The 72089-nt window shown below is 46.0% G+C and overlaps 1 protein-coding gene across 17 annotated transcripts; it reads right to left on the bottom strand.

Moving 5' to 3' along the window:
- Positions 1-54346: 54346 nt before the first annotated feature.
- On the bottom strand, positions 54347-64337 carry LOC100381884 (putative RING zinc finger domain superfamily protein). Of its 17 annotated transcripts, none has more exons than XM_035959671.1 (9): positions 62182-64275; positions 61910-62092; positions 59167-61599; positions 58909-59024; positions 58135-58824; positions 55340-55797; positions 55160-55258; positions 54915-55061; positions 54347-54763 (listed from the first exon to the last, which is right to left on the bottom strand). In XM_035959671.1, exons 4-9 carry the CDS (start codon positions 58988-58990, stop codon positions 54617-54619), a joined length of 1623 nt encoding a protein of 540 aa, XP_035815564.1. In that variant the 5' UTR covers positions 58991-59024; positions 59167-61599; positions 61910-62092; positions 62182-64275; the 3' UTR covers positions 54347-54616. The 17 variants fall into 17 exon arrangements, with proteins under 17 accessions (XP_035815564.1, XP_035815566.1, XP_035815559.1 ...); XM_035959673.1 differs by having other exon boundaries at positions 60723-61599; positions 64122-64275; XM_035959666.1 differs by lacking the exon at positions 61910-62092 and having other exon boundaries at positions 60723-61599; positions 64122-64276.
- Between the last annotated feature and the right edge of the window lie 7752 nt (positions 64338-72089).

Genomic DNA, 72089 nt, shown 5'->3' with positions numbered 1-72089 from the left:
CTTCGAAGGACATGGTTGAAAGCATGGCCTCCAACTTTGGGAAGCCAATATTGTCCGAAATGTAGCGGCATCCTTCAGTTTCCATGCTATTCGGGCAGCAATACAAGTAAATCATATGGCCCTCCCCCAAAGATCGTAGCCCTCAAAGGGTACCCAGTTGTTCGGCAAAGCCAATAGCCTCGGTTAGCTGCTTGGCACCCATAGTTTTCCCAGCCGCTTGATGAACCATGTACTTTCGACCGCCAAATTCTTGATCGAAGGGCCCTTCACCAAGGGGTGTGTCATCTTCAATGGCCTTCTTGGCATCTTCGTTCCTTGTAGGCCCTTTACCCATGTCCTCTGCTGTCGTAGGCTTTGAAGAACCAATTTTTATCTTCGGCCACCACAATTGCCGAAGGTGTCACGACTGTAGCCGCCGGATCAACCTTCAGACCTCTCGGTATGGTCGTAACCACAGCAGGCAGTGTAACATCCTCCACTGCAAGGATCGTACCAGCGGTATCTTTTCCTCAAACTCCCCTTCGTCAATATCAAAGAACGGGCTCATTACTAGAGCTATCCACTCTTCCTCCTCCTCACCTTCTGAAAGTGGCTTCCAGGGAACCACCTTTTGAGCTATCAGATCGATAGCATCCTCAATCTTTGCCCCTTCAGTTCCTATAGAAGGCATTTTCTCAGACATAACCAGCACCTCAGCTTTGGGTACAACCTAAAAAACATTAACACAACAAGTTTATAAGTGATGAATAAATTTCAGAAAACCCTTTGTACTAGAACTTCCTCCAAAGCTTGAGGTGTCGATTTAGCCCGTATCTTCGGAACCTTGCTCCGCTTCGTGGTCACTTTTCTTTGAATCCTAAACCATGTCGAGATAATCAGGATAGAAAAATCCAATAGCATCGAAAACGTGATTTAGTCGACATTTTTTCTGTGCCGCGAAAGCCCATTGCAAAGCTTCGACCTCTAGTTTGCTATAGTTACCAAGTATTTCATTGCATTTCACCTCAACATAACCTAACCATGCGTCATTAGGCTCCCCAAACTCATCTTCGAACTTATATTTTTAACAAAGTCTGATCAATCCAAGATTCACGTTCAAAGCATCTTTTTTAGACATCTCCCATTCAGCCCCTAGTGGCCATATTTTAAAAGCTAAAAATTCATGAACAAGTTCTCTTGTTCCAATGTGTGTACAAACAACATTGAAAGCAACTATAGCAGCCTGAGCTTTGAAGTTGATATAGCATGTTGGTTTTTATATTTGAAGCATGTGGCAATAGGAGTATGGATGATTCCTTTTATATTAGTTCGCTCATTCAAATCATTCTTCATATAAGACCACTCCCTCGCCCACTCATTCGACCATTTGCTTCGGTATGTAGAAGCTAGGAACATTGCGCCCCTTTGATAAGCAAAGTTATAACAACCAAAGTTGCTGTGAAGTCCCCCAGTTGCCTTCGTCTGAATGTGTAATTCATGGATTTGGCTAAAGGTCTCGTAGAAAGCTTTGGTATCAAGCCCAACACCCTAATTCCGCATAGCCCAAATAAAAATTCCTAAATGCACTATGGCGTTTGGCATAAGCTGGTGAAGGTATATGTTAAACCTTTTCAAAAATTCCTAAATGCAAAGGTAATCTAAGCCCAACCTTCAGAAAACTTCGGAACACAACAATTTCATCCTCTTTTGGCTTCAGCACTAAATCATCGCTCCTAGTCGCACCCACTCGACATTGTCAATATAGCCAAAGCGGTTAAGTACCTCAATGTGTCCTCCTTTGATTTTTGATTTGCCAAAGTTCACGTGACCTGGCTTCGTAGGACGAATGGTAGTGATGTCTTCTTCAATATCAATGTCAGCGTTATCCTTAGATGGATTCACAACACTAGCTTCGGCTTGAGAGGAGGTAGCCTCTACTGTTGAAACCAAGTTCTCAACTTTTGTCTCCTAAGCGCCTGACGAAGGTGCTAAGGACACATAAGCACCAGACCGTTCTCCGGCCATTTCTAATGAAAATTTATATTTCAATTGGCTAAGGCTAGTTTGAAGGTGGAAAAATGTTCAAAGCAAGCTTCAAAGGCAGAGCAGGCTTTAATAGCATTAGGCGCAAAGCAGCAAATGCCATGCTGAAACTACCGGGTGTCACCTCCTTTTATACCTGTAGATTTTCAAAATATAACTGTTGTACGTGCCTAAATCTGGACCCCACCAGTCAGGGTGATAATAGGACAATGATTCATAACGAGCTTCGGGAAGTTGTCTTTCGGACCTTCGGCACAATGCCTCCTAATTTATTTCATTTTCGATCTAAGCTCGTTATGTAGAAACGAACTCATTTCGCAAGGGGCTACTGTTGGGGGCCTATTATGTCGAAGATCCTCATTTAACATTCACTTTGACACAAACAAGTGTGTTTTAGGTACATTTCAACTAATGCACGAAGCTAAACTTTGACTAAAGCAATGTATAAAGAAGCTTCGCCTGCACGAGCAAGTAGCAAAGGTGCGAGCCAAAGTCGGTAGCTTCGGCAAAGAAGAAAGGCTTCGAACGCAAGCCAGGAGAGAAGCTTTCACACGACAAAGGCTAGGACCCTGCAGCGAAGGAGGGAGAAAATACAATGCTGCCCTGATGTCATTTGTAAACAATGTGTGTAAAACCTTGAGATGCATGATTGTAATTTTGTACAAAGGCGGTTTATCTTCCCTATAAGGGCTGATTTGGTGACCCGGGATCCCGGGAGGATTGGAGGGGATTGAGGAGGAAATTAGTTTATTTCCCCCTCAATCCCCTCCAATCCTCCCGGGATCCCCTTGTCACCAAACCAATCCTAAATAGGTGAACAGTACCGTGCATAAAGTACCTTTTTCGAGGGCCATAACTTTGTAGTGATTAGCCTTCGAAGAACCTTCGTGTCATCCTGTATTAAGGAGCCATAGTTATGCTTGTAAATCTGTTTGATATCAGAAGAGATTGAATAAAATGCTAAGTCATATGAGATGAGTATCATATAGAGCTCCACATTGTATTTTTTTCATATTATCTCATTATGTCTCTCTTTAAAAATGTTCGTCCTTCGTTCTAACACTCCGAAGAAGTGTTATATCAAAGGACAAAGGTCTTTATATCTAACTTGTGTTGCCTTGGTTCTCAATACCTTTAGGGGAATCGAGATCGAGTACCAACATATACCGTAAGATTATATTGAGAAATATGGCCTCAAAACATGTGAAATCAAATTTGTGCGACAGTTCAAAACCACAATCTAAACTGGTACTATGTCTTCGTGTTTGATTCTTTCCCCTAAATAGAGTACCTAGATATGCAAATAATAATGGGGTGTTTGGTTTGAAGAATGAATCCATTCTAGATAAGGTGATGCATCATGAGTCCATTCCACAAATGTGGTGGAATGAACTCATCCTCATATTATTACTAGTTATTAGCTTATGAGAAATGAAATGGTGATGGATCAACTCATTCATTCCACAAACCAAATAAAAAAGTGAGGAGTAAGAAGATGATGGACTATCTCATTCCTCAAACCAAGCACCCCTAAGTGTCACACATTCTACCTTTTTCAACATTATGATTATGCCCTTAAGCTCATTAAATTATGAAGCATCCATGTGCACTTAGATTGAAATGTTAAAGTATATGTTTGAATGACTTGATTGATAGACCACTAGTACAATTTGGCTCTATACAAGCGGTAGGATTTTTACATCACAGGCGGTTCGGTTAGAAAACCGCCTGTGATGTCCCAGGCGGTTTAGTACGCCTGTGATGTAATAGTATCACAAGCGGTTTTTGTTTAGGACCGCCTGTGATGCTCTATCCTTTTCACAAGCGGACCCTAAGACAAAACCGCCTGTGATTGTAAAATTATGAAAATACAATTTAAATATGAAAATAATTTTAATTTTTAACAGAAATATGCAAATACAATTTAAATGAATTAATATTTAATTTTTAACAATAATATGCAAATACAATTTAAATGAATTATAATAGCACACATAGATAACTAGAGAGATTTTAAATTAATTGGCAACCACAATTCATAGTCGATCATACATGATAACAAATACAATTTGATTCATACAATTTTTCATGAACTACCATTTTTCCGCATGTATGGCTTTAAGTTCTTATCAATTTTCTTTTCCACACGCTTGATTCTCTCTGGACCGTTAAAGACGAACATCTCTTCATACTTATTGTATTCCTCATCTTGGTCTCCCACATTCTCAACTCCAACAATTTTTTGCTTTCTAGAAATAACTACATGCATCTTCTCATCTGCTGGATCGAGTACATAGAACACTTGTGCAACACATTCGGCGAGAACCCACGGGTCATCTTTATATCCTACTTTCTTTAAGTCTACCAGTGTGAGTCCGTAGTTATCCACTATCACCCCCACGGGATGTTGTACCCATTTGCACTTAAACAAGGGTATTTTCATGCTTGGGCCATAATCAAGTTCCAATATTTCCTCTATGAATCCAAAATATGTGGTCTTCTGTCCATGTAGGTCAAAAGCATCGATACGAACACCGCTATTTTGTGCAACACTTTTCATGTCTTTTGATTTAGTGTAGAATGTGTACCCATTGATGTCATATGCTTGCCATGATGTCACAAAACACGATGGCCCAGAAGCCAAATTCTTCATTGTTTTCTCATCCGAAGAGTCTCCGAATGGGATGTTTTTGTCCATTAACCATTCGCTGAAACGATGTTTGTGCTCCCTCATGATCCAGTCCTCTGTGCGGTTCTGATTTTCTTTACGAAGCTCATTCAGGTGTTCCTCTATGTAAGGCTCGGCTATCGTGAGATGTTGTAGTACACTACCATGAGCACAATGTACTAGCTTGTAATCCTCAACGCGAAAAGTTTTCTTGCCCATTCTCCCTCTCCCACATAGTTTACCCTCATGTTTAGGTACAGGCACACCTATCATTGTTCCGTCACTGATGTAATCTATACAGCTCTCAATCACTTCTTCTGTAGTGTATCCCTCCATGATTGAACCCTCTGGGTGAGCGCGATTTCGCACATAACCTTTTAATACTCCCAAGTATCGCTCCAACTGAAACATATGATGTAAATATAGTGGCCCTAATATTTTTATCTGATCCACGAGATGTATGATTAGGTGTACTTGCATATCAAAAAATGATGGAGGAAAACACATTTCAAGCTTGCACATAGTCTCGATGATGTATGCCTTTAGATAGTCCAAGTCTTCTAAAGCTATTACTTTTTGTGAAACCGCATTGAAAAAGTAACACAAGCGTGTGATGACAACTTTGACATGCTCTGTTTTGAGGGCTCTTACCGCAATTGGGAGGAACACCGTCATCATCACATGACAGTCATGAGAGTTGTAGCCAAATAGAGACAAGTCCTTCATCCTGACTAGTCTGCTGATATTGGATGAGAAACCTGTGGGCACTTTGACCCCACGCAAACATTTGCAAATCTTTGTTCTCTCCTCAACTGACAAGTTGTAGCTAGCTGGGGGGAGGTAAGGCTTCCCTTTGCCACTATCCACTGGATGAAGTTCCGGTCTGATTTGAAGATCTACTAGATCATTGCGTGATTTAAGTCCGTCTTTTGTCTTACTCGGCATGCCCAACAAGGTTCCAATGATGCTGTCAAAAACATTTTTTGTTACATGCATCAAATCAATGCTGTGGCAAATTTCCATATCCTTCCAGTATGGGAGGTACTTGAAAAATATTGATTGCTTCTTGAAAGTTGTGTAAGTTGAAGGGTCAGTTCTCTTTCTCTTTTCTCCTTTGTTTTTTCCCTTTCCGAATACAACATGAATGTTCTTTACAATTTCAAAAACAAGTTTCCCACTATAAGGCTTTGGTGCACCTTCACTTTCCAGTTGATTGTTAAATTCCTCTTTCATCTTTCGGTACTTATGCTGCTTCATCAAGAACCGTCTGTGTCCCATGAACACCAACTTCTTGGATGATTTAAGGTACATGGAAGCAGTTCCATCGACGCACACTACACAACCATTCTTTCCTTTAGTCTTTTGCCCTGATAGTGTGGCGCCACCGGGAGAATCATGGATGGTAACAAATATAATTGCTCTTAAGTTGAAATACTCACGGCAATACTCATCCCATATTCTAACTCCTTCATTCCAGAGCTTTGTCATATCTTCCATAAGAGGTTCTAGGAACACATCAATATCAACACCAGCTGATTTCGGACCTTGAATAAGAATAGTCAACATAATATACTTTCTTTTGTGACACAGCCATGATGGAAGGTTGTACATCGTTAAAGTCACGGGCCAGGTGCTATGTACACTTCTTTTTTCACCAAATGGATTCATTCCGTCTGTACCCAAAGCAAATCTTACATTTCTGGTTTCTTTGGCAAACTCAGGATACATAAGATCGAAATTTTTCTATTGTGATGCATCAGCAGGGTGTCGAATCTGTTTGTTATTCTGCTTGCGATTTTCAGCATGCCAACGCATAAGCTCAGCCTCCCTAGGGTTTGAGAACAAACGTTTTAAGCGATCAATTACTGGAAGATACCACATCACCAAAGCTGGGTTCTTTGACTTCTTTTTCCCATCCATGTCATCAAAAGTGTCATCGTCACTTTCAGGTCCAATAGTGGATTTCTTGTTTTTATTTTTCTTCGGGAATTTTTTTACACAGTCTTGATTGTAGCTCTTCTTGTATCGACTGACATTGCAAACTGGGCATCTTGATGCGTTCTCAAAATCGCCACGATACAGAATACAATGGTTCGGACATGCATGAATTTTTTGCACACCCAGAGCTATGGGAGATATAAGCTTCTTCGCTTTATAAGTGCTTGTTGGTAGTTTGTTGGGTTTTGGTAGTAATTGAGACAGAAAATTCAAAAGATCTGTGAAGCTAGTATCAGACCATCCGGCGCTAGCCTTCAACTTCAGAAGTTCTAGAACTGTACGCAGTGTAGTAAACTCTTTGTCACAACCCTTTGATTCATCATATAAAGGTTCTTTTGAGGCACTTTCCAGTCCCTCCATTTTAGATAGCCCTTTCTGCGATCCCACAGAACTTAACATTTCTGGTTCCATATGGCGCAACATCTCTTCACAATCAAATTCTTCAAATTCTTGATTAGCATCCACATTATCCACTTCACCATCAACTTTAAGATCTAAAATTCCGACAACTCTCTCGTCATTACCAGGCACTTCACACGGATCCAACTCACCATGTTCTGACCATATCGTGTAATTGTTTTTAAACCCTCTTTTTAGCAGATGTGATTGGATTACTCCTATATCTCTCCAAGCTATCTTATTATCACAATCGATGCACGGACATAATATCTCCTTGCTCTTTCGCAAATTCGCGTGCTTGTTGGCCGCTTCAATAAAGCTTCTCAAATTTCGAATGTACGACGGATGTGGTCTTGGCACATTGTACATCCAACCTCGGTCCGCCATTACCTATCCCTATATTGATTAACGTCAATATCGAGATGTAACATGAAAAAATAAATGTTCATGAAAGTGAAACAAGATCATATCGAGATGTACCTAGTACATGAGACAATTTTTTTTAAAATATCCCTAATTAATTGAATTTAATCCCTAAATCATGAACGAATTAATGTGCATGAAAATGAAACAAGATTGCAGCAATATAGGTACCTTGAGGTGAGACAACTCTTCAAAAAAAATCTTTAAATCAGATCAACTACAAGTCTAAATCTTGGAATTCCTGAGTTTTTCTTCAATTCCGGTCTATATTACAAAATTGAGGCAAAAAATCGTATCAAAATGAGAAATAAAACAAACGGAGATCATATATATGCATAAACTCTTGAAATCAAGCCCGAAAATCAAAAACAAAACCTTCTCCCCGTAGATCAAAAAAATCCGCCGCCGCTACAGTAGTGTGCAGCCTAGCGGCGTCGGGCTCCGGAAGTTAGGGTTCCTGCGCTGGAACCGAGCCTTTTATACTACATACACATCACAGGCGGATTTTAAGAAAAACCGCTTGTGATGTATAACATCACAAGCGGTTTTCTATTCCGACCGCCTGTGATGTTTACATATCACAGGCGGTCGACATAGAAAACCGCTTGTGATGTTATACATCACAAGCGGTTTTTCTTAAAATCCGCCTGTGATGTGTTTACTATATAAAAGCGTCGGTACGGTGGCTTAGGGTTTAGTGTTTTCGCCCGGAGCTGATACTACGCCGCCAGGCTGCTGCGCCGCCGTTACCGTCCCCGTCCCCGTCTCCGAGCCGTGAGCGCCCTCCACGCCGTCGCCGAGCCCGAGCCCAACCGCCACCGTCTCCGAGCTGGGCGCCCGTCCCCGTCCCCGAGCGCCACCGTCTCCGAGGCGCCCTCCACCCCGTCCCCGAGCCCGAGCGCCGCCGAGCCCATCTCCGAGTGCGCCACCGTCCCCTTCCCCGTCCCCGAGCCCGAGCGCCGCCGAGCCCAAGCGCCACCGTCTCCGAGGCCAAGCGCCGCCGTCCCCGTCCTCGAGCCCGAGCGCCGCCGAGCCCGAGCGCCGAGTGCGCCGCCGTGCCCATCTCCGAGCCCTCGGTGCACTCCTTGATCATGCCTTAATTACTTGTTAAAAATTCATGCCTTGATTACTTGTTTTTGCTAGTCCTGCCTTAATTATTGTTAATCTTATATTGTTAATGTTGGTCATTATGCTTATATTGTTGGTGTTTTCACTTACATATTTTGTTAAGGTCATCATTTTTGCTTTAGTAGCTTGTATCCCTTGTGATTAAATGTTGGTAATTATGCTTATGAAGAATTTTGTCATGGATAGTTGATGCAACTACTAGGACCCCTGCCTTAATTATTGTTAATCTTATATTGTTAATGTTGGTCATTATGCTTATATTGTTGGTGTTTTCACTTACATATTTTGTTAAGGTCACCATTTTTGCTTTAGTAGCTTGTATCCCTTGTGATTAAATGTTGGTAATTATGCTTATGAAGAATTTTGTCATGGATAGTTGATGCAACTACTAGGACCCCTTCTTGGTAGAAAATCTCCATAGTGATTGGGGAAACAAGTTTATTTTTAGTGTTTATGGCCACATACATCATGGAAGTACATAGCCATGGCAATGTTATTATCTCCCTATGTTATAAGACTTGTTCTTATCTCCCTTCTTAGTTTTTTGACTACCTATCTTTGCTTCCCAACCCTATGTTATAAGACTTGTTCTTATCTCCCATCTTTGACTTGTTCATAGCCATGACAATGTTATTTTTACCCCTCTTTTTGCCCTATAAGCCACATCCTTGTTTTCCCTCTGATCCCTGCCTTATCTATGGTGCCGAGTAGCACCAAATTTGGACTTAATTTTTTTTCTAGTGATATCGATGGTGCCGAGTAGCACCAAATTTGGACGTGTGTCCATATCTATAGATGCTAGTAGTTGAGCACTAGCTCCTACAATCTTAAGTGTGTAGACCCCAAGAAGAGATTAAGTCCTGTAGTCTACCACCTCCCGTTATTTGTGGGCTTCACCGATGGCTGGAAACATTTGGTGATAGCAAACGACCTTCGGGTTGAAGACGTCTGCGAGCTTGTTAAGGGGCCAGACGATGGTGAGCCGGTGTACTATGTCCGGATGTGTGGTCACAAAATTTAAAGCTGCCCCGGCTGCATGTGTGTGCTTCTCTTCTCTTAGGTGGGGTGCTAAGTGATCTTAGTAGCCGACATAAGAGAAGAGAAGCGCACAGATGAAGCCGGGGCGGCTTTAAATTTTGTGACCACACATCCGGACAGAGTACACCGGCTCACCATCGTCTGGCCCCTTAACAAGCTCGCAGACGTCCCCAGCCCGAAGGTCGTTTGATGTCACCAAATGTTTCCCGCCCTCGGTGAAGCCCACAAATAACGGGAGGTGGTAGTCCACAGGGCTTAATATCTTCTTGGGGTCCTACAGGGCTTAATCTCTTCTTGGGGTCCTTCAGCATGGCTGTGATGTTATAATGCTGAAGTACCCCAAGAAGAGATTAAGCCCTGTAGTCTACCACCTCCCGTTATTTGTGGGCTTCACCGATGGCTGGAAACATTTGGTGATAGCAAACGACCTTCGGGCTGAAGACGTCTGCGAGCTTGTTAAGAGGCCAGACGATGTTGAGCCGGTGTACTATGTCCGGATGTGTGGTCACAAAATTAAAAGCTGCCCCGGCTGCATGTGTGTGCTTCTCTTCTCTTAGGTGGGGTGCGAAGTGATCTTAGTAGCCGACATAAGAGAAGAGAAGCGCACAGATGAAGCCGGGGCGGCTTTAAATTTTGTGACCACACATCCGGACAGAGTACACCGGCTCACCATCGTCTGGCCCCTTAACAAGCTCGCAGACGTCCCCAGCCCGAAGGTCGTTTGATGTCACCAAATGTTTCCCGCCCTCGGTGAAGCCCACAAATAACGAGAGGTGGTAGACTATAGGGCATAATCTCTTCTTGGGGTCCTTCAGCATTATAACATCACAGCCATGCCTTCTCTGTCTAACTGCATTGGAAAGTGCCTTTTCTCCAAGTTCCCTTATTGATGGAACCAGTATATCAGACTAACAGTATATCCCTTTATCGATGGAACCAGCTTGAATGGCAGACAACGAGCAGCCTAGTATGGATGTGGTCTACACCGGTGCGTCTAACAAAGTTGATGAAGACGAACTACTTAACCCTCTTCTGCTTGTAAGTACCTCTAAACTTTCATATTTGTTAGTTTTGTACACGCACACATAAACGAGAGTCTAACGATTAACACTATTACACGTAGGATGCAATACATGGATGATAAGAAGAAACAACTTAAGACAGGGTTTCTTGACCCGTTGATGATATCCCAAGCTCGCTACAAAGTAGTTGCTCGGAGGCAAGGAGAAGAATACAAAGACTTGGACGATGCTGAATTTGAGAAAGCCGTCAAACAGAATCAGAGAAAGAAAATGAAGGTAATGGCGGCATACATTGGACGAGCCATGTACAATCATGTACAACATGGCAAGGACTTAATAATAGCTCCGCACCACTTTAAGTAAGTTATCGACATGGTTTAATTTTGAACTATAAATTATGGCAATCGTGATATTAACATGTGTTTTCGTCTATGTCTATATAGTGACCACTACATTTGTATCATGATCTGGCCAAAGGATGGTAAAGTCGTGGTCTTCGACTCACTGAGAATGGAAAAGGCTACGTATAATGACTTCTTGAAGATTTTAGAGAAGTATGATTATTATTGCACACTTGTACTTATTACATCTTAACAAATGTATTCTTAATCTCACAATGCTATTCTTATATGCAGTGCATACCGTTTTTATTGGAAAGATCTTGGCGGCGAACATCCAGAGGACAAGCCTAATTTGTCAATATCATTATTTCCATATGGTGACAAACAACCTCCGGGTACTGTCCTGTGCGGTTATTATGTATGCGAATGGTGTCGTGTCACCTTCCATTACATGGTCAACCGTGAGGATGTAAGTTCGCTATCATTGTCTATATTGCAATTTTTATGTTATATTGTTGCTCATCACATTACTCTTAGCACCGATTGCTTTTTGCTTTCATTGCAGGTTCCTAAATCTAAGATCAATGCTGAATGGTTAGAAAGAGATATGGTTTCCACCGGCGTGGCTAAGGTTGTAAGAGACTTGCTTTACTTTATGCGCCGTGAAGTTCTTCATCAACAAGGGCTATTCTACAATGTAAATGGAAATTTGCAAAAATTCCCAGAACTAAGTTTGTACACAATATCACACAGTGTTTAGGTCTTTAGTTAGGAACTTTAGATGTTTATGGAACTTTGAGATGTCTATGGAACTTTGAGATGTTGAGTTGTTATGCAACTTGATGTGTATAAATCTGTGTATGATGGAACTTGATATATATGTGGATGAATCTGTGTATGGAACCTGCTATATATGGGGATGTTTGAATCTTTGTATGATGAATATGTGTTTGAATCTGTGTTTGAATCTGTTATTAATTCTGTTTCTGTATATGAATCTGGAAAATATATATGAATCTGCTTTTGTATATGAATCTGGGAAATACAGGCGGCTTATAATTAAAACCGCCTGTGATGTGTGTCTATCACAGGCGGTTCCTTTGAACTGAACCGCCTGTGATGTGTGTCTATCACAGGCGGTTCCGTTGAACTGGACCGCTTGTGATCTGTGTTTTTCACAGGCGGTTTTTGATTGACCGCCTGTGATGTTGTTTTACATCACAGGCGGTGCACCACAAGTGGTTCCTGGAACCGCCTGTGTAGTGGCGAACCAGACCGCCTGTACAGAGGTGTGCTGTAGTAGTGGACTCAATTTTAGTAATGAAATACCTCCATGAAAACCTTGCTTTTGTTGTTAATTTGAAAGAATTCCTTGAGAATAGGTTAATACTTTGTTTTATTTTGGATAAAAGGCTAAATCAAATTTCATTTTTATAAAGAGAAATTCAAACCATAGAGCCGAGTTTGAATTATGCAAAATAATTTTGAGTAGTGCCGGGCATTTAAGTTATAGAGGAGGAATCCTCATATTTTTAGCTTTCTAAAACATATATTATTTATATTTTTGGAGCTATATATTGCAGACTTAGAAAAGTTCATATTTTAAGTAGTTCCCTCGTTGACATATAGGCCCACATATGTCATGCTCAGTAGCATGGCTCCCTGGAAAATTTTCACGTGACCGCGTGCGCGTCCGCCCGCTTGCTTCTCGGTGGGCCCCGCTTGTCAGATCCTTCCCCTCCCCTGTTAGTGCCACACGCGTGTTGGTTAACAGCCACGACAGCTAACAACGCCCTTGCAATGGTTAGCCAATGACACATGTTCGGATCGTCTTTTCAGTCTGCACCTTGCCTATATAAGCCCATGTCCTTGTTCACAAACCCTACCTCGTATCCTTCCTCCCCTAGCCGACATTGCCACCATTGCTGCCGAGCTCGCTGAGCACCGTCGTGGAAATTTATCGCCGGTGTGCTCGCCCCCGCTTGTCTAGTTGCTTAGGGAGCTTCTCCAAAGCTCCTCCGCCTTCTCTAAGCCCACGCCGAGCCTCACCTCCGCTCGCATGGAAGCTCCATCAATGAGCTCCTTTCAATCCTCTTCCCTGCTTCTCCACGTCGTGGTAAGCTCTGGTCCCTAAGCTCATGCCCACGCCCATTTCCTGTTTCCTCCTTTGTCGAGCCGTGTCGCGCACCTCGCTACCGGCGCATCCCACCGTGAGCGTGACGGGCACGCTCTGGCGATGTCGTGCGCGCGTCGTGTTCCAGCGCCCATGCACGGGTACGCTACTTGGCTGTTGGTCACTATGGCCTCGAGACCCACTTGTATTCGCTCTGGCTAGGTAGATGTGGGTGAGAAAAAGATTTGGCCAGTTAAAAATCCAGAAAATGCATTTTTTCCAGAGAATACTTCGAATGTTTAAAATGCCATACCTCATGTATGCATGATTCAAAAATTGTGAAACTTTTGCGATGGCTTTGGTATGTGTCTAGCTTTGAATTAAATATATATTTGGCATGCGTCACTTTGCAGAAAATGTTTCTATTCATTTATCTAGTGTATGTCTTAAATAATGAATAACTTGAAACATAGGTTGGTAGAACTAATGAAACTAAATTTGCTAGCTTCCTCATGTCTGCAAATGGTTAATCTGAGTTTTTTAGTCCAGAAAGCAATATTTGGAATGTTGGTGCATTTATATGTTCAAAATGGCCGAGAAAATGGTTTAATCCCTAGAAAATAGTGGAAGCATGCTAAAAATGTGAATCTATTTTTTGTTTGTCATGTTATTTAGTGTAGTAACCACTAAAAATAAACTTCGTTGTTATTTGCTAGGTATTTCCATCCATGTTAGGAATTACTTGAAATTTGGTGAATAAAAGGAGAAAATAAAAATGTGAATATACCTTAATTAGTAACTAGTGAATAACCTACTTCATGCAAGTAGATTTCTTGCCTTTTGAAAATAGTCTTATTGTTATGAGAGTAGCTATTCAAGTTACTATCGTTTTGTTTGAGTATTGTTGCCCCTTGAAGTTGGCAAATGTAAAATGAGAGTATAAGTTCCCTCACTTATTGGATGCACTCTTGTTATAAAATTGAAAATAAGTTCCCCACTTGTTGAATACACTCTTTTCATGATATAAACTTGGTGTGATGATTGTTTTTACAAATGTGCATCTTTCATACTCATACCATACTCATAAGGCATTCATTTGCACACATGTTTATCTCTAATTCATGCATTCATTCATTAGAGAGTGATATTCTAGAGACTGAGCCAAAAGCTAGTGAGCTAGAAGCCTCAACTGAAACACTAGTCAAGTAGCTAAGCATGTCTAAATTTCCTAAGTTTTGCATGTTAACTTGCTATGGTTATATTATGGGATGCATATGGTTATATGTTATTGAAAGTCGCCTAGAGGGGAGGGGTGAATAGGCAAAACCTGAAATTTATAAACTTTAAACATGCACTAAGGTTGGGGTTAGCGTTATAAATAAATTGGAGTTCGAAGGATAGTTCTCCTTGCTTAGAGTTGCTCAATCAATGTGGATAACGTTTGGGAGCAAACTCAAATCAATATGAGCAAGGGAACTTTAGAGAGAGGAATGAGGGGAAACAAATCAAGTGAAGATCAATGCAAGTAAACACGGTGATTTGTTTATCGAGGTTCGGTTCCTAAGAACCTAGTCCCCGTTGAGGAGGCCACAAAGGTCGGGTCTATTTCAATCCTTTCCCCCTCTCAATCGGTCACACAGACCGGTTGAGGCTTCTCCTTAATCACTTGGGTTACTAAGACCCCACAAGGATCACCACACACTTATGTGTCTCTTGCTAGCTTTACAAAGCACTTAGAGAATTAAGAATGAGAAGTAGAAACCAATCCAAGCAACAAGAGCAACAAAAGAACACAAAACACCCTCTCTCAAGTCACTAAGCAATTGAGTTGATTTTGAGGCTTGGAGGGGATTTGATCTTTGGAATGTGTCTTGGAGTGAATGCTATTGCTCTTGTATTGAATGTGAACTTTAGAAAACTTTAGAAAATTGGTATACCTTTTGTTCTACGGATTTACCTCCCGTGTCGAGGTAGAGATGCCCATTTGTTCCCATGGGTGTCTTGATGGGTTTGGCATTCTTCATTCCAAACTTCTTAAGTATGTCTTGAATGTACTTAGTTTGGTTGATGAAGGTGCCCTCTTGGAGTTGCTTGATTTGAAATCCAAGGAAGTACTTCAACTCCCCCATCATAGACATCTCGAATTTCTGTACCATAATCCTACTAAATTCTTCACAAGTTGACTTGTTAGTAAACCCAAATATAATATCATCAACATAAATTTGGCATATAAACAAGTCGTTTGCAATTGTTTTGGTGAAGAGAGTAGGGTCAACTTTACCAACTTTGAAGCCATTAGTGATAAGAAAGTCTCTCAGGCATTCATACTGTTGGGGGCCTTCATCTTCCGAAGGTACTCAAAAACATGATTTAACAATGCTTTCCAAGTGTAACACATGAATAGGTACCTTCGGACTTGGGTCAAAACCATATACGATGTGAAAGGCGTGACCGAGACGAAGACTGATACTGCTCCGAAGCTACGCGCAAGGGAGCTTCGGCACAACGGCGGAAAAAGGAACCGACTTAAAGAGAAAAAGGCTATCTAGTCCCCATTGGGTTGTCCATAAGTCAATAGAAAATATGAAGGGCATGAATGTAAATTTACACAGGCTGCGCCCTGTGCCTATAAATAGATGAACAGTACCCCCGTACTGTTCACGCTGACTTGTACTCGCTCGTGCATCACACTTGTACTTTCATCTTCTGTCAAGCCGAAGGTATAAATGTAATTCAATATTGTTTCTGTTTATCCATGATAATATAATAAAGATGTATTAATAATGTCATGTGATTATTCATGTTATCTTTTATATTTCGTATGCTTCTTCCTTCATTGACATATACCGCGCTCTTGAAGGTACACCCTTCATAACCTTCGTCTGAAGATCATTATATCCTAAGGGAAATAATGCTTCGAAGGTCGAAGGGCATTAACCTTTAACAATTTGTGTTGCCTTGTTCTTGATTCATAGTATTTGAGAACAAGTCCCCAACATTGGCGCCCACCTCCGGTGAACTCATTCGACCACCTTCGGCAAGCACTGACCTTCGTCATGCCGCCGAAGAAGATAACATCGCTAGGGGCTGCTGCACTGCAGCCACTGGACACGAACCAGGAGACTCTCTCTTCGAGAGGCTCGAAGCCAGAAGAGAAAGGTCGCCAGTCCAACATTCCAAGAGGAGGAGTTGGACCAAGAGACCAGGGACATGGAAATCATCCATCAACAAGTGCAAAGGAAAAAGGAGAAGATGGCTCGACTGGCCAATCTTCAAAGGAAGATCGATGAAGCTACTGAGGAAGTGCGTCAGCTTGCTCAAGATGACCAAGACCGAAGGCCCCAACACAGGGAGCTTCATCAAGAGGGCCTATTCAACGAAGATGGATGGTATGATAATTTTAGTCATGATACCTTTACTTTTGATGATGCTTCTCCCTTGGCAGCAGAACTGCAGGCTACCCCATGGCCTCCATCATACAAGCCACCTCAGCACCCCATGTATGATAGGCACTCAGATCCAAAGCAGTTTCTGATGAGCTACGAAGCAACTATATCTTCGTATGGGGGCAATACCGCAGTCATGGCGAAGTCCTTCGTCATGGCAGTTCAGAACGTAGCCCAGACATGGTATTCTTCTCTTCGGCCAGGGACAATCACGTCGTGGCAGAAGCTCAAGGATATGCTGGTTACCAGTTTCCAGGGCTTTCAAATGAAGCTAGTCACAGCTCAGGCCCTGTTCCAGTGCACGCAAGACCATGAGAAATACCTTCAGGCGTATGTCCGAAGGTTCTTGCGACTGAGGGCACAAGCGCCCACAGTGCCCAATGAAATTGTCATTGAGGCCATGATCAAGGGTCTTCGGCCAGGACCTACGACTCAATACTTCACCAGAAAGCCCCCACAGACTCTGGAGAAGCTGCTTCAGAAGATGGATGAGTACATCCGGCTGACAACGACTTCCGCCAAAGAAGGGAGGAAGCTTACAGATTCTCTAAGATGACCAGGGGATTCGGAGGAAGAATCCACCCTAGGCATGTTAGGTTGATCCACAGCTCCAGTCAGAACGACGACAAAGGAAGCCAGCCTCAGAGGTCACAATACACCTCACAATCTTCGGGGCAACAACAATGCTCTTTCAGGCCACCAGCTCCAAGGGGCAGAGGCGCCAGGGGCTTCAGAGGAAGATATGGGGATCAGCCTAGGAAGATCTATTGCTTATTATGTGGTGAGGACAAGGGTCATATTACAAGAAGGGAAGGTGTTTTTTCGCTGATGGCTCAAAAACGGTATGTATATAAAGTTTCATGCATCGCAAAGAAGTGAATTACAAAATAATTTACATATTAGATTCAAAGATATACACATCAAATATTACAGTCTTGTTACAATAAAGCTACATTGACCATTTAAAAATGTTTTTACAAAAAGTGCTAGTCTTCTTTCAGGATTTTCTTCGCAACTTCATTTAGCAATTTATTGACGACTTCGTCAACAATAGATTCAACCATATTAATGATGTCCAGTGCTTCCTTCATTTCTGGATCGGCCAGGGGATCGAACGGTTCCGGTGGCGGAGATAATTCAGCTACAGTGGAAAAAATTAATCAGTCCGAAGCCACAAAAACAAATTCCGAAGCTAAACATCAAAAGATAGTACCTATACGTTTTTCGCGCTCTGCAGCTTCTTCAGCTCGCCTTGCTTCTGCTCGAGCGTCATGGATGTCCTTTTCACTTTTCTTCATAATTTCATGAGTCATCTCTCGGCCACCATTCACCCAGACATCATTATAGAATTTTCCACCCATAAAGGTTGCTTCAGCTGAAGGATCCTTCGTGACATCTGCGGAGAAGGCAGCTTCGGCTTGGGCCATGGTCTTGATGTGATCGCATTCCGCATTCTCTAAGATAGCTGAAATCCCCTGTGCACCGGAAATGCACATACATCCCCGCGATCACTTAAGATTTCTTCGAAGCTCTCGGCCTCCCCACTTATCCATTCAATAACACCTTCGGGGTCGCCTCGTATGAAGTTTTCATCAGTAGAATAGGCGCCCACGTTGGCGAAGGTAGCTTTTATTTTCTCCACGCAGCCCAAGGATTTTTCAAAGCATCTTTCCTTAGATGCGCGAAGTTCTTCAACAGTTTTCTCTAAATGGTTTTTCCAATATTCGCTAATCTCTCGGTTAGCTTCTGCGAGTGTGCATTTTTCTTTGGCTTCTGCCAACTGTTTCTGAAGGCCTTCAATTTTATTCTTTTGGATTTCGGCCTGAGCCTTGAAACTAGCTTCATCTTCTTTCACTTTGTTTACCAATGAAATCAAGATTTTGTCTTTTTTAAGACCTTTGTTTCTTAATTTGATTACCTCTGAACGAAGGTTGTTCAGATCCATCATATATCCTTCATCTTCAATGTTTTTCTGAGCCCTAAGCGCATTGCTAAGAATTAAGCCCTGCAAGAGGAGGACAGAATTAAGTATAGCAAATAAAATATTTCGTTTTCAAATACAAAATTAGCTTTTATACCTTTATGCTATTGTAAGCTAGGCTGTCAGCAAGTTCGTCCTTCGAAAGAATCGAAAGACCGTCTTCCAGCTTCGGGAATCCAATGCTTCTAGCTATCTCCCAGCAAACGGATATTTCTTTATTATCCGGGAGACAGTACAAAAAATCTTCTTCGCCACTGCCATTGAACACTAACGCCCTCTTCGGATATTTCAATTTCTAGGCATAGTGTTGCGCTTATAACATCTCTTCTTGGGATAGTACCTTTCCCGAAGCATGACGAATAATGTAATCAATACTTTTGTCCGACGCTTCAGTTTTTCCAGTTGGAATTTGCTCTGTTGATTTTTCTTTAGGGTCAGCACGCTCCATCTCGGCGGGCACTGAAGGCCCAGCTTCGGTTTCAGCTTGAATTGTTGCAACTTCGACTTGTGCTTGCTTCGTTTCAACTTCGGGTTGCGCCTTGAAAGCTTCGGCAATTTTTCTTGAAGGAGCAGGACTCAAGGTTTTTGTTGTTTCTAACACAGCATCTAGCACATTTGCCATCCTTCTCCTCTTAGGAATTGCGACAGAACCCTTTTGTGCCTTCGGCACTGTTACCTCTGTTGAAGGGCTCAAAATCTCTAACATTTTTGTTATTTCTTCAATTTTTGACCCTTCAGCCTTATCCTTATCAGCCTTCGTCTCAACTAGCTCAACTGAAGATAACTTCGGCATTATAGCCGTCTCTTCAGTCCTCCGCGTAGGAGGAAAAGTTTCTTTTGTTTTAGCAGCCGAAGAGGTTCCTTCGCCAAATTCAGGTATCACGGCCGGTTCGATGTAACACGACCGGTGAGTCAGAACCTTCATCTTCTTGCCCTTTGGCTTAGCTGTGATGGTCGAAGCGGTAACCTTTCCAGAAGCGGCAACCTTTCTTTTTACCCCTTGTCCTCGCAGCGGGTAACAATAGTCAGGGTATACGAAACCAATAGCATCAAATACCATGTTCAACCTTTTCTTATTCTGACCCCCGAAGGCTGCGGACAAGGCATTGTCCTCGGTTTTGGAATACGCTCCAAGCAGTTCATCACTTGTAGCTTTGATACACTTCAGCCAGTCGTCGTTTGGTTCATCAAACTTATCCCCAAACCTGAATGTATACTTCAGCCGGACCAAACCACCTTCACTAGAGTTAGTGATGGTCTCCTTCGGCATTTCCCAGCTTTCTACAAGCGGTCATACTCTGAATGCTATATGTTCTTGAATTAAATCTCTTGTGCCAATGAAGGAGCAAACAGTACTGAAGGCCTTCTGACACGCTTCGGCGGCGTCATCAATTTCGACCTTCAGCCTTCGGAGGCCGAAGCGGGACCAGATGGGGCGCATAATGATTTATTTTATGTCTTCCCTCGTCTTTAGATCATTCTTCACATAAAACCACTCTTCCATCCAGGCCTCGGGCCATTTTTTCCGAAATATCGGCACCGGGTGGCTTGCGTTGGGGGCGGGCGATAAATCCATAACAACCGAAGTTGTTGTGGTACTGTTCTTTATCCATGGCCTTCGTCTCATATAGAAGTTCATGCATACTGCAGAAGCACTTCGCGCTTGGCTCTAGCCCTTTACTCCTTACTGCCCAGACAAAAATCCCCATCCTTATTATGGCTTCGGGGGTGATCTGATGAAGGTAGATTTGGTAGGTCTTCAGCACTTCAACTACAAACTTACTCAAAGGGAACTGAAGCCCAGCCTTGAAGAAGCTTTGGTAAATCACAACTTCGTTCTCCTCAGGGGCAGGGACGTTGTTGTCTCCGCCAGCCCTCACAATAGACATATCCCGAAAGTACCTTCCTCTCATGTTCTCAAGATGACTCTGTTTGATGGTCGATTTTCCGAAGATTGAATGACTTGGTCGCCAAGGCCGATCCTCAGAATCCTCATCCCCACTTTCTACATCATAGCTATCGCTGTCACCAGTATCTTCAGATAAGCCTTCCAGTATCTCTTTAGTAATTTTCTCTGTTTTTGTTTTTGCCATCGACTCAACAAATCCGGCAATATAAGGATCCACAACCTTCTTAATTCTCCTCAAACAGCTTCGCCTCTTCAGTCAGCTTCGTCTCCGCAGCAACCTTCTTTTCCGGAGACATTTTTTCTCCAGACATGGTGAAAACGTGTCTTTTGAACCGAAGCTTAGAGAGCTTGAAAATCTAGCAAGCACTAGTGAGCAAGAGCTATAAAATTGAGAAAATAATGCAAATGGCACAAACAGCGTATCAAATGCAGCTGGTGTGAGTTTCTATTTATACGCCCAGTGCGCTGCAAAATGGAGGGCCCCAATTGTCATTGTTTATTGCTATTCTAGCAAAGGGAAGGTGTTTTTTCGGACCTTCGACTTAAGGCCTTCGTCCATGTCGCAGTCTAAATTCGTTATCTTAACAAATTAATACTGCAAGGGGCTACTGTTGGGGGCCTTCGTCTTTCGAAGGTCCTCAAAAACATGATTTAACAATGCTTTCCAAGTGTAACACGTGAACATGACCTTTGGACTTGGGTCAAAACCATATATGATGTGAAAGGCGTGACCGAGACGAAGACTGATACTGCTCCGAAGCTACGCGCAAGGGAGCTCAGCACAACGGCGCAAAAAGGAACCGACTTAAAGAGGAAAAGGCTATCTAGTCCCCATTGGGTTGTCCATAAGTCAATAGAAAATATGAAGGGTATGAATGTAAATTTACACAGGCTGTGCCCTATGCCTATAAATAGATAAACAGTACCCCCGTACTGTTCACGCTGACTTGTACTCGCTCGTGCATCACGCTTGTACTTTCATCTTCTGTCAAGCCGAAGGTATAAATGTAATTCAATATTGTTTCTGTTTATCCATGATAATATAATAAAGATGTATTAATAATGTCATGTGATTATTCATGTTATCTTTTATATTTCGTATGCTTCTTCCTTCATTGACATATACCGCGCTCTTGAAGGTACACCCTTCATAACCTTCGTCTGAAGATCATTATATCCTAAGGAAAATAATGCTTCGAAGGACGAAGGGCATTAACCTTTAACATTTGGTGTTGCCTTGTTCTTGATTCATAGCATTTGAGAACAAGTCCCCAACACATACCATGCTCTTGGGGCTTGCTTGAGCCCATAAAGCGCCTTTGAGAGCTTATAAACATGGTTAGGATACTCACTATCTTCAAAGCCGGGAGGTTGCTCAACATATACTTCTTCCTTGATAGGGCCATTGAGGAAGGCATTCTTCACGTCCATTTGATATAGCTTAAAGCCATGGTAATAAGTAGCATAGGCAAGTAATATACGAATTGACTCAAGCCTAGCTACGGGTGCATAGGTTTCATCAAAATCCAAAACTTCGACTTGTGAATAACCTTTGGTAACAAGTCGAGCTTTATTCCTAGTCACCACACCATGCTCATCTTGTTTGTTGCGGAATACCCATTTGGTACCTACAATATTTTGGTAAGGACATGGAACCAAATGCCATACCTCATTCCTTGTGAAGTTGTTGAGCTCCTCTTGCATTGCCACCACCCAATCCGGATCTCTTAGTGCATCTTCTATCATGCATGGCTCAATAGAGGACACAAACGAGTAATGTTCACAAAAATGAGCAACTCGAGACCGAGTGGTTACCCCTTGTGAATGTCACCAAGAATGGAGTTGACGGGGTGATCTCTTTGAATTGCTTGGTGGACTCTTAGGTGTGGCGGTCTTTGATCCCGAATTTCTTGATCATCTTTCTTGTCTTCATTACCATCACCTCCCCCTTGATCAATGTCCTCCTCTTGAGGTGGCTCATCGTCTTGATCTTCATCCTCTTCTTCTTCAGCCTTATCCTAATCTTGAGTTGGTGGAGATGCTTGCATCGGAGATGATGATTGATCTTATGCTTATGGAGGCTCTTCGGATTCTTTTGGACACACATCCCCAATGGACATGTTCCTTAGCGCGACGCACAGAGCCTCTTCATCATCTAGTTCATCAAGATCAACTTTCTCCACTTGGGAGCCATTAGTCTCATCAAACACAATGTCACAAGAAACTTCAACTAGTTCAGTGGATTTTTTGAAGACTCTATATGCCCTTGTGTTTGAGTCATAACCAAGTAAAAAGCCTTCTACAGCTTTAGGAGCAAATTTCGAATTTCTACCTGTTTTAATAAGAATGAAGCATTTGCTCCCAAAAACTCTAAAATAAGAAACATTGGGATTTTTACCAGTGAGGAGTTCATATGATGTTTTCTTGAGAATTCGGGGAAGATATAAACGGTTGATGGAGAAGTAGGTAGTGTTAATCGCCTCAGCCCAAAACTGATCCGGTGTCTTGTACTCATCAAGCATGGTCCTTGCCATGTCCAATAGAGTTCTATTCTTCCTCTCCACCACACCATTTTGTTGAGGTGTGTAGGGAGAAGAGAACTCATGCTTGATGCTCTCCTCCTCAAGAAATCCTTCGATTTGTGAATTCTTGAACTTTGTTCCATTGTTGCTTCTAATCTTATTGATCCTTAATCCAAACTCATTTTGAGCCCATCTCAAGAATCTCTTTAAGGTCTCTTGGGTTTGAGATTTGTCCTATAAAAAGAATACCCAAGTGAAGCGAGAATAATCATCCACAATTACAAGACAATACTTACTCCTGTCGATGCTTATATAAGTGATCGGTCCGAAAAGGTCCATGTGGAGTAGCTCAAGCGGCTTATCGGTCATCATGGTGTTCTTGTGTGGATGATGAACCCCAACTTGCTTCCTTGCTTGACATGCGCTACAAATCATGTCTTTCTCAAAATGAACATTTGTTAGTCCTAAAATATGTTCTCCCTTTAGAAGCCTGTGAAGATTCTTCATCCCAACATGGGCAAGTCGGCGATGCCAGAGCCAGCCCATACTAGTCTTAGCAATTAAACAAGTGTCTAGTTCAGCATTGTTATCATTAAAATAAACTAAATATAGCTGACCATCTAACACTCCCTTAAAAGCTATTGAATCATCACTCCTTCTAAAGATAGTAACACCAATATCAGTAAAAAGACAGTTGTAGCCCATTTTACATAGTTGAGAGACTGAAAGCAAATTGTAGTCTAAGGAATCTACAAGAAAAACATTAGAAATGGAATGGTCAGGAGATATAGCAATTTTACCCAACCCTTTGACCAAACCTTGATTTCCATCCCCGAATGTAATCGCTCTTTGGGGATCTTCATTTTTCTCATATGAGGAGAACATCCTTTTCTCCCCTGTCATGTGGTTTGTGCACCCGCTATCGATTATTCAACTTGATCCACTAGATGCATAAACCTACAAAACAAATTTAGGCCTTGTTCTTAGGTACCCAAACGGTCTTGGGTCCTGTTGGGGGCCTTCGTCCTCCGAAGGTCCTCAAAAACGTGATTTAACAATATCTTCCAAGTGTGACATATGAACAGGTACCTTCAGACTCGGGCTAAAAGCATGTACGATGTAAAAAGCATGATCGTGACGAAGGATGGAGTTGCTCCAAAGCTACGTGCAAGGGAGCTTCGGCTAAATGGCGGAAAAAGGAATCGACTTAAAGGGGAAAAGGTTATCTAGTCCTCATAGAATTGTATATAAGTCAATAATAAACGTAAAGGGCATGTATGTAATTTCTCACAGGCTGTGTCCTGTGCCTATAAATAGATGAATAGTACCCCCGTACTGTTCACGCTGACTTGTACTTGCTCATGCGTCACGCTTGTACTTTTACCTTCTGTCAAGCCGAAGGTACATTTGTAATTCAACATTATTTCTATTTTTCCATGATAATATAATGAGGATGAATTGACAATGCTATATAATTGTTCATGTTATTTCTTACATTTCATATGTTTCTCCTTTTATTAACATATACCGCGATGATGAAGGTATGTCCTTCATGACCTTCGTCTGAAGTTCATTATATTTAAAGGGATATAATGCTTCGAAGGACGAAGGGCATTAACATTTAACATTTTGTGTTGCCTTGTTCTTAATTCATAGCACTTGATAACAAGTCCTTTGACATTATAAATAAACACCTTGGGAACCCAAACACAAGTCTTTGGACTCTTGTGTTTGCCCTCAACATATTTGGCAACTACTTTGCTTGATTTGTTAGTAAGCACATAGGATGCATCAAAAGTCTTAAATGAAATGTCATGCTTATTTGATGCATTTACAATTTTCTTTTTAAGCATTTTGATATGAGTGGAATGCCTAGAGCTAGAAGCCTCATTTTTATACATAAAAAGCATGATGAGAAACATTGTGAGGTTTTCTAGCATGAATTCTCTTAATTTTGTGCTCATGGTAGTTTTCAGAATATAAAATGTAACCCTCTTTATCCTGAACCATGGGAGCCTTACCCTTAACAAAATTAGAGAGTTTGTTCTTGGGGGCATTTAGTTTGCTGTTGTTTTCGCTCCCTTGTTGGAAACCAATACCATCCTTAATGCCAGGGCGTCTCCCATTATAAAGCATGATTCGAGCAAATTTAAAATTTTCATTCTCTAATTCATGCTTGGCAATTTTAGCATTTAATTTTTCTATGTGATCATTTTGTTCTTTAATTATGGTAAGGTGATCAACAATAGCTTCAATATTAACATCTCTACATCTAGTGCAAATAGTGACATGCTCGACAGTAGATGTAGATGGTTTGCAAACATTCAATTCATCAATCTTAGCATTTAAACTAGCATTCTCATCTCGAAGACAGGAAATTGAATCATTGCAAGTGTTAAACTCTTTAGATAAATTTCCACATCTTTCTACCTCTAGAGCATAGGCATTTTTCAATTTAACATTTTTTTATTTTCCTTAACGAGCAAGTCCTCTTGGCATTCCAAGAGATCATCCTTCTCGTTAATGGATTCTATTAATTCATTTATATTTTTCTTTTGGTCCTTAGTGAGGTTAGAAAAAAGTTAAGTCATCTTCAGAATCACTAGAGATACCCTCATCATCGGAAGTAGTATATTTGAGGGTATCTCTAGAATGTACCTTCTTCTTCTTACCGTCCTTAGCTATTAGGCATTTATGGCCGACGTTGGGGAAGAGAAGTCCCTTGTTGATGGCGATGTTGGCAGCGTCCTCGTCGGGGGAGTCGGTGGAGCTCTCGTTAGAGTCCCATTCTCACCCCATGTGCGCCTCGCCACCCTTCTTGTAATACCTTTTCTTCTCCATCTTTTTCTTCCCCTTCTTGTCGTCATCCCTGTCACTGTCACTTGTATATGGACATTTAGCAATAAAATGATCGGACTTACCACACCTGTAGCACACCCTCTTGGAACAGGGCTTGTAGTCCTTCTCCTTCCTTTGTTTAAGGATTTTCGAAAGCTCCTAATGATAAGATCCATCTCCTCATTGTTGAGCTTGGAGGCGTCGATTGGGAGTCTACTTGATGTAGACTCTTCCTTCTTCTCTTCTGTTGCTTTGAATGCAACGGGTTGCACCTCGGGTGTGGAGGTAGCGCCTTGCTCCAAGTTGACAATGTGTTTGGAGTCTTTAATCATAAGTTCAAAGCTCACAAACTTGCCAATAACCTCCTCGGTGGACATTTGTTTGTATCTAGGATCTCCACGGATTAGTTGAACTTGAGTAGGATTACGAAAGGCGAGAGATCTTGGAATAACCTTGACCATTTCATGGTCATCCCATTTTGTGCTCCCAAGGTTACGCACTTGGTTGACCATCGTCTTGAGCCGATTGTACATTGCTTGTGGCACTTCTCCTTTGTTGAGGATGAATCGACCGAGCTCTCCCTCGATCGTCTCGCGTTTGGTGATCTTGGTCACCTCGTCCCCTTCGTGCGTCGTTTTGAGGATGTCCCAAATTTCTTTGGCATTTTTCAACCCTTGCACTTTATTATACTCCTCTCAACATAAGGAAGCGAGGAGTATATAAGTTGCTTGGGAGTTAAAATGCCTAATTTGGGCTGCCTCATCCGAGTTGTAGTCCTCGTCGCCCACCTGTGGTGCCTGCGCTCGAAACTCAACAATATCTCATATGCTTTCGTGGAGTGAGGTTAGATGGTGCCTCATTTTATCACTCCATATGTAATAATCTTCACCATCAAAATATGGTGATTTTCCTAGGGGCACCAAAAGTAGAGAGCACGCTTTGGAATGCAAGGATAGCGAAGAGGCATCTTACTATACTTCTTACGCTCGTGGCGCTTCGAAGTTGTAGACTCGGCGCCGGATGTGGAAGGTGATGAAGAGTCGGTCTCGTAGTAAACCACCTTCTTCATTTTATTTTTCTTCTTGTCACCCTTTCTATGTGACTTGATGGAGGAAGAGGATTCCTCCTTGTATTTGTCGCCAGACTCCCTTGACAGAGTCCTTCCCGAGCCTATGGCCTTATCGCCGGTGACAATCTCCCTCTTGGCGTGATCTCCAGACATCACTTTGAGTTTGTTAGACTCTTAATGAAGCAATGGCTCTGATACCAATTGAAAGTCACCTAGAGGGAGGTGAATAGGCGAAACCTAAAATTTACAAACTTTAAACACACACTAAGGCTAGGGTTAGCGTTAGAATTAAATCGGAGTTTGAAAGATAGTTCTCCTTGCTTAGAGTTGCTCAATCAATGCTGATAACATTTCGGATCAAACTCAAATCAATATGAGCAAGGGAACTTTAGAGAGAGGAATGAGTGGAAATAAATCAAGTGAAGATCAATGCAAGTGAACATGATGATTTGTTTACCGAGGTTCGGTTCCTAAGAACCTAGTCCCTGTTGAGGAGGCCACAAAGGCCGGGTCTATTTCAACTCTTTCCCTCTCTCAATCGGTCACACAAACCGGTTGAGGCTTCTCCTTAATCACTTGGGTCACAAAGACCCTGCAAGGATCACCACACACTTAGGTGTCTCTTGCTAGCTTTACAAAGCACTTAGAGAATTAAGAATGAGAAGGAGAAACCAATCCAAGCAACAAGAGCAACAAAAGAACACAAAACACACTCTCTCAAGTCACTAAGCAGTTGAGTTGATTTTGAGGTTTGGAGGGGATTTGATCTTTGGAATGTGTCTTGGAGTGAATGCTATTGCTCTTGTATTGAATGTGAACTTTAGAAAACTTGGATGGCTTGAATGGAGGTGGTTGGGGGGTATTTATAACCCCAACCACTATTCTAGCTGTTGCTGTCGATGGCGCACCGGACAGTCTGGTGGTGCACCGGACATGACACTATTCAATGTCTGGTGTGTGCCACGTCAGTGGCCCATTGGGGTTTGGAGCGGTTGACCGTTGAAGTCCTTTGTCTTGTAGCTGCACCAGTTAGTCCGGTGGCACACCGGACATGTCCGGTGTGTTCTGACTTTCTGCTCTGACTTCTAACTTGCACCGTTCACCTTTTACAGTCGACCGTTGGGCACAGGTTACCGTTGCTCTGTTGCCTCACCGGACATGTCCAGTGAATTATAGCGGAGCGTCCCTTGGAAAACCCCGAGAGCGGCCTGTTTGGGTGGTGCTTGGCCTGGGGCACCAGACAGTGTCCGGTGCACACCGGACACTGTTCGGTGCGCCACTTGAAAGGGAAATAGGGTTAACCTTTTCCCACAATTAATTTTGGTGGTTGAATGCCCAACACAAATATATGGACTAACTAGTTTGCTCTAAAATATATGTTCTACAGGTGCATAAGGGTTCAACATGAACCAATAAATGTTCAAGAGAGGGTTCAAATACAAAGGAGCAAAGAAACCGAGTGTGCTCTGGTCTGGCGCACCGGACTGTCCGGTGTGCCACCGAACAGTGTCTGGTGCACCAGGTCCGTACAAGGATGAACTATCCACTCTTGGGTTTCTTCTGGCGCGCTCCACTATAATTCACCGGACTGTCCGGTGTGACAGCGGAGCAACGGCTACTTCGCGCAACGGTCGACTGCAAAAGCGTGGTGATTAGATGAACAGTGAGGAACAGTGCGCGTGGAGTCAGAGCCGCAGGTCAGAGGTGCACCGGACACTGAACAGTGCCTGTCCGGTGCCATTAGAGTACAAAGCTTCCAACGGTCAAAAGCTCTAGAACCCTAACGGTTGGGTGACGTGGCTGGCGCACCGGACTGTCTGGTGCGCCCATCGACAGCAGCCTGCCCCAACAGTTGTTTGGTGGTTGAGGGCTATAAATACCCCCCAACCACCACCACTCCAAGCATCCAAGATTTCTGAGCATCACATTCATTACAAGAGCTCTAGCATTCACACCTAGACACAATTGAAAAGATCAAAGCCTCTCCAAGTCCCCAATTCATCTCAAACACTTAGTGACTTGAGAGAGATAGATTTTGTGTTCTTTTGAGCTCTTGCCTCTTCGATTGCCTTCTTCCTTTCTCATTTCTTTTCTCAAGTGATTTGTAATCGATGCAATAGGCACCTAAGTGTGTGGTGGTCCTTGCGGGGTCTAAGTGACCCGAGAGATTAAGAAGAAGGCTCACTCGGTCTAAGTGACCGTTTGAGAGAGGGAAAGGGTTGAAAGAGACTCGGTCTTTGTGACCACCTCAACGGGGACTAGGTTCTTTAGAACCGAACCTCGGTAAAATAAATCACTGTGTTCATCCGCTTTATTTCTTGGTTGATTTGTTTTCCCCCTCTCTCCCGGACTCGATTTAAGTTCTAACGCTAACCTTGGCTTGTAGTTTATGTTTTAAGTTGTAAATTTCAGATTACGCCTATTCACCCCCTCTAGGCGACTTTCAATTGGTGTCAGAGCCTGGTGCTTCATTAGAGTCTAACAACTCGAAGTGATGTCGGGAGGATCCGCCAAAAGGGAGATGGAAACCGACGAGAAGGCCACAAGACACGGGAAGGCTCCATCAAGGGAGTCCGGCACCAAAGCCAAGGAGGGATCCCCTCCCCGCGTCAAGTCGCTTCGGAGTGGCGACAAGAAGAAGAAGATGAAGAAAGTGGTCTACTACGAGATCGACTCTTCGTCGCCGTCCACATCCGGCTCGGACACGGCGTCCGTCACTTCTAAGTGTCATGAGCGCAAGAAGTATAGTAAGATGCCACTTTGTTATCCTCGTATTTCTAAGCGCGCTCCTCTACTCTCTGTTCCATTAGGCAAACCACCATATTTTGATGGTGAGGATTATTGTATGTGGAGTGATAAAATGAGGCATCACCTAACCTCACTTCACGCAAGCATTTGGGACATTGTTGAATTTGGAGCGCAAGTACCTACGGTGGGAGACGAGGGCTATGACTCGGACGAGGTCTCCCAAATACGGCACTTTAACTCCCAAGCAACTACTATACTCCTCACCTCCTTGTGTTAAGAGGAGTATAATAAGGTGCAAGGGTTAAAAAGTGCCAAGGAGATTTGGGACATTCTAAAGACCACGCACGAAGGAGATGAGGTGACCAAGATCACCAAGCGAGAGACGATCGAGGGGGAGCTTGGTCGATTCATCCTCAACTAAGGAGAGGAGCCACAAGCAATGTACAGCCGGCTCAAGACCTTGGTCAACGAAGTGCGCAACCTCGGGAGCACCAAATGGGATGACCATGAATGGTCAAGGTTATTCTAAGATCCCTTGTTTTTCGTAACCCTACTCAAGTTCAATTAATTCGTGGGGATCCTAAATACAAATTATTGTCTCCCGAGGAAGTGATAGGAAAGTTTGTGAGCTTTGAGCTAATGATCAAAGACTCCAAACACATCGTCAACTTGGAGCAAGGCAGCACCTCCACACCCGAGGTGCAACACGTCGCATTTAAAGCGATGGAAGAAAAGAAAGAAGAGTCTACATCAAGTAGGCTCCCCATCGATGCCTGCAAGCTCGACAATGAGGAGATGACGCTCATCATCAAGAGCTTCCGTCAAATCCTCAAGCAAAGGAGGGGGGAGGATTACAAACCCCACTCTAAGAGGGTGTGCTACAAGTGTGGTAAGCCCGGTCATTTTATTGCCAAATGCCCAATGTCTAGTGATAGTGACAGGGGCGACAACAAGAGGGGGGAAGAAGAAGAAGAAGAAGAAGAGATACTACAAGAAGAAGGGCGGCGATGCCCACGTGTGTCGGGAATGGGAGTCCGATGAGAGCTCCACTGACTCCTCCTCCGGCGAGGATGCCGCCAACATCACCGTCAACAAGGGACTCCTCTTCCCCAACATCGGCCACAAGTGCTTCATGGCAAATGACAGCAAAAAGAAGAAGGTACAATTGTCACACCCGGTTTTAGAAGGCAAACCGAATGCGAACCATGTACGTGCCAGGATCAGTTATTCACGTACACAGCAGTTACATAACATGGACATCATCACACAGTGCTCAAAATAGCATTAGAAGGGAATAATAGTTGATTACATCATACGTCTGAGACGTCCATATAGTTCTTACAATAAATCAAAGTGCGGAAAAGAAACGTAGATAACTGCGGCCTTCACAGGCAGCCGACTGGGGGTTGCCGCTAACCCACACCTAGAACTCGTCGTAGTCTTAGAACTCCTGGAAGTCTCCTTCCACAGCTTCATCTTCTCCTGAGCAGTGGTTGCAATGCTGACAACCTGGGGATGGGGGGGTTTGGTGTGTAGAGCAAGGGTGAGTACACATCAACATACTCAGCAAGTATCCTGTTTGGCTGTAGTGGACTAGCTTTATGTGGGGATAAGTCAAGCAGTTGCTTTTAGTTGGTCAGATTATTACTTACTAGTAGAAAGCCAAGTTTTAGCATTACCCAAGTTATTAACCCGATGTACCCTTTCCAAACGGAAAGAATACCACTTACCAGCACCATAGTCATAACCAAAACCATCGATCTTATAGCCACCTGTACCACAATGTCTCTGATCAAGTACCACTAATCACTGGAGCTCCCTTGGCCGCTCATAACCGCGAGCACGGCTGATATATCAGTTTTCAAACATTCTGCAGAGGTTGTGCACTTTACCCACAAGCCGTGATTCCCTCTTGCCTCGGGCCGATCAAACCCTTAAACACTACCAAGGTGAATAGGCAGGGTTTCACTACGTAGCCTTTACAAAGATTCCCCGGGACTGTAGCCACCCGTTAGGTTTCCTAAATGTACCGCACTCCTCCCCAAGGGACAAATCAACCTTGGCAGAGCGAGCCGCATACACCGAGCCCCATTGACGGCACGACGGCTAAGTGAACTACACCCCGGATCCTCTAATTATTCAGCTAAGGGCACCCCATTCCACCCTCATGGTTGCACTGTTTTCCCGGGCGGTCATCCATAGAACAGGTCCTTACGGAGAGGCACTCGAGAAACCGCTCGAGCCCCCTTAAAGCCACAAGTACAACATCATAACAAGAGAGGGGAAAACAGCGTATCATAGATAATCTCATCATGTTCATTGATTAGAGTTGAGCAATAGCATAAGGCTAAACAATAATAATAATAATCCAACCCAGATAGGTAAACAAGGACATGGATAACAAAAGCTAGTCAATCCTTAGGTATAAATGTGTAATGCGGGAGGTGAATTAAATAATGAATAGGACAGAGATAGGTCAAAGGACACTTGCCTCCACCAACCGACTGCGGCTCAGGGGCTTCTCCTGCGAGTTCCTCGGGCTCTTCGACCGAATCGTTCTCTAAGCGGGTGCAAACATACATACATCCATCCATTGAAATTAGGAAACCAACAATACACCATACAAGAGAACAAGTAGATTAAACATGCATAGAATACCACATATAATAATGAGTTACTATGGTTAGAAAAGAATGAGAAAAGGTCTCGCGAGAGTTAAAGCTTATGCCCAAGACGCGCTACGGGTTGGTGAATAACTAGACGTCACATGCTCTAGTTTTTAATTGGTTCTAACAAAAGAATTAGCTACATGCATTAATGGAAACCTAGTCATTTTTAGTTGATCAACATTGAACTGGATAAACAATTGATTATATGAATCAACTAGCGTAACAGAATTCTAAATTAAGTTTCCTATTTCAATAACATGAACAATGATTAACCTGCCTAGAATAAAATAAATAACAGTAATGAAAGAAAAAAATAAAAAAAATAAAAGGGGGGGGGGGTTGAACCGGCCAGGGGGCGGTTGAACCGGCCTGGGGCAGGGGCGGCTGGGCAGGGCGCGGGCGCGGGGCAGCCAAGCTGGGGCGGCCGAACCGGCGGGGGCGCGGGGCAGGGGGCGGCCGAGCCGGCCAGGGGGCGGGGCAGGGCACGCAGGGGCGGCCGAGCCGGCCAGGGGCGGGGCAGGGCGCGCAGGGGCGGCGGCGGCCGAGCCGGCCATGGGGCGGCCGAGCTGGGCGGCGGTTGGGCCGGGGGGGAGAGAGGAGGGAAGAGGGAAGGGAGGAGAGGGGGAGGGGGACCTCACCGGGGACGGGGACGGGGCGGCCGAGCGGCGGGGGCGGCCGAACCGGCGACGGGGCAGGGGGCGGCGGCTAGGGTAGGGGCGGCGGCTAGGGAGAAAATGAGAGAAGGGAGGGAGAGAGAGAGGGGTTTTGGAAAAATAAAGGGAGGAGGGGCGGCATGGGCCAACTGGCCCAAAGGGGCGCGCGGGGGGCGGCTGGGCCGGCCAGGGCGGCCCACGGCGCGGAAGAGAGAAAGAGGAGGAGAGAGAAAGAAAAAGAAAAAGAAAGAAAAGGTTTTCTTCTCCTTTTTGAAATCCGATCCTCCTAGATGAATGCACTTACATTTTTAAGCAATCGAAAGAATGCATGGTTCGGCATGGTGCATCAAACAACATAAAGTAATTTAGGGTTTTTCTTTACACGGGAATTCCAAGCCGAACTCCGCTATAACTTTGGAAAAGATCAAGGTTTAGCGAGGGAATGAGAAAAAGAACAGGGTAACGCCTGAATTTGGTGAAAGAAAAGACAAAAAAATTCTACCCCCAAATTCTGGGCGTTACAAACCTATCCCCCTTAAAAGAATCTCGCCCTCGAGATTCAGGGTGGGCTAGCAAAGAGCTCAGGGTACTTAGCCATCAGATCATCTTCACGCTCCCAGGTTGCTTCTTCCTCAGAGTGGTGATTCCATCTGACCTTGCACATTCTGATGGTCTTCCTTCGGGTGACTCGGTCTGCAACCTCAAGGATTTGCACTGGCTTCTCAACGTAGGTCAAGTCCTCCTGGACTTCAAGACCTTCCACTGGCAACTGCTCTTCTGGCACACGCAAGCACTTCTTCAACTGAGACACATGAAAGACATTATGTACAGCAGACAAATTCTCTGGCAAACTGAGCTGATAGGCCACTTCTCCACGTCTTGCAAGAATCTGATACGGACCAATGTAGCGGGGTGCTAGCTTGCCTTTCACTCCGAATCTTCTGACTCCTCTGATCGGTGACACTTTCAGATAGACAAAGTCTCCGACTTCGAAACTCAGCTCTCTTCTTCTTGTGTCTGCATAGCTTCGCTGCCTCGATTGCGCTATCTTCAGATTCTCTCGGACCATCTTGATGTTCTCTTCGGCTTCAAGCAAAATGTCTGGCCCAAACACTTGCTTTTCTCCAGGCTGATCCCATTGCAACGGAGTTCTACAACTCCTTCCATAGAGCGCCTGAAATGGTGACATCTTCAAACTGGCCTGGTAACTGTTGTTATAGGAAAACTCTGCATAGGGCAATCGCTTGTCCCATCCGGACTGATCTTGCAACGCACAGGCTCTCAACATGTCTTCAAGAATTTGGTTGGTCCTTTCGGTCTGGCCATCTGTCTGCGGGTGATAAGCTGAACTGAAATTCAGATGCGTGCCCAAGGCTTCATGCAACTGCTGCCAGAAATGAGAGGTGAACTACGTTCCTCTGTCTGACACTATCTTCTTTGGCACACCATGAAGACAAACGATCCGAGACATATACAATTCTGCCAATACGGCACTGCTATAGTTGATCTTGACTGGTATGAAGTGGGCTGACTTGGTCAAGCGATCCACTACTACCCAAATGGAATCGTAGCCGGCTCGAGTGCGAGGCAATCCGACTATGAAATCCATACCAATTTCATCCCATTTCCACTGAGGGATCTGCAATGGTTGCAACAATCCAGCAGGTCTCTGGTGCTCTGCCTTAATTCTTCGACAACTATCGCACATAGCCACATGCTCTGCGATTTCCCTTTTCATTCCGTACCACCAGAATTTCTTTTTCAGATCCTGATACATCTTCTCACTGCCAGGGTGAATCGAATAAGCTGTCTCATGAGCTTCCTTGAGAATCAACTCCCGAATGGACTGGACATTGGGAACACACAAGCGGTCTTTGAACCATATCACGCCTTCTGCATCCTCTCGAAAATCTTTGCCTCTACCATCTAGAATCAGTCGCCGGATCTCACTGATCTTCTCATCATTCTTCTGCGCTTCTTTAATTTTGCGCTCCAGGGTAGGTTCCAACTCAACTGTGACTCCTCGCGAATTGTTCAGAAATCCGAGACTCAACCTGTCGAACTCCTTGGCCAACTCATAAGGCATCGGACGAGCGACCATCAGATTGACTTGACTCTTTCTGCTCAAAGCATCTGCCACTACGTTTGCTTTGCCTGGATGATAATGAATCTCCAACTCATAGTCTTTGATCAACTCTAACCATCTTCGTTGCCTCATGTTCAACTCTGACTGAGTGAATATGTACTTCAGACTCTTGTGGTCTGTGTAAACATCGCATTTCTGTCCATACAGATAGTGCCTCCATGTCTTCAGTGCGTGAACCACTGCTGCCAACTCTAGATCATGGATTGGGTAATTCTTCTCATGAACCTTCAGCTGTCGGGACGAGTAAGCCACAACTCTTCCCTCTTGCATCAACACACATCCCAAACCTGTGTAGCAAGCATCACAATACACCGAGAAGGGCTTGTGCACATCAGGCAAGACTAGGACAGGCGCTGTAGTCAACTTCTCTTTCAGCGCTTCAAAGGCCTCTTGGCATTTCTGGGTCCACTTGAACTCAACGTTGTTGCCTAGCAACGCTGTCATAGGTTTCGCAATCTTCGAAAACCCTTCAATGAATCGCCGATAATATCCGGCCATTCCAATGAAACTCTTGATTCCTCGAGCATCTGTTGGCGCTTTCCAGTTCAGAATGTCTGCCACTTTCTTCGGATCCACAGCCAATCCTTCTTTGTTGATTATATGACCCAAGAACAGGACTTCACTGATCCAGAACTCACACTTGCTCAACTTTGCATACAACTGGTGCTCTCGCAATCTCTGCAACACCATCTTCAAATGATTCGCATGCTCTTCTTCGCTTTGAGAGTAAATCAGAATGTCATCAATGAATACCACCACAAACTTATCAAGGTAATCCATGAATACACTGTTCATCAAGTTCATAAAGAACGCTGGCGCATTGGTCAAACCAAAAGACATCACTGTGAACTCATACAAACCATACTTGGTAATAAATGTCGTCTTCGGAATGTCCGAAGGTCGGATCCTGAGCTGATGATAACCTGACCTCAGATCAATCTTGGAGAACACACTGGCTCCTCTCAACTGGTCGAACAGATCTTCTATTCTGGGAAAGGGATACTTGTTCTTGATCGTGACTTCATTCAAAGCTCGGTAATCGATACACATCCTTTTGGTGCCATCTTTCTTTTCTACGAACAAGACAGGGGCGGCCCAAGGCGAGGTGCTTGGCCGGATGTAACCTTTCTCTGACAGCTCATCAATCTGCTCCTTAAGCTCAACCAACTCTGGTCCAGATATTCTGTAAGCTCTCTTAGAGATAGGGCGGTTCCAGGAAGAAGCTCTATGGCAAACTCAACTTTCCGCTCTGGTGGCATACCCGGTAAGTCCTTTGGAAACACATCTGGGAACTCAGACACAACCTTGATACTCTCAATTGGGTCTGCTTCACTGCTATCAACGACCATCTGATAACAACTTCCTTTCTTTGGCTCAGGCGGGACTACCTCGGTCACCACTTCCTCTCCTAGTGGAGACACCAACTTGATTGTCATTTTATCACAACTGATAACTGCCTGATACTTATCTAGCCAATTCATCCCTAGGATGACATCTATTCCCTGAGTACCCATTACTATAAGGTTGGCGGGAAACGCTATCCCCCTTATTTGCACACTTATATTCAAACAAATGCTATCGGCTCGAATTCTACCACCGGCTGAGTCAATTTGAATGGGGGTTGACATGGTAGTAATTGGAAGATTATGTGCTTCTACCCATGATGCAGTAATGAAAGAATGCGTTGCTCCGGTATCAAATAACACTTCTGCAATATGGGAGTCGACTGGGAACATACCTACTATCATGCCGGGGGTCTCCTGAACTGCTTCCGCCTCCAAGTGGTTCAGTCTCCCATGATTGTAACGCGGCTGAGAGCGATTGCCTGCTCCAGGCTGAGACACGTTCTGCTTTGCTGGGGCATTGGGGCCTGACTGCTGCTGGGCTGCCTTCTTCGGACATTGCATCACCCAGTGGCCTTGCTCTCCACAGTGGAAACATGCCCTGTTTCCAACCTGAGCTGGTGCTGCCTGATTGTTCTGCTGGTTTGCTGGGGCAGGAAGACGAGGTGCCTGCTGATTCTGCCTTTGAAACTGACCTCCTGACTGATTGCTCTGACGGTTCTGATACTGATGCTGAGGATACTGCCTTTGGAACTGCTGATGCTGCTGAGGTGGACGCTGGTTCTGCCTGAACTGCTGAGGTTGATTGCCTGAGAAACGAGGACGACTGCTGCTTCCAGGCTGGGGTCCACTGATCTTGCGCTTACGATCCTCCATCTCCTTACGCTTTCTTTCTGTCATGATTGCTCTGTCAATCAGGTGCTGGAATGTCGGGAAGGTGTGATTCATCAGTTGGTACTGCAGAGGGTCAACCAAGCCTCTCAGGAAACGGTACTGTCGCTTGGCGTCGGTGTTGACATCTTCAGGAGCATAGCGAGACAATTGCAGAAACCTGTCTCGATACTCACTGACAGACAACGGCCCTTGCTTGAGAGCCAGGAACTCCTCCTTCTTCACTGTCATCAGACCTGCAGGGACATGGTACTGACGAAAACTACTTCTGAACTCTTCCCAAGTGATGGCGTCAGGGTGGGCATGGGTGGCGAGGTAAGACTCCCACCATGATTGGGCTGCTCCTCTCAACTGACATCGCACTGAGCGGTATGCAACTCCCGCTCCACAGTGCGCAGCCAGTCTTCAGCATCCATGGGGTCAGAAGAATGAGCGAACGTTGGTGGATGACCTCTCATGAATTCAGCACGCTTGTCTCTGGGCATCTGAGGCATCTGAGGCTGAGGTGGGGCCTGCTGCTGTTGCTGCTGCTGCTGCTGAATGGCGGCCAAAGTCTGACCGATGGCTTGAACTGCCTGAGTCTGCATCAGAAACATCTGCTCGATGGACATCGGGGGCGGGGGCGGCAGGTGCTGCTGCTGGGGCACCTCATCCTGTTGAGCGGCTCGCTCCTGCTGAGCACGCCTTCCTCCTCTACGCCTGTTCTCTGACATCTGCAGAATGCAACCGCACATCAGAACTGATCTGGCAAATCTTGCAGCATAAGAAAAGAGTAGAGGATTCTTCAATGGCACTGAACAGATGAGCATCTTCACTGATCTCCAACACAGACCACACAGCTTCTCAGATAAAGAGGAAAGGGGAATAAAAGGTTTCCCAACTATATAACTAACTCCATTAACATAATAGGTAAACCAAAATGCAGGGGATACCCACACTCTGGTGACAATCATTACAAAGATCCAAACCAAACATAGTTCATCATGACAAACATAAATGCACAGGATATAGCAAACTACCCTGTCTAACTAAGACTAACTAAAACTGAGACTAACGCTAAGACTGAAGCTTCTATGTATATATATATTTCGTATTAATTACAAGATCCAACTCTTACGATCTATGGTTCTAGAGTTATCTTGGTCTTGCAGTTGGGATTGCCATAAGACTGGGATCCACGCCGAGGTGAACGGTACAGGTGCTGAGTCCCGACGGGAGCGGGGGAACCATCCTCCAGGTGATGACGTTCCGCGCGCTCAGCCCGCAGCTGGGCGATCTTAGCACGAGCCCTACTCAACTCGTCCAATGCATGGTCCAGCTCCGTGTTTAGCACGGCGGCTAGGTTGACTGTGCTGCTCAACCTAGGATTGCCCTCACCGACAGGTGAGACAATCACGCCTCCTGTGCTGCCAGATGAACGGCGGGGGTAATACTTCAGGTCAAGACCGTCAGCTACCCCACCGAAAACCGAGCAGTAGTGCGAAAGCGCACGCCGTGCAGCATCTTGCATGGCTGCCTCAGCTGAGTCCCGCTCAGAGATAGAATAGTGCTCTGAGCAGGCCTCCGCACCCTGGAGACTGTTCTCCGGACGGCGCACCAAGCAAGTTGCCTCCCAGCGGTCCGGGTAGACCCCGCGACAGTGCTGGTAGACCACACAGCGATACTCGATGGACCAAGTATGCCGGTTAAATGCCCGACGTAGCAGGGTATCGAGCGCATCGTGGAAGTGGCACCCGCGAGCAGCGTCGCGAGTGATGGATCGAGCAAACCATCCTTCCAGCTCATGGTTAGCAGAGAAGTCGGTGTCGTGGCTCGAGCTGTCGTCGCCATCTCCGTCGTCTGGATCTCCTCCAGCAGCTACTCCAGGGGCTGGGGCGCCCTGTGGTGGTGCAGGGGGCGCCTCCAGGGGAAGCACAGGGGAGCAGCTCCTCACAGACTCTATCTCCTGGTGGAGCGAGAAGGAAGAGCCCTGCTGCTCCTGTCGTCGACGTTCCTGCTCCTCATGCAGGCGGTGGTGCAGTCTCTCCAAGTGGCTGGACTGTCCGGCCACGGGACGGCGAAGCGGACGCTCAGCAAGGCGGGAGGGTAAGAAGGGGATGACGGACTTTCGTGCAGTGTGTCTAAGTCGAGCCATCTATAAAAGACATCGCAAGCAAAAGGGTGAGAACAGAATTAATATGACCAGCAAAAATGAATCATAAGTAAATGAAGGATTAGAATAAAACATGATTTTCGGCAAGGTATAATATATAGTAGAACATAGGTTTGGTCGGTATGACCAACTTTTGAAGGGATATCAAAGTCAAGGAAGGGACAGAGGTCTATAGTCCTTAGAACGACCATTCTACTCTAGGTTAGCGGTCCTACAGTCAGCACGGCTCTGATACCACTTATGTCACACCCGGTTTTAGAAGGCAAACCGAATGCGAACCATGTACGTGCCAGGATCAGTTATTCACGTACACAGCAGTTACATAACATGGACATCATCACACAGTGCTCAAAATAGCATTAGAAGGGAATAATAGTTGATTACATCATACGTCTGAGACGTCCATATAGTTCTTACAATAAATCAAAGTGCGGAAAAGAAACGTAGATAACTGCGGCCTTCACAGGCAGCCGACTGGGGGTTGCCGCTAACCCACACCTAGAACTCGTCGTAGTCTTGGAACTCCTGGAAGTCTCCTTCCACAGCTTCATCTTCTCCTGAGCAGTGGTTGCAATGCTGACAACCTGGGGATGGGGGGGTTTGGTGTGTAGAGCAAGGGTGAGTACACATCAACATACTCAGCAAGTATCCTGTTTGGCTGTAGTGGACTAGCTTTATGTGGGGATAAGTCAAGCAGTTGCTTTTAGTTGGTCAGATTATTACTTACTAGTAGAAAGCCAAGTTTTAGCATTACCCAAGTTATTAACCCGATGTACCCTTTCCAAACGGAAAGAATACCACTTACCAGCACCATAGTCATAACCAAAACCATCGATCTCATAGCCACCTGTACCACAATGTCTCTGATCAAGTACCACTAATCACTGGAGCTCCCTTGGCCGCTCATAACCGCGAGCACGGCTGATATATCAGTTTTCAAACACTCTGCAGAGGTTGTGCACTTTACCCACAAGCCGTGATTCCCTCTTGCCTCGGGCCGATCAAACCCTTAAACACTACCAAGGTGAATAGGCAGGGTTTCACTACGTAGCCTTTACAAAGATTCCCCGGGACTGTAGCCACCCGTTAGGTTTCCTAAATGTACCGCACTCCTCCCCAAGGGACAAATCAACCTTGGCAGAGCGAGCCGCATACACCGAGCCCCATTGACGGTACGACGGCTAAGTGAACTACACCCCGGATCCTCTAATTATTCAGCTAAGGGCACCCCATTCCACCCTCATGGTTGCACTGTTTTCCCGGGCGGTCATCCATAGAACAGGTCCTTACGGAGAGGCACTCGAGAAACCGCTCGAGCCCCCTTAAAGCCACAAGTACAACATCATAACAAGAGAGGGGAAAACAGCGTATCATAGATAATCTCATCATGTTCATTGATTAGAGTTGAGCAATAGCATAAGGCTAAACAATAATAATAATAATCCAACCCAGATAGGTAAACAAGGACATGGATAACAAAAGCTAGTCAATCCTTAGGTATAAATGTGTAATGCGGGAGGTGAATTAAATAATGAATAGGACAGAGATAGGTCAAAGGACACTTGCCTCCACCAACAGACTGCTGCTCAGGGGCTTCTCCTGCGAGTTCCTCGGGCTCTTCGACCGAATCGTTCTCTAAGCGGGTGCAAACATACATACATCCATCCATTGAAATTAGGAAACCAACAATACACCATACAAGAGAACAAGTAGATTAAACATGCATAGAATACCACATATAATAATGAGTTACTATGGTTAGAAAAGAATGAGAAAAGGTCTCGCGAGAGTTAAAGCTTATGCCCAAGACGCGCAACGGGTTGGTGAATAACTAGACGTCACGTGCTCTAGTTTTTAATTGGTTCTAACAAAAGAATTAGCTACATGCATTAATGGAAACCTAGTCATTTTTAGTTGATCAACATTGAACTGGATAAACAATTGATTATATGAATCAACTAGCGTAACAGAATTCTAAATTAAGTTTCCTATTTCAATAACATGAACAATGATTAACCTGCCTAGAATAAAATAAATAACAGTAATGAAAGAAAATAAAATAAAAAAAATAAAAAAAATAAAAAAAGGGGGGGCGGTTGAACCAGCCAGGGGGCGGTTGAACCGGCCTGGGGCAGGGGCGGCTGGGCAGGGCGCGGGCGCGGGGCAGCCGAGCTGGGGCGGCCGAACCGGCGGGGGCGCGGGGCAGGGGGCGGCCGAGCCGGCCAGGGGGCGGGGCAGGGCGCGCAGGGGCGGCCGAGCCGGCCAGGGGCGGGGCAGGGCGCGCAGGGGCGGCGGCGGCCGAGCCGGCCATGGGGCGGCCGAGCTGGGCGGCGGTTGGGCCGGGGGGGAGAGAGGAGGGAAGAGGGAAGGGAGGAGAGGGGGAGGGGGACCTCACCGGGGACGGGGACGGGGCGGCCGAGCGGCGGGGGCGGCCGAACCGGCGACGGGGCAGGGGGCGGCGGCTAGGGCAGGGGCGGCGGCTAGGGAGAAAATGAGAGAAGGGAGGGAGAGAGAGGGGTTTTGGAAAAATAAAGGGAGGAGGGGCGGCATGGGCCAACTGGGCCCAAAGGGGCGCGCGGGGGGCGGCTCACGGCGCGGAAGAGAGAAAGAGGAGAGAGAAAGAAAAAGAAAAAGAAAGAAAATGTTTTCTTCTCCTTTTTGAAATCTGATCCTCCTAGATGAATGCACTTACATTTTTAAGCAATCGAAAGAATGCATGGTTCGGCATGGTGCATCAAACAACATAAAGTAATTTAGGGTTTTTCTTTACACGGGAATTCCAAGCCGAACTCCGCTATAACTTTGGAAAAGATCAAGGTTTAGCGAGGGAATGAGAAAAAGAACAGGGTAACACCTGAATTTGGTGAAAGAAAAGACAAAAAAATTCTACCCCCAAATTTAGGGCGTTACAACAATCTAGAATCAACCCCAAGTATACTACATCTAGTGATGAAGGTAGCTCTAGTGAAGATGAAGATGATTTGCTTACTCTTTTTGCCAACCTTAACATGCAACAAAAGGAAAATTAAATGAACTGATAGGAGCCATTCATGAGAAGGATGAACTTTTGGATAGCCAAGAGGAATTCCTTATTAAAGAAAACAAAAAACATGTAAAATTGAAGAATTCTTATGCTCAGGAAGTTGTGAAATGTGAAAAATTGACTAAGGAGATTAGCATGTGCCATGATTCAATTACCAATCTTAGAAATGAAAATGCTAGTTTAAATGCTAAGATTGATAAATTGAATGAATCAGTTTCTAGCCTTAGAACTAGAAATGCTAGTTTAATTTCTAAGATTAAATACTTAAATGTTTACAATGATTCTATTTCATGTCTTAGAGATGAGAATGCAATTTTAAATGCTAATGTAGAGGAATTAAAATCTTGCAAACCCTCTACATCTATTGTTGAACATATTGCTATTTGTACTAGATGTAGAGATGTTAATGTAGAAGCTATTCATGATCACCTTGCTTTAATTGAACAACAAAATGATCATATAGCTCAATTAACTGCTAAAATTAATGAGCATGGAATTGAAAATGAAAAGTTTAAATTTGCTAGAAGCATGCTCTATAGTGGGAGACACCCTGACATTAAGGATGGCATTGGTTTCCAACAAGGAAGCATGCTCTATGGTTCAGGATAACGATGGCTATATTTTATATCCTGCTGATTATCCCGAGCACAAGATTAGGAGAATTCATGCTAGGAAGTCTCATTCTATTTCCCATCATGCTTTTATGTACAAGAATGAGGCTTCTAGCTCTAGGCATTCTACCCATGTTAAATTTCCTAAAAAGAAAACTCCTACTGCATCAAATGATCATAATATTTCATTCAAAACTTTTGATGCTTCTTATGTGCTCACTAACAAATCAGGCAAAATAGTTGCCAAATATGTTGGGGGGCAAACACAAGGGGTCATAGACTTGTGTTTGGGTACCCAAGGTGCTTGTTTCTAACGTGAAAGGACCCAAGACTGTTTGGGTACCTAAGAACAAGGCCTAAATTGTTTTATAGGTTTATGCATCCAGGGCTCAAGTTCGATAATTGATAGCGGATGCACGAACCACATGACAGGGGAGAAAAGAATGTTCTCCTCCTACGAGAAAAACGAAGATCCCCAACGAGCTATCACATTCGGGGATGGAAATCAAGGTTTGGTCAAAGGCTTGGGTAAAATTGCTATATCTCCTGACCATTCTATTTCCAATGTTTTTCTTGTAGATTCTTTAGATTACAATTTGCTTTCTGTTTTTCATATATGCAAAATAGGCTACAACTGTCTATTTACAGATGTAGGTGTTGTTGTCTTTAGAAGAAGTAATGATTCAATAGCATTTAAGGGAGTGTTAGAGGGTCAGCTATATTTCGTTGATTTTAATAGAGCTGAACTTGACACTTGCTTAATTGCTAAGACTAATATGGGTTGGCTCTGGCATCACCGACTAGCCCATGTTGGGATGAAGAATCTTCACAAGCTTCTAAAGGGAGAATACATTTTGGGCTAACCAATGTTCATTTTGAGAAAGACAGGGTTTGTAGCGCATGTCAAGCAGGGAAGCAAGATGGTACCCACCATCCACACAAGAACATCATAATGACCGACAAGCCGCTTGAGCTACTCCACATGGATTTATTCGGCCCGATCGCTTACATAAGCATCGGCGGGAGTAAGTATTGTCTTGTAATTGTGGATGATTATTCGCGCTTCACTTGGGTATTCTTTTTACAGGAAAAATCTCAAACCCAAGAAACTTTAAAGGGATTCTTGAGACGGGCTCAAAACGAGTTCGAATTAAGGATCAAGAAGATAAGAAGCGACAACGGGACGGAGTTCAAGAACTCACAAATAGAAGGCTTTCTTGAGGATGAGGGCATCAAGCATGAGTTCTCTTCTCCCTACACACCTCAACAAAATGGTGTAGTGGAGAGGAAGAATAGAACTCTACTTGACATGGCAAGGACCATGCTTGATGAGTACAAGACTCCGGACCGGTTTTGGACGGAAGCAATCAACACTGCTTGCTACTCCATCAACCGGCTCTATCTTCACCGAATCCTCAAGAAGACATCATATGAACTCCTCACCGGTAAAAAGCCCAATGTTTCATATTTTAGAGTCTTTGGTAGCAAATGTTTTATTCTTGTTAAAAGAGGTAGAAAATCTAAATTTGCTCATAAGGTTGTAGAAGGCTTTTTACTTGGTTATGACTCAAATACAAGGGCACAAAGAGTCTTCAATAAATCCACTAGATTAGTAGAGGTTTCTTGTGACATTGTGTTTGATGAAACTGGCTCTCAAGTAGAGCAAGTTGATCTTGATGAGCTAGATGATGAAGAGGCTTCATGCGTCGCGCTAAGGAACATATCCATTGGGGATGTGTGTCCCAAGGAATCCGAAGAGCCCACACAAGCACAAGATCAACCATCATCTTCCAATCAAGCATCTCCACCAACCCAAGATGAGGATCAAGCTCAAAACAATGAAGAAGATCAAGAAGATGAGCCACCTCAAGAGGAGAGCAATGATCAAGGGGGAGATGACCATGGCAAAGACAAGGAAGATGATCAAGAAGAACAGGGTCAAAGACCACCGCACCCAAGAGTCCACCAGGCGATTCAAAGAGATCACCCTGTGAACTCCATCCTCGGTGATATTCATAAGGGGGTAACAACTCGATCTCGTGTCGCTCATTTTTGTGAACATTACTCTTTTGTGTCTTCTATTGAGCCATATAGGGTAGAAGATGCCTTAAGAGATTCGGATTGGGTGTTGGCAATGCAAGAGGAACTCAACAACTTCACGAGGAATGAGGTATGGCATCTTGTTCCACGTCCTAACCAAAATGTTGTAGGAACCAAGTGGGTATTCTGCAACAAGCAAGATGAGCATGGTGTGGTGACAAGGAACAAAGCCCGACTTGTAGCCAAGGGATATTCACAAGTCGAAGGTTTGGATTTCGGTGAAACCTATGCACCCGTAGCTAGGCTTGAGTCAATTCGCATATTACTTGCCTATGCTACTTACCATGGCTTTAAGCTCTATCAAATGGACGTGAAAAGTGCCTTCCTCAATGGACCAATCAAGGAATAGGTCTATGTTGAGTAACCTCCTGGCTTTGAAGATAGTGAGTACCCTAATCATGTTTACAAACTCTCTAAGGCGCTTTATGGGCTCAAGCAAGCCCCAAGAGCATGGTATGAATGCCTAAGAGATTTTCTTATCACTAATGGCTTCAAAGTCGGCAAAGTCGGTCCTACACTCTACTAAAACCATTGCAAATGATTTGTTTGTATGCCAAATTTACGTTGATGATATCATATTTGGGTCTACTAACAAATCTACTTGTGAAGAGTTTAGTAGGATAATGATTCAAAAATTCGAGATGTCAATGATGGGGGAGTTGAAGTATTTCCTAGGATTTCAAGTCAAACAACTCCAAGAGGGCACCTTCATCAGCCAAACTAAGTACATTCAAGATATACTCACCAAGTTTGGAATGAAGGATGCCAAACCCATCAAGACACCCATGGGAACCAATGGGCATCTTGACCTCGACACGGGAGGTAAATCTGTAGATCAAAAGGTATACCGGTCGATGATAGGATCATTACTCTATTTATGTGCATCTCGACCGGATATTATGCTTTTCGTATGCATGTGTGCAAGGTTCCAAACCGATCCTAAGGAAGTTCACCTTAGGGCCATGAAAAGAATCTTGAGATATTTAGTTCATACACCTAAGTTTGGTCTTTGGTACCCTAAGGGATCTACCTTTGATTTAATAGGTTATTCAGATGTTGATTGGGCAGGGTGTAAAATTGATAGAAAGAGCACATCAGGGACTTGTCAGCTTCTGGGGAGATCTCTGGTGTCTTGGGCTTCAAAGAAACAAAATTCAGTAGCTCTTTCTACCGCTGAAGCCGAGTATACTGTTGCAGGCCATTGTTGCGCGCAATTGCTTTGGATGAGGCAAAGCCTTAGGGACTATGGCTACAAATTAAGCAAAGTCCCTCTCCTGTGTGATAATGAGAGTGCAATCCGCATGGCGGATAATCCCGTTGAACACAGCCGCACTAAGCACATAGCCATTCGGTATCACTTTTTGAGAGATCACCAACAAAGGGGGATATCGAGATTGCTTATGTTAGCACCAAAGAACAACTAGCTGATATCTTTACCAAACCATTAGATGAGAAAACCTTTACCAAACTTAGGAATGAGCTAAACATTCTTGATTCTCGGAACTTTGATTGACACTTTGCACACATAGCTCATTTACGTACCTTTGATAATATCTCTTTTATATCTACGACTAATGTGTTTTCAAGTGTATTCCTATGCTAAGTCGTGGATTGAAAGGGAAATGGAGTCTTCGGCGAAGACAAGGCTTCCACTCCACTCTAACGGTATTATTTACCCTTCGCCGTTACTCTGCATCGCTCTCCACTTTGGTATAATCTTCCCTCTTATTACTCATACCGTTGAGGAGAAAGTAAAAAAGGGCTCTCAAAAGACTTCGTTTTTGGCGATTATTGCCAAAGGAGGAGAGATATTAAGCCCAAAGCAAAAGGACCGCACCATCACCAATTTTAAAGTTTAAAAATAAGTTTCAATTGGTATCTTATGATAAAATATTTAAAAGAGGATTTTTCAAATTGGTATCTAAAATATTTGGTCTTCTTTCAATTCGTAAAACCCTCTTGAACACTAAGAGGAGATTTTCATCCAGGGGGAGTTTTGTTTGAGTCAAAGGAAAAACATTTGAAACAGCGGGAGAAAATTTCAAATCATGAAAATGCTTCTTGCGAATCTTATTCATATACCTTTGACTATTTGCAAAAGGACTTTGAAAAGATTTTCCAAAAGAATTTGCAAAAGCAAAACAAGTGGTGCAAATATGGTCCAAAATGTTAAATATCAAATCAAACTTATATACTTAGATATGCTTTCATTTCAAAATAACTTATGCACATCTGTCAAAATACAAACTAGTTACATTTCTACACTTTATATTTTCATTGGTTAGTGTTGGCATCAATCACCAAAAAGAGGGAGATTGAAAGGGAAACAGTCTTAATATTTCCTATAATAGATTTTGGTGTTTGACGACCATCACAAACCTTGTGGACTAACCAGTTTGCCTAGTTGATCATTTCACAGGTGCATAAGTTCATCTACAACTATTCTAAATCGATTGTCCCGAATACCGTAGATTATTCCGGATAGGAGAAGCTTTTTGGAAAAACAGACTAAGCGCGGACCGTCTGGGCCCTTGCGGTGGACCGTCCGCGACACCAAAGTGAGCCTCGGACAGAACCAATGCAAACACAAGTCTACACTACGGACCGTCCGATGGAAAAGCAAGCACCGTCCGAGACCAAGCGCGGACCGTCCGGCCTCAGGCGCGGACCGTCCGGTTGGCGCAGAACCGAAAAACCCGAAGGTGATGGGTTCGGTAAAATGAATTTTAGCGTCCTCGCGGACCGTCCGGGGTGCACGACCGGACTGTCCGCGACTGCCTTTATCTGACATCTGACGACGCATTTAATGCATAGTAGCCGTTGATATAGCTGTTACTGCTGACCGTTGCAATTGTAGTCGTTGATGTGCGGGGACGGACCGTCCGGACTAGGGGCGCGAAACGTCCGCGGTCGACAGAAAAGGAGCAACGGCTAGGAAGTGGTTGGGCGCTATAAATACAACCCCAACCACCTCCATTCACCACAACCAAGCATTCCAACCTTCCACATTCAATACAAGAGCTAGCAATCCATTCCAAGACACAATCAAAGCTTCCAATCTCTCCAAGTTCCACAATTGAGACAAGTGATCATTAGTGATTAGCGACTTGAGAGAGAGAGTGATCCGTGTGATATTTGTCGCTCTTGTTGCTTGGCTTTTGCAATCATGCTTTCTTCTTCTCCCATTATTATTCTCAAGTGACTTGTAATCAAAGCAAAAGCACTAAGTTTGTAGTGGTCCTTGCGGGGTCTAAGTGACCCATTTGATTAAGGAGAATGCTCACTCGGTCTAGGTGACCGTTTGAGAGACGGAAAGGGTTGAAAGAGACCCGGTCTTTGTGACCACCTCAACGGGGAGTAAGTTTGCAAGAACCGAACCTCGGTAAAACAAATCGTTGTGTCACTCGCTTTATTTCTTGGTTGATTTGTTGTCGCCCTCTCTTTCGGACTCGGTTTTATTCTAACGCTAACCCCGGCTTGTAGTTGTGCTTAAAGTTTGTAAATTTCAGGTTCCGCCTATTCACCCCCCCTCTAGGCGACTTTCAGGGACTCTTTGGAAAAGGTTGACATGAGTATCCCACTATCCACAATGGTTAAGTGGATGAGTTGCATGGTCCCATTGTCATGTGGGTAAAGAAGCACCCCTTGCAAGGATTCGTGAATCAATTCTTATTGCCATGCTCACGATTATGAGCAATGTTTTATACCATTGGATACATCATTGTGTCTCAATTTATTTTGAGTTATAAAGTTGGCAAATCTTATGACACTTGAGGTTATGTATATTGTTATCACCTTTACTTGATATGGCTCTTGATAAACTAAAATTTGATGGGTTGGGAGCAATAAGTAACTAGATGGTATAGATTGTACCACTCCTTTAATCTCAAAGCCACGGACTTGTATTAGTTGGCTTTATGTAAAGAAGTCTGCAAAGTCCCTGAAGGAGGTGAACACTGGAGCAGCGGTTGACATGGCTGGAGCCGCTGGGAGTGCTTCGACCCCTTTGGTTGTCGAAGACTTTGACATCTCTGGGATGGAGCTGACGACAAAGTCACCACTGAAGATGGCGTCCCAAGCAGGTATATTTTTTAACCTTTTACATTGCGCAGGAGGCCCACCGGGTGCCCAAAGGACTTTGGTCCTATTTGGATCGACACGCGGCTTGTGGGTGGCTGTGCATTTCGCCATCCTGGCATGAAGGGAGGTGGATGCCTCCGCTATCACCAGAGGGGCTCTAAAGGATGCTGCTGCGCACTTTCGTTCGGTGAGTATTTTTTTTGTCGCGACTCACGTCCCATGTCCCGTGCATGTGCATGTCCTTCTTCACAATGACCGTCTTGTTCGGGGTATTTTCGTGGCCTTCGATCGGGCCATGAACCCTATTATTCGTGATTGTGTCGAGCTCCATCCTCAGGCGGGTTGTTGTGTGCCTAGACCGCTTGTCTTCCCCCATGTTGTGGTTGCCTCCCTGGTGATCGAGACCTTGTCATATCCCTCCCCTCCTAGTGGCTCTATCAGAACACCTCCCCTGGCTCTCTCCCCACACCCCATGCCTTCACCACCCTCTCCCTCGCCCACCGATTGGGTGGTCGACTCCGGAGCGTCCTTCCACACCACTCCTACTACTAGCTCGTTATCTGACTACCATCCTCCACACCCCTCACATCCTCCCTCTATCATGGTGGGGAACGGTTCCACCCTCTCGGTCACGTCAGTAGGTGTATCGATTCTTTCAAGACCCTTCTACCTAAACAACGTTCTTATTGCTCCCCAGCTGACTCATCCCCTTCTCTCGGTTCATCGCTTAGTGACAACCATTGTTCTATTGAGTTCGATCCTTGGGGCTCACAATCCAACACCTTCCCACTCGTGCCATGCTCGCTCACTGTGGCAGCTCTGGCCCCCTCTACTCTGTTCACCTGCCATCCACTTCCCCACCATCGTATCGTCCCCCATGCTCTTGCTACTACCACAACATCCACCATTTGACATCATAATCATGGGCACCCTAGACCTGATGTGATGTCCTAGCTCTCAAGCCGCTCAGATATCTCCTATAGTCGGGGCTTCTCTGAGCACCTCCATCATGCTTGTTAGCTCAGCTCTCACTCTTGTCTTCTGTTTTCCACTTCCACGTCTAGTGCTGCTCAGGCCTTTGATCTTGTTCATTGTGATCTTTGGACTTCTCCTGTCTTTTCACACCCGATTTTAGGGGTAAAACCGAATGAATAACATATGTATGACAGGATCCATTTTTCACACATATGTTGACATCACAAGTGTAATATATCAAAATACAATGCAATAAAGTCGTAAAAGAGAGTATAATAACTTTATTACATCATCCAGACTTAAGAGTCTTAAACAGTATCATAATCAAAGTTCAACAGAAATAATATGGGCAATCTCCCACAGGAAGATGACCGGAGCATCGCTAGACTTAGTACTCATCAACATCTTCGTCAAAGTCTTCCTCATCACCTTAGCAAGGGGTGAGCTCACTTACAGTGGGGGCTCAACAAATGGGAGGAATTATGCAAGGTTAACAGGGTAGGCTATGGTTAAGCGATAAGCATTTTAGTTGGTCAATATTTATTTACAACACCTATCTTACTTATTATAATTGTATCCCAAAACCAATTAAATCATGAGTATAATGATTATATCTCAAAAGCACCACTTAAGCAAACCATTTTAAACCAAGGAATCATGATTTAGTCTCCATCTTTAAGTTCAATTATCATGTGAGGGTCCAGGCTACTCTTAACCGTGAACACGACTGACATATCAGTTTTTCACTCTGCAAAGGTGGTACAACTTTAACCACAAGCCGTGTATCCCCTCTAGCCTAGGTTGTATGGACCCTTAAATATTTCCAAGGTGAATGGCTAGGGATCCACTATGAGGATTTCACAAAATACACTTAGTACGAAACAATCTGCTTAGGTTTCTAAGTCGGTGTGGAGGCCCTCTGGGTGAGGTAGCTTAGCTAAGACTATGTCCCCATGTTAACGTGAACTGCCACCATCAACAGCTCCCCCTCTTGCCCATATTTCAGAAAAGGTTGCTAGGCACTAAGCAAATTAAGCTAATTACCAAAGCTAGAGCCATGATAACATTCGTGCTTGCACTGTTTTCCTCGGTTGTCACTCTATGTTCTGTTTAATACAAGATGATCTTGTTTAATCATCAGATTAACGACAATAGTACAAATTTCATCTTCGGAACAATAAAATCTTAAAAGGAGTGACAACTTGATAATGAAGTTGAGGAATAGCATAATTACTAAGCATAGTATGAAACCTAGGTTAATGAAGGAATAATGATGGTATTTCTGGGTAGTTCTATTTGGGCAAAATCCATCAAAATTATGCACATATCCAAAAGTAAATCTTATTGAATGTATTATTTGGGTACAATAAGAAATGCAGAGGGAGAACCCACTTGCCTTGCTCAAAAGTTCTTGTGGATCCTCTTCAAACAAATTTGGGTCCTCTACCACGAAATCAGCTTATAATATAGATTCACACATCGCACATACAAAAAGAAAACATACACCAATAAATAAACATACACCATTACACAAATGAAGCATACATCATACAATAAACATACATTTCAACAAATCACATTTATAAAAAGAAAGAAAACACTCAATCACAAAACTTGGTTCGTGGCTATAATATAAAATACTAATTATTGTTCATGACATAAAATACTAATTATTCTGTTTTAAGAATTCACTAGAGAAATATATATGGCAAATTAACTATGGAAACACATACTTTATAAATTCATTTATAATAACATAGATGTAGCACTGAACCAAAGTCTATGGAACTGGATTAATTACTAATTAATTATTTCTATCGGAAAGCATGAGTCACATTTTAGTTAAATTCTTGCTTTCTAAAAGGGAATTATACTAGTCTTACATTGTTATTTAGAAGTCACATATCCTTAGTATAAAAACTAATTTAAACTACTAATTTAACTTTATTATTTAGATTATGTTTGGACAAAATTACAACTATATTATTTCAACGTCACTAGAATCTTTACTATTTCTTACTGAATAACCAAATATGCTTATATTGCGCATGAACTTATGTATCTTGACTAAAAACTTAAATCTTAATTTTGACTAAGAAAAGGTAGTCTACCATTCCTTTCAATTTCTTATTTCGTCAAAACTACACTCAAGCACTCATAACAAACATATTTGTGAATACAAATACAAATTTACTTTGAGCTTGAAACATACATTTATATAAGAAAATTTCTGTGAAGACTAGACTTCCTATTAACTATAGACCGGAGGGGGTAGGATGTAAAAATACCCATCTTCTACCTTGCTCTCACTAATCCTTGCATGTAGAGGACGATGTCAAGTGGGGCAGGGATTCCGGCCAGTGGTCGAGGAAAGTTGTGGCTCGATGATGATCGAAGGGAGGCACAACGAGGCGAGGCGTCCAGCGTCGGGATCCCGACGACGAGCTCCAACGGCATCCGGTTCTGAGGTGGTTAGAGAACAGGGGCGGCGGCGATGGCTCCTACGGCGTGGTCGAGTGACGTGTGGAGTGAGTTGCGCGGCCGAGCTATATGAAACGGGTGACGCCTAAGAGGGGGGTGAATTAGGACTTCTAAAACTTTCAATAAACTAGGCCACAAATAAATTCCTAGAGCAAAACCTATGCAATTAATCAAACTAGAATGTGCAAACTAGGTTTTGTTTAAGTGTTGCTATCTCTACCGCAATGGCTAAGTTTCAATCTACAACAATATAACTATAAACACTAGATTGAAACTTAAATGCTGAATGTAAATGCGAAAGCTAAAGAGAATGTAGAGATGCAAACTCTCGTGGATGACGTCGGTATTTTTACCGAGGTATCCAAAACCGCGCAAGGTCCCGACTAATCCTCGTTGGTGCCCCTACGCAAAGGGAGGCTCACGTGAGGGCCAAGCACCTCGGTCGAGTAACTCCGTAGAGAGCTGTGGGTCTTCTCCTCGCGCAAGTGGTGCTCCGCTTCCGGCTCCTCTCAGACGCTCCCCGCCGTCTCCACTATCGAGCTTCCGGTCGAAACGCCACGGACCTCGTTCCCTCCTGTACACGGTGGCGGTCGTGACACAAACGCGGTTGTCACGGTCTCGCAAAACTCTCGCCCCACTCGGTACAATTACAACGGCTCGCGCAAGAGCCGAGGGTTGTGTGGTTTTACAAAACTCACTCAACTAACTAAGGTTCACCTAGAGCAAGCGCTAAAGCGGTCTAACTAACCTAAGCACTTCACAAAGCACCTACGCTAATCACCGAGTGATTCTATTAAGCACTTGGGTGTTTGAGCTCTTGGAAATGTGCACTATATGTCTTCGTATGTTGCTTGGGCTCTCACACCTTGGAATGGCCGGTTGGGGTGTATTTATAGCCCCTAACACAAATCTAGCCGTTGGAGAAAAGCTGCTGCTCTCTGTGGCACACCGGACAGCGCACTGTTCACAGTCCGGTGCGCCTAGCCGTTGGTCTGACACTGCAACCGACCGTTGGCGCTTAGGCTTTTTACACCGAACACTCCGGACTCCACACCGGACAGTCCGGTGGTCTTCTCTCCACAGTGCCACCTGGAACTAGCCGTTAGGGTTCCTGTTCCTAGTGCACCGGACAGTCCGGCATGTGGCACCGGACAGTCCGATGCTCCTCGCACAGACAGTCCGTAGGCAACACTTCTATCTTCTCTTGGACTTCACTTGATCTTCATAATGTCTTCTTTTGAGGTGTTACTTTCCTCAATGTCTTGATCCAAGTTACTCTAGCATCCTGTGAAATACAAACACAAATACTAGCAAACACATTAGTTTATAGTAGGTTGTGTTAATCATCAAACACCAAAACTCATTTAGCCAAATGGACCAGGGTTTATTAGTCAGGATATTCGAGGAGCAACTCCACGGGCATGGCATTATGGGGTTTTGGCCTAGGGTTGCAATGGGATCTCTCCATCTCCGCCCGCGAGTGAAAATTAGTTGCAATTTAATTAGGTGACGATGGACGTCGTAAAGACGGCTTAACTAACTAATAAATTGTTAACATTTAATAACCTCTATTGGATCGAGCTGTACATATGCATGCAAACGTTTTCTCTCTGCAGTTACGTCAGACGGCTGACACGTAGGGCTAACCGCTGCCATCAATTTGCAACTAGCTTGAGGATTAAATTTACATGTCGAGTTTAATTCAGCTCACAAATAATCCGTTTCAGGACCATTATTTACACACAGCAAACCAGATCAGCCAGTACAGCTTCGCCTGAGATAGGGTGAATGGGGGCGGCAGGGCGCTTCATTCGGTGCCTCCGCCGTCATCTGCCGCAGAAGCTTTGCAGACTGGGCAAGCGTTCTTCACCTGCAGCCATTTCTTGATGCAGTCTGCGTGATACTTGTGATTGCATTTTAGCTTCCCGACAGAGTCCTCGAATTTGTAATCCTCCTGCAGCCAGCCACCAGTGTTTGATAAGCATTGACTTGAAATAAATAATACTACCTCCATTTCTTTTTATTTGACTCTCAACAGTACAACTTTATACTAAAAAACGTCAAATAAAAAAACCGGCTGTTGTACAAGGGTGTCATCTTCTTACCAGGCAAATTACACATCTTGCGCTCTCATTATCATCATGAGTACGGGCAGAGCTGCAGCAGGGTATCTCCGTCACACAGCTTGAAAGTTTTTCATCAGCTAGGCCCGTGTTGACATTGCCTATTCGTTCTCCCAAAGCCAGCAGCTCCTGCAGATAACAGCATAGAAACTTACATTAGTTACAGAACACATCCTGTGTTGGTTTGTGATACTAATTATCTAGGTTCTTTCTTACAATCTTACTACCTCATAACTCATATCATCAATGTCCAGCCTCATGTCCCAGTGAGGGTCAGAATCTTCTCTCGATTCATGGATAAATAACTGATTTAGCATCATAAAACGCTACATACAATGCAACTGTATTAGTTACACGACAAGAATTCATGTTCGCGTAATTATGAGAAAATAATTAACACCATTTACCTCGGTTGCTGGTCCTCTCAAGTTATTTTCTTCAATAACCAGTGGACGAAAAGCATGGTATGAATCCCTCAGCCTTCTACTCCTTGCACTACCACTGGAACCTAGAGCCACATGACCTAGATGTCTCGAAGATGCAGCAGCACCTTCAGCATGAACACTTGCTGCTGCTGCTGCTGCTGAGGTAGCAGGCGGATAGCCAGGGACGGCAGGTCGATAGCAAGGGATATCAGGCTCATGGGTAACTGTCACTGAGTTGTTAGGAGTCGCAAAAGCCGGGGCAGGATATGTGCTGATGCTGTTAGGAGGGGCTGCTCTTGGGGCATACCCACCATGCACAAAATGTAGACTATCAGAAGAACCAGGAGGTGCTAGGACAGGGGGGGCATTTATGTTGGTCCTCTGCGGAGCAGAGTAGTATGTCCCTTCCCTGAAAACCATGCTACAGTTTCCATCGCTGCCTGCAGAACATAAGGTTATTAACTTCTTGAATAACAACAAATTTTGAAAAAATGGGTGCTTGGTATTAGAGTGAAACCCTAACCCTAACAAGGGTTGAGAGATATATTTATAATAGAGTTGTCGGACTCGTGGGGGCACGAACCGAGCGACGGAACTGGGTGAAGACCTAGGTGAAGCGTGTGAGGGTGTGAAAGGTGTCGGACTTGAGCCGCAGAGAAGTCCAGAGAAAATGAGAGATCATCCAAGATGACCAGAAGGTACCTATAACTAGAGATGCTTGGAACAGGGGATGTCCAAAGATCATAGTGGATGAGGTCGAATAGGTGAGTAGCTCGAGACATGGAAGAATACAAGGTCTCGATCGTCATGGAGACAATCGCTGCACTGGAGTCTCGATCGTCATGGAGACAATCGTTGTGCTGGGGAATACAAATGGCCCCGTAGCGTGGCGGCCCACCTGAGGGTGGAGCTCGACGCAGTCATGGAGATTAGGGTTTATGACCCAATCAAAGGCCACGAATGTGCCCCGGAGAAGATGGCATGTGTGAAGGGAGACACGCACATGGTAGGGAGGCACGACAACCACGACGGAGGTAGGGTTCGGCGCAGTAGGGAAGGTGGCCGACGCGGGAATGGGCAACGCCGCGAGACGAGAAACTGCATGTGACAAGGCGGGTGTTGCAAGCGGCGACGCCCAATGGCGTGCATCGGAGCCAGGTAAAGAAAGCACAGGCGTCGTCGATGTTGCGGGAGCAGCCGCAGCGACGCCGGGTGCGCAAGAAGACACAAGCGAGGCGTTGGGGAGGTGATCCATGGTGATGGGGCGTCGACCATGGTGAAGGGCCCGAAAGCTCACTGGTCACAGCGCGACAACGCGACCACAAAGGGGGCAATGTGTAGGGCCGATGGTGGCGCTGCCCAGGGCAAGTAGCGGCACGCTAGGGTCACTGGGGACCAAGGCGAGCGGGCCATGGATGCAGGATTCGAGCGGGGGGCGCCGAGGCCTGGGCGGCGTGTGGTCGGCACGAGAGAGGTGACGTTGGGAAGCCCGATGCAGGAGCAGGGAAGTCGGGCACGCGGGGCTAGCCGTCCCAGGGACACAGGCAGCAGCGCAGAGGTAGGGGCATGCGTGGCATGGGGGGCTGGAAAGCTGGTGTCGGGCAGTCAGGCAGAGGAGAAGGTCGTGCGGCCACTGGCGGCTCGATGGCGGCGAGGGCCGACCAGGGGCGGTCCGCCATGAGGGAGGAGGGGGTTGACGGCTGCAGGAGGCTGACCGAGCGGTGGGGAAGCGCGTAGAGACCGGACAGAGGTGGCGCAGACTGGCAGCGGCGATGGGCGGCGGGAGCAAGGGGCGTAAGTCGGCGGAGGCCAAGGAGCCGGCGAACAAGGAGGGGGGTCTTCTCTGCGTTGTGGCGACGTCTCGCCACGAGCTAGGGAAACGGTCGTGGAGGCCAGCGTAGCGATGGCGGTCGTGGGGGCGGGGCGATGGCAATGTCCAGGCTAGTGGGGGGACACGGCCGAGAGAGCAAGCTCCAATGCACGGCACCCGACGGCGTGCGCAGCACCTGTGTAGGCACGGGTGGGGGAAGCGGTGCGGCCTGCGTCGAAGAGAGGTGCTCGACGCAACCTAGGCGGTGCGCGGAGCGACAGACGAAGGGGCTAGCGGCACGATGCAGCGGCCACCGGGGATGGTGGGAGACGACACCGACGGATGGGATGGGGAGGGCCTAGGCGGACGGCTGTGAGAGGGAGGGAGAGAGAAAAATAGCTAGATACCATATTAGAGAGTGAAACCTTAACCCTAACCAGGGTTGGGAGATATATTTATAATAGAGTTGTTGGGCCTAAGCCCATTACACAAAGACACCCCATTACAATACAAAGACAGTAACTCTTAACATTTGGCAATCTATCATTTCATTTTGAACACTAAAAGGCAATTAAAAATTGCTATGCTGCAACTGATGATGGTACTATAAACTATAAAACAATTACTCCCTCAGTCCCCAAAATGTAGCCACTTCTACGTTTGTTGAGTCAAAACTATGTGATAAGTTTGACAAAATTTATAGTAGAGAATAACAACAACATCTAGGACACTAAATTGGTGTTATTACTTATTAGATCAACTATCAAATGGTTTTTCAGAATGTACTTATTTGATATCATAGTTGTTAATTATTTTTCTATAAACTTGGTCAAAGTAAAAATAGTTTAACTTAACACAAACCCAAAAGTAGCTATATTTTGAGACGGAGGTAGTACAGTTTATAGCAACAAAACACTTGCATGTAATATGAATCATGAAATTTACTAGAACAGGCATCAAAACTAACCTGGGGCAGTCACTCTTGGAGGTATAGAAAAATATGCTCTATTTTGTGGCACTGCTGTACTTTGAGGACCAATTACATTAGCATGGTGTGGTGGCCCATGAGTGCTGCTTGTTGCGCAAGCTACACCTGGATTGTGTCCCAAATGGATAGGATTGTGATCATGGCGACCTCTCACATTCCTCTGAGATCCTCCATTGCTACCAAAGGGCTGATCAGTCCAGTAGCTTGAACCCATATTTGATGTTATTCGAGGAGGGCAGGGTTCAGGAGCAGGAATAGGATTTGGAGGCATGTAGCATGGGAACTGAGGATTAGATGAACTGCCAGCATAACAGCTCCCATTATTGACTCCATCCACTGGATAAATAATTGGATTTCTCCGCTTCAGTGCAACCCTTCTGTCATCCATATGGGAACTCAGAATGAAGTTATCATCAGACCTATGTGGATAGCTCAAAGCAGGCAGATGATGAGTATTATGTGGTGCATAGGTGCTACTGGAGCTTCCAGCAAGAGGATAGCCAGAATAGGATGCAAGCATGGTTCCAGGAGCATCACTGTGCTGAATATGAGATTGCCCGGTGTGACTTGAGAATGGAATGCCATTTGGTCTTATTGGTGCGCCCACATAACCTGATGGTAGAGCTCCATTTGCTGCATCAGTTCTAGAATGCATAAATAACTTTGGGCCTGGCATAATAGGGTGCAATTGGATGAGTTAACAATAACTGAAATGCACAATTTAAGTTAGTATGTTGGTGGAAGTACATATACCAAAAGGCTGTGCTTCACTCTGGAACCTGTTCACATGATCCATCCTGGAGGCATGTGTGTTATTATGATGATGCCCTGCCATAACACATGAACAGGGGGATTTGATTTTGTTTAACCTGAAAAAATATAGGGTTGGCATTAGTATTCTAGAAAAGCAAGTTGCAGCTGCAAATATACTTGTAGATTTAGAAACAAAATATATACAGAGAACCACAAATACTTAGACTTCTGTAATAAACTAAAAAGAATCATTCAGACCTTAGAACCGCAAGATGTGAGATTACAGTCACACAGGCTAGAGCTGCCAGTGCCAAAACCCAAATATTCCATCATATCCAGTGTCTTATTTAACTTTGGTGCAACACACAACACAAATGAAGTCCTCGTCATATATCCAAGAAGACTAGAAACCATGCCGACGTAATTAACAAAGTAAACATAAAACTTTTTGACTACAGTATGTAGTTTACAGAATTAAACTAGAGAAGGAATCATCATCATACTTGCATAATAGTCTGCTACAAAATAAAATATATATGGTGGAGATCTGACTTTTAGACCTCAATACAAGAATTAGAAACCTTTATAGCTTTGGTTATGGCAGTAACTTGGCCTGACAAGTAATGATAGAACATATGATTTTACCATATGAAAATAACGAAATATGACTTTCTGAAGTTTTAGTCACCAAGTAGCTAGACGATACCTATGTTATGCCAATAATGTAGATGCAAGTTGAAGAGAAAGAACATATGAATTTACCATATGAAAACAACAAAATATGATTCTCTGAAGTTTTATTCACCAAGTAGCTAGACGATACCTATGTTATGTCAATAATGTAGATGCAAGTTGAAGAGAACCATTATGTATACGTCATGTTATTATGGTGCCTAAGATTTTATATATGCACAAACACACACACTTCAACCAAAGTTCGTGATGAAGGATCTGGGTCCTCTTCATGGTTGTGTGTCATGGACCTAGCCTAGCACATGTAGCCTATTAGGGTTAGAGACGTATATAATGTAATCTCTACACCCAACCAATGTTACATATTATTATTCCTCCAATATAAAGGATTGGAGATCATTTATTGTCGTAATAGTATCAAACGATGATGTTTGTTTGAAGATAACAAAGAGACTAGTAGATATATATAGCGTTTAACTTAGACAAGCTTTAGAAAAGATAATTACAAGCAGCATATCTAGACTGCATTGTCTTTTCTCTATGTGATAGAAAAATACTAGATAAGCATCTATACAATCCATTGATTAGGATCAAATTACAGATGCTATTTTAGTAGTCCAGTATCAAGTATGAAAATCATAATACCTAACCAACAAAGACAGTTGCCTTACAACATTAGTTCAGCACAACACCAGGACTCTGTGCAACACCAGGTGAAAGGACCAATTTTCGAAGGCAAAGAACTTATTGACAGCAATACAAACATCTATAACAACAGGAATACAGTAATAACCAAAGAAGCTGAAACAGTGTGCAACTAAATTATATGGCAGCACTTATCAAACAGTACAGTTCATATACATTATATTGAACATAAGAAGATTGGCTAGAATCTTCTAATTCTTTACATGGAGTGAAAAGCCCGTCAAACGGGCTTAGTCATTGGGAGAGAAACTAATAATAAATTGTACATAATTCTGTTAAACAGAAAGTAAATGGACATAAGGCAGAAAGTATGACACTATCTATCAGCTCCAGAAGCCCCAGAAAATATGAAGGCAGGTAGATATAGCACTAGCATTTCAGGTACACACATGTCCATGTAATGATGCACACACAACCTAGCTAAAGGGTTCCTCCTCGAAATTGTTGTCCCTTTGTTCGTCTTATGAATAAATGCATCTTGTTTCCAACATCATCAATTCACCTATTTTCAACTAGCATCTTTCTCTTTCCAACAACATTGAATATCTATCTGCAAATGACATCCTCAGCGATCAAAAGAATTGTTACTTCATGGCCCAAGCATACATGATAAGCTGATTTTTACTTGGAAAGAATCTTCAGAACAACTAATTTGATGTGAAAGAACTGTTTAAGTTCTTTTTGCCAAATTTACGCCAACCTATTCTACCATCCAAAATCAAAATTATTGAGTGATTCTGCTGCTCCAGCCAATATTTCCACAGATCTCAATATTTCTCTCCCTACAAGTTAACTGTGGGCAACGAAACTACCCTTCTCGCCTTTATACTTGATGAATTTCAACATATAAACCACCATTGGGCTAAAGTTCTAGGTGGTAGATGCTAAGAGTGACACTGGTCCACCTTTTCCAGTCCTCAAAATGATATGAAGGTAGCAGCAATTGGCTCTTCTCAAAACTCACAATTGAAGGGGCCCCCTCTTCGAGAGTTAAAAGGCTGCTACAATCTTGTAAGAGAAGCCACCATCTCAATCTAAGGGCAACACAAGTCCAACAGTGATGTTGAACATATATTCTTATTGAGGACAAAATAGTCCTCACAAGGCATATAGATCAACTGGATCAGCTCTCCCATTTACCACAGTAGATTCACCACTTAACACTGAAAAAACTAATCAAAGAGCCCAAATTTTGCCCATTTGTTTGACCTTTAACGAGAGCTTGATTTTGGCACATCAAGATGTCAAATAAGAAAAGAAACTCCAATTTTTAGTTCAGTGTTCAAATAGTACCTGCAATGTCATTAATAGAACAATTCAAATTTTTGAAGTAATAAATGCAAATATCTGAAAAAAACTGAGAGCTAGATAATTCTCTAGAAGAACTTCCAAAGTTCAGTTGGACAATGGAAGAGCTACAGAGAAGGAAATACGCATATCAGGCTATGGACTCTAAGGGAAGAAAGAAAAACATAAATGTATATTTTTTCTAAAAAAGGAGTAAATGTAGTACCCAATGAATTAAGGTTCTCATCATGAGTTAAGACTTAAGAGCTTACTCACCGCCACAATGTAACTACAATATTCTGAAACTATCACTAACCTGAGTACCTGAATTCATTGAAACAACAATACCTCACCCAACCTAAAGCCCGTGATTGCCCCAAACTGGAGTCAAACAAATAACAGAATCAATTCATGTCCCCAAAGATTGAACTCCAACTATAATAATCCTTATATCTGCTTTCAAGGAAGTGACTATTGCAGAGGCCAGATCTCACTAAACCTGCATTCCCATAAGAAATATTGGTTTTTGTGCCATTTATAATAAAACATAATATTGTATATATAGTCTTTAAATACCAATAAAGATACCTGAAGATGCAGAAGACATGTCGGTGTTCGAATTTCATGCATTACCATCAAAGCAAAGGACAACAGTGTTGTACCATTTAACAGATTCAGTACTTCTGCTTCTAAAGAAAAACCGAGTGTAGAACTTATGTGTTCTTTGTCCAATGGAATTTAGATATTTTCAAAACAGATTGAAGCATCAAAAGGTACCTTGAATAATTTAATGGCTGTTGGGGTGCCACAGGGAGAAGGTACGTTCGAAACCTTAGATATAGCATAAGTCATGTGCATGATATTTTTCTTGTGAGCATGTAACATGTAATTCTAGGTTATTGCTTCTAAATTATGGCTATTCTTGTTTAAGCTTATATCAAAACAAGAAAGTGTGTTCAACGAAATGATAAATCCTGGCATCACAGATTGACAAGTGGAGATAAACGCGATTCAGATTTGTAATATGGATACATATTTACCAGTTTCTTCTACTGACTAATAAACAACAAAGGAGATACAGAAAAGAATTACTCAATCATAAGCTTCAAGGTCAAAATCATCAGTCATGAATTTCACTCAGATGTGGATTAAAAACTAAATATCCAAATGCTTCCACTTGAAGGTTAAAAAATGCATGAGCTACAGAGTAAGTAAACTGGGACAGGAAACATGATTCCTCAAACTGCTAGATGATAATTAGTCATCCATACAGTCAGATAACTTCAGTTGAAGGGTATAGATATGAACTGAACTATAGTAACATAATTTTGAAAATGGAGAATGGTCAACTCAAAGAAGGGTCATAAAAGAGGCAATGATCAAAACAGATGGTAACAGGGAGACACATTGATGTATATTGATCACCTGGGACTAAGGATTGTTTGACACACCCAAACATGAACATAACACGACAAGTTTTGGTACAGCCAACAACTAAGTGTCGCAGATATGCGTATGTTGCGTTGGATATGTGGGCACACAAGATTGGACCGAGTGAGAAACGATGACATACGCGATCGGCTAAGAGTAGCGCCAATTGAAGAAAAGCTTATTCAACACCGATTGAGATGGTTTGGATATGTCCACCGGAGACCACTAGAGGCACCGGTGCATATAGACACCATAAGATGGACAATAATGTGAGAGAGGTAGAGGTCGACCAAACTTGACATGGGAGGAGCCAATCAAAAGGGACTTGAAAGAATGGAATATACCAATGAAGTTGTGTTTGAATAGAAGTGCTTGGAAAGAAGCTACCCACGTGCCCGAACCGTGATTAGGCATTTTTCCTTATAGTGCTCTAAAAAGCTTTTCCCCTCCACTTTCTCACTCTCTCTTTTGTAACATCTTGTTGTGTTTCAACTCTAGCCTACCTCAACTTGCTTGGGACTAAAAGACTATGTTGATGATGTTGATGTTGTGTTTCCTATCCTAAATGACATAACTCAAGAGCCCCCGAGCCAAACCAAGGCAGACCTATGACCTATGTCTGTAGAAACTGGAGTTTGGTGATAGATTTGGGTAAAATCAATTCACTGAAAATACATAAAGAGGCTGAAATGTGGGATTGTATTCTTTTTTATGATAGAAAGAACAGGGATTTTGGTGATAGAGATGAAGCGAACAGCTAGAATACAAATCAGACAATATGAGGCGAAATGAAGAACCACCACCGATTACCGCCACGCTTTCCCACGCAGAATCGATGTACCGTTTCACTCAAATCGCACTAATCGACGAAATGAAGACGACGAGGAGGGAACAGCGACCCCCAAATCCCCATTACTGCGACTCAGCAGCGAGAACCCCAACCGGGCGCACCGATCCTGCAACTCCCCCTAAATTCCACGAGCATCCACCCACTACCCACGCAGGGTAGGCTGTACCAGGAAGTGCCGCTACCGCCGAATGCATAGGAGTACCACGCGGATTTAAGCAGGGCTGGGGGCCGAATCGGAGGGGTATACCTTCGCGGACGGCCAATCGTCGGCTCGAATCGGCGCTGCGAACGCCCTACCGCGATCGGAGAGATAGGGCCCCGGCCTTCTTCACGCGAGCACGCAACCGCCCTCGAGAGAGGAGGAATTTGCTCCTGGTGCGGCTTCTTCCGGGGGGCAATTAGGGGCCAGGGAGGCGGGGAGCTTATTTATAAGGCGGAGCCGGAGGTACGGGATTGGAGCCTGTGGGCTGAGGACGGCGGGCCCATTGATCTGTGGCACGTGGGTGCATTTTCGGTGGCCTTTCGAGCCTCGGGAGTCCATGCAGTACGGTGGGACCGCGGCCTGGCTACCGGTCCATAGGGTCTGTTTGTAGACAAAAGAAGCTCAGCCAAAATTTGGTATCAAATCAAATTCTGGGTTAAGCTCCAGTTTTAGGGTTTGGTTTGTGGGTAAAATATATTGGAGTCAAGTCAAATTTTAGCAGCCGATTTGTTAGTCTTAGTTTTAGCCAAAATTTGACATAGATTTATATTGTCATGGCCAAAATTTTATGGATATGACCAAAATTTGGCTTACAACTAAATACTAGCCAAAATAGCTTGGCAAGGTTAATATTTGGCATGGCACCCTTGAGCCTCCATCCAAATACACCCGTGCGGCACGCCGGCACGTTCCCTTGTGCTACTGCCTACTTCCACGTTCTCTCTCTTCGCTGCCTAATATATTACTACTTCATAAGGACACAACGTGGGCGTCCACACCTCACCATGTCCCCGCCCCCGAAAATCTCGCTACCCCACCAGTCGCCCCCGTCCCCAAAAATCTCGTTGTCCCGCGGTGGCCGCCCCAAAACCTCGCCTCCCTCCCCACATCTCCCTGGAGGCGGTTGCCTGAGAGATCGAGCACGCGGAGGTGGCGCAACACCCAGGTCGCGGGACGGAGAGCGCGTGGGACGGGAGGGCGAGCACGCGAAACGCCCTACCCGCGCCGCGGAGGAAAGGGCGGGGTGCTGACTCCGGTGGTTGGAAGGAGGCGGCGCGACCTCGACCCACCAGCTTCGTCGGGTCCTCCTCTTCTCTGCCGTCGCGTGTGCCTCCGTGCCCTCTCCGTCGACCACCGCGCGTGCCTCCTCAGCGTCCCCGCATCACTTCCACCAGCCCTCCCCACACGCGGCGACAGGGTCGTCGTCGTCCCGGCTCCGCGTTGGCCACACCCGAACGGCCGTCTCCATGTCGTGTCGTCTCCAGTTATGCGGGCGAGGCTGCATAAGGTCGTGGGGTTCCAACAAGGTGCAGCTCCATTCGTCCCTCCACCCCACCCGCCAGTCATCTCCCGAGCGTGAGATCCGCTCGCTCGCCTACCCCATGGCCGCTCAAGCGGGGATCCACCCGCTGGGCATCTCCTCGACCTGCGACAACAGTGAGCCAGTGAGGGGCCGTGATGGAGGAGCTCGGATCTAGGTCATACAAGGCGCACAAGAACAACATCAAGAAACCCACGTGCGGCTGCCAGACATCCACCAAGGGGGTACGTGCTTCCTTTTCCTTGCTTCTCAAATCTCAACTATGATAGATCTTAATGTGCTTCCTTTTCCTTGCTTGTCAACTACGCCACTCCTCGTCTTCCTCTTGAGGCCTTCTCTGGATTCGATTGTTCATCTCCTGATTTCTTAGTGGAACCGCAGGTGACTAAGAGCAGGAGCAAGAGGGATTCAGGGCTAAGTTGAATAACTACTTGGCGCATAACCAGTCATACAAGGCGCAAAAGAACGACATCAAGAAGTCAAGCGACACCGCTAGACCTCCACCAAGGGGTCTACGTGCTTCATTTTCCTTGCTTCTGAAATATGCTAGATCTGAATTTGAAAACTAGCATTCCGCTAAAACGTGTTGTTTTTTTGCTTCCATTATTATGTATGTATAGCTTTTTTATGTCAATCACGGGAGTATTCAGCTTTTTGGTTGAGTTGTTTTAACCTCAATACAATCCTTTTCTGTTTAGGTTCTGTCGGGGACCATAATTAGGGGTACCCTCAAGACGCCTAATTCTCAGCTGGTAACCCCCATCAGCATAAAGCTGCAAAGGCCTGATGGGTACGATTAAGTCAGGGATCAGTCCGCACGAGTGACTCGATCACGCTTCACCCGAGCCTAGCCTCGGCCAAGGGCAGCCGACCTTGAGAGACTTCCGTCTCGCCCGAGGCCCCCCTTTTTACGGCGGACACATCACCGGCTCGCCCGAGGCCTTGGCTTCGCTCAGAAGCAACCCTGACTAAATCGCCACACCGACTGACCGAGTTGCAGGAGCATTTAACGCAAAGGTGGCCTGACACCTTTATCCTGACACGCCCCCCCCCCCCCCCCCCGGCAGAGCCGACGTGACCGTCGTCACTCCACCGCTCCACTGACCAGTCTGACAGAAGGACAGCGCCGCCTGCGCCACTCCGACTGCGGTGCCACTTGACAGAGTGAGTCTGACAGACAGTCAGGCCTTGCCAAAGGCGCCACGGCGAACTCCGCTCCACCCGACCCCAGGGCTCGGACTCGGGCTAAGACCCGGAAGACGGCGAACTCCGCTCCGCCCGACCCCAGGGCTCGGACTCGGGCTAAGACCCGGAAGACGGCGAACTCCGCTCCGCCCGACCCCAGGGCTCGGACTCGGGCTAAGACCCGGAAGACGGCGAACTCCGCTCCGCCCGACCCCAGGGCTCGGACTCGGGCTAAGACCCGGAAGACGGCGAACTCCGCTCCGCCCGACCCCAGGGCTCAGACTCGGGCTAAGACCCGGAAGACGGCGAACTCCGCTCCGCCCGACCCCAGGGCTCGGACTCGGGTTAAGACCCGGAAGACGACGAAACTCCGCCTCGCCTGACCCCAGGGCTCGGACTCGGGCTAAGACCCGGAAGACGACGAACTCCGCTCCGCCCGACCCAGGGCTCGGACTCGGGCTAAGACCCGGAAGACGACGAAACTCCGCCTCGCCCGACCCCAGGGCTCGGACTCCGCCCTGGCCTCGGCCGAACGACCTCCGCCTCGCCCGACCCCATGGCTCGGACTCGGCCTCGGCAACAGAAGACAGACTCAACCTCGGCTTCGGAGGAGCCCCCACGTCACCCTGCCTAGGGCACAGACCCGCCACGTCAACAGGAAGCGCCATCATCGTCCTACCCCGAATCGACTCGGGTCACGGAGAACAAGACCGGCGTCCCATCCGGCCAGCTCCGCCGGATGGGCAATGATGGCGCTCCACAAGCTCTGTGACGACGGCGGCCCCCAGCTCTCTTACGGAAGCAGGGCGACGTCAGCAAGGACTCGACCGCTCCAACAGCTGTCCCTCCGCCAGGCTCCGTCGCACCTCCGACAGCCACGACAACACGCCAGCAAGGTGCCAAGACCTCTCCGGCTGCCACATTGGCATGTACCTAGGGCGCTAGCTCTCTCTCCGCTAGACACGTAGCACTCTGCTACACCCCCCATTGTACACCTGGATCCTCTCCTTACGACTATAAAAGGGAGGACCAGGGCCTTCTTAGAGGAGGTTGGCCGCGCGGGACCGAGGACGGGACATGCGCTCTCTTGGGGCCGCTCGCTTCCCTCACCCGCGTGGACGCTTGTAACCCCCCTACTGCAAGCGCACCCGACCTGGGCGCGGGACGAACACGAAGGCCGCGGGACTTCCACCTCTCTCACGCTCGACTCCGGCCACCTCGCCTCTCCCCCCTTCGCGCTCGCCCACGCGCTCGACCCATCTGGGCTGGGGCACGCAGCACACTCACTCGTCGGCTTTGGGACCCCCTGTCTCGAAACGCCGACAGTTGGCGCGCCAGGTAGGGGCCTGCTGCGTGCTGACGAACAGCTCCCCGTCAAGCTCCAGATGGGCAGTCTCCAGCAACCTCTCCGGCCCGGGGCGGTGCTTCGTTTCGGGACTCTTGAGTTCATGTCCTTCGACGGCAGCTACGACATGATACTTCTTCCACCGCCGCGCGACAACGACAATGGCGGCCGACAACCCGCTCGCCGGCGGCGGAATCGACGACACCTTCCCCGCGTGGTGGAAGAACAACATTCGAGCTCGCTCCGTTCTCTCCCCCGCCAACGGAGGAGGAGGCGGGGCCATCAAGGCCAGGCGGGAGGCCGCGCTTCTTTGGCCGTCGAACGAATCGACGCCCCCGGCACCCCGACGGAAGGCATGCCGGACGTCGACCTCGCGTTCAAGACGAAGGCAAGCGCCGTCCCCCCGCGACACGCTGACCCCGAGCAAGAAGACGACGCCGGCGCGCTCGCGGAAAGCCTGCAGGACGTCGCCCCCGTACCTGAGATGACGGTGCAACCAGTCCCCGATGTGACTACGTCGCTCCTCGTCGACCAAAAGGTACCGACTAACTCCCATCTTACGTCATTTCGACTCGGCCTCGACCCGCCAAACGACCTCGCTTTTGCGGGCGCTCTCATTGAGGCGAGTGCAACCCCACTGGGGTTTCGTATACGGTCGCCTTGGGACCGGCTGACGGACGTCTCGACCTACGGGCCCTCTGGGTCCGAGGAAGATGACGATCCCAGCGTCTGTTGGGATTTCTCCGGACTTGGCAACCCCAGTGCCATGCGGGACTTCATGACCGCATGTGACTACTGCCTATCCGACTATTCCGACGGAAGCCGCAGCCTTGGCGACGAGAGCTGCGGCCCAAGCCGCGAATGTTTCCACATCGAGCTAGGGGATCCCTCCGAAGGCAACCATCTCGGCATGCCGGAGGACGGTGATCTTCCTAGGCCGGTGCCTCGCGCCGACATCCCACGGGAGCTAGCTGTGGTCCCCGCTCCGGTGGGGGGTTACGACCCACAACTCGAGCAAGTCCGCGAGGCGCAGGCCAGGCTCAACGAGGGAACAGGAGCACTTGAGCCGATCCGTCGGGACGTCGGGCAGGTATGGGCGGGCCAACCCCTGGCCGGAGAAATACGTCACCTGCCCCAAGGTCTCCAGCACCGCGTCGCCAACGATGTCAGGGTCAGGCCGCCGCCCGCATCCAGCGGGGTTGGTCAGAACCTGGCAGCCGCAGCGATGCTCCTCCGCGCGATGCCGGAGCCATCAACCACCGAGGGTCGGCGAATCCAGGGAGAGCTCAAGAATCTCCTGGAAGGCGCTGCGGCCCGACGGGCCGAGAGCACTGCCTCCCGAAGGCAAGGATATCCCTCGGAACCTCATGTCGCGGCTTCCCGATTCATGCGGGAAGCCTCGGTCTACACCGGGCGCACGCGCAACACCGCGCCTGCGGCCCCGGGCCACCTCGGCAACGAGCACCATCGACGCGACCGTCGGGCCCACCTCGACGAAAGGGGCGCCGAGGCTACCACCCCAGGCGTGGGGGGCGCTACGACAGCGGGGAGGATCGGAGTCCCTCGCCCGAACCACCCGGTCCGCAGGCCTTCAGTCGGGCCATCCGACGGGCGCCATTCCCGACCCGGTTCCGACCCCCGACTACTATCACGAAGTACTCGGGGGAAACGAGACCGGAACTGTGGCTCGCGGACTACCGCCTTGCCTGCCAACTGGGTGGGACGGACGACGACAACCTCATCATCCGTAACCTCCCCCTGTTCCTCTCCGACACTGCTCACGCCTGGTTGGAGCACCTGCCTCCGGGGCAGATCTCCAACTGGGACGACTTGGTCCAAGCCTTCGCTGGCAATTTCCAGGGCACATACGTGCGCCCCGGGAATTCCTGGGACCTTCGAAGCTGCCGACAACAGCCGGGGGAGTCGCTCCGGGACTACATCCGGCGATTCTCGAAGCAGCGCACCGAGCTGCCCAACATCACCGACTCGGATGTCATCGGCGTGTTCCTCGCCGGCACCACTTGCCGCGACCTGGTGAGCAAGCTGGGTCGCAAGACCCCCACCAGGGCGAGCGAGCTGATGGACATCGCCACCAAGTTCGCCTCTGGCCAGGAGGCGGTCGAGGCTATCTTCCGAAAGGACAAGCAGCCCCAGGGCCGCCCATCGGAAGAGGCTCCCGAGGCGTCTGCTCCACGCGGCGCCAAGAAGAAAGGCAAGAGGAAGTCACAATCGAAACGCGACGCCGCTGACGCGGACCTTGTCGCCGCCGCCGAGCACAAGAACCCTCGGAAGCCCCCCGGAGGTGCAAACCTCTTCGACAAGATGCTCAAGGAGCCGTGCCCCTACCATCAGGGGCCCGTCAAGCACACCCTCGAGGAGTGCGTTATGCTTCGGCGTCACTTCCACAGGGCCAGGCCACCCGCCGAGGGTGGCAGGGCCCGCGACGACGACAAGAACAAAGATCACCAAGCAGGAGAGTTCCCCGAGGTCCGCGACTGCTTCATGATCTATGGAGGGCATGCGGCGAATGCCTCGGCTCGGCATCGCAAGCAAGAGCGCCGGGAGGTCTGCTCGGTGAAGGTGGCGGCGCCAGTCTACCTAGACTGGTCCGACAAGCCCATCACCTTCGACCAGGCCGACCACCCCGACCATGTGCCGAGCCCGGGGAAATACCCGCTCGTCGTCGACCCCGTTGTCGGCAATGTCAGGCTCACCAAGGTCCTGATGGATGGGGGCAGCTGCCTCAACATCATCTACGCCGAGACCCTCAAGCTCCTGCGCGTCGATCTGTCCTCCGTCCGAGCAGGCGCTGCGCCCTTCCACGGGATCATCCCTGGGGAGCGCGTCCAGCCCCTCGGGCGACTCGACCTCCCCGTCTGCTTCGGGACGCCCTCCAACTTCCGAAGGGAGACCCTGACGTTCGAGGTGGTCGGGTTCCGAGGAACCTACCACGCCGTACTAGGAAGGCCATGCTACGCGAAGTTCATGGCCGTCCCCAACTACACCTACCTGAAGCTCAAGATGTCGGGCCCCAACGGGGTCATCACCATCGGCCCCACGTACAAACACGCGTTCGAATGCGACGTGGAGTGCGTGGAGTACGCCGAGGCCCTCGCCGAGTCCGAGGCCCTCATCGCCGACCTGGAGAACCTCTCCAAGGAGGTGCCAGACGTGAAGCGCCATGCCGGCAACTTCGAGCCAGCAGAGACGGTTAAGGCCGTCCCTCTTGACCCCAGTGGCGACACCACCAAGCAGATCCGGATCGGTTCCGGGCTCGACCCCAAATAGGAAGCAGTGCTCGTCGACTTTCTCCGCGCAAACGTCGACGTCCTTGCGCGGAGTCCCTCGGACATGCCCGGCATACCGAGGGATGTCGCCAAACACTCGCTGGATATCCGGGCCGGAGCCCGATCCGTCAGACAGCCTCTGCGCCTCGGTCATCAAGGAAGGGTCGGCCTCGCCTTGGCAGAGCCCGACCCTCCCTCGGGGGCTAAAAAGGGGGAACCCCTCTGCGTCAAGATCGGGCATACTTCTCCGTGTCAAAAATTTTCAATCAAAAAAGGGGCCTCTTGCGTCCTCCCGGCTACGTTCTCCCGGCTATGTCAGAAGCAGGGCCTCGAGGAGCGAACGCGGGTACATGTAAATGGCAAGGCCGACTGAGCCGAGGAGCTCCTGTGCCTCCGGGTTAGGGATACCTCACTCATCACCTGCCACGAAGAATGGCCCGACTCGAGAAGCCACCCTATTATTGACAAGCCAGGACGAACATGCAGATGGAAAGAAAGGAGAGTACGACTCCATGCAAGAAAGACAAAGTGTTCAGGCCTCAGCAGCCGCGGTGAGACGCACATCCAACAAGAAACTGTTCAAACAAGAATTAGGCGCCGCCTTGGGAAGGAGCCGCGCCCTCAGCTTCATCCCCGCCGTCGGTGGGGTCCATCTCGGCCTCCGGTAACGTCGCAGGGGGAAGGATCTCCGCCTCAAAGGTGGTCGCCAGCACCGCGCTCGGACCCGCGGCGACCGCGTCGAGCCGTTGGACCTCCGCTAGGGCAGCATCGTCTTCGTCAGGAAGACAATACCCCTCACTAACCCGCTCCAGGTCCACAACGTAGTGGGAAGCAAGCACGGCGAAGGCCCGCCTGACGCCATGGTGTAGCGCTTC

The sequence above is a fragment of the Zea mays genome, chromosome 6 (genome assembly GCF_902167145.1).
Source record: "Zea mays cultivar B73 chromosome 6, Zm-B73-REFERENCE-NAM-5.0, whole genome shotgun sequence".
Lineage (NCBI taxonomy): Eukaryota > Viridiplantae > Streptophyta > Magnoliopsida > Poales > Poaceae > Zea > Zea mays.
The sequence above is the reverse complement of the archived record's forward strand: the minus strand, read 5'-3'. Positions and strand labels throughout refer to the sequence as shown.

What these genes read in the sequence shown, in the direction of transcription:
- LOC100381884 (XM_020539050.3), bottom strand. Translation starts at nt 59,047, where the DNA reads ATGCCAACCCTATATTTTTTCAGGTTAAACAAAATCAAATCCCCCTGT. An exon ending in GAGTGAAGCACAGCCTTTTG is followed by an intron (nt 58,825 to 58,908) that starts GTATATGTACTT and finishes CTATTATGCCAG; the next exon opens with GCCCAAAGTTATTTATGCAT. An exon ending in TGAGAGGACCAGCAACCGAG is followed by an intron (nt 55,259 to 55,339) that starts GTAAATGGTGTT and finishes CATTGTATGTAG; the next exon opens with CGTTTTATGATGCTAAATCA.